Below are 72089 nucleotides of genomic sequence, written 5' to 3'. Positions count from 1 at the left end.
ACGAGGTAATAAAATATCATAAGGCAAATGGAGGCAGGGTGAGATCACAGGACTGGGGTAAAATTAAAATTGCTAATGAAGTTTTGGGCACACATTGTCATTGATAACATCTTCTCAGGAGACAGAGTTTGAGAGCAGACAACTGGTCTGACCAAAACTTATTAGGTGAGAATTTCCTCACCCTAATAGGCCTGGAAGCACTACAGGAGACCGGGGCTTATTTCATCCCTTATCTGCAACCGTAAAAGACAGACATTCCCAAAGTGGCGATTTCAGAGGCCTCCCCTTAGGAACACATTCTCTTTCTCAGGGCTATTCCTTGCTGAGAAAAAGAACTCAGTGATAATTCTCCTATTTGCTTTTGAAAGAAGAGAAATATGGCTCTGTTCCGCCCGGCCCACAGCAGCCAGACTTTAAGGTTATCTCCCTTGTTCTCTGAACATCGCTGTTACCCTGTTCTTAAGGTGCCCAGATTTCATTGTTCAAATACACATGTTCCACAAACAATTTGTGGAGTTAACGCAATCATCACAGGGTCCTGACGTGACATTCATCCTCAGCTTACGAAGATAACTGGATTAAGAGATTAAAGTAAAGACAGGCAGGAAATCATAAGAGAATTGACTGGGGAAATGATAAGTGTCCATGAAATATTCACAATTTATGTGCAGAGACTGCAGTAAAGACAGGCATGAGAAATTATAACAGTATTAATTTGGGGAATTAATAAATGTCCATGAAATCTTCACAATTTATGTTCTTCTGCCATGGCTTCAGTCGGTCCCTCTGTTCGGGGTCCCTGACTTCCTGCAACATTTATCAATTACAATTTACAAAATAATTGCAATAACAAAATGCTTCTAATTGCAATCTTGGTAATTTAATTTAGTTAATAAAGAAAAGTTTTATATTTTAGCTTCTAAGTACTCTGAAGTATGTGCATGTAAGGGAAGCTTGTCTTTTTAAGTGAGATAAACATATGTCATTAATCTATTTACAACTTTAGGTTCTTTTATTTAAGTAATGAAAACAGTATGTATTAAACCTACCTTCAGATCACATCATCACAGAGTTCCAACTATTGTACAAGAAATTGTGGAATACCTTTTTTTCTAATCCTAAAACCAGAATTATATTTTCTAACATACCACAATTATTTCAATGGACAGGATTGTTCCCTGCAATACAAAGCCAAGGAAAATAGCTGCTATTTAAATATCACACAGGCTATAAGTAATAGTTGCTTCATGAGGGAGAAAGAATGTTTAAAAGGGATATTAAATATTTAATATTTACACAATAATAATACTAATAATATTTTGTATTTATGTTGAACTTGTTAGCCAGAGCACTTTTCAGAGATTGCTTCAATAAACACAAGGCAGTCAACATTCCTTGTAATATACCAAAGTAGGACCATGAGTGTGTCATTCAAGTAGACATCTGAATACACAGAAAGAACTGGAAGCACTTATCTGCTAAATTAAAGGTCAATAGTAAATAAACCACAGCAGCAGAGAAATTCTTTCCTGTGTCAATCCCAGGAAATATTTGCTACATTAAAGAAGTAGTCACATAGAAAGGAAAGACCATTGCATTTTGACTCTGAAATCTCAGCTATGAACTATACCAGCTATGAGACCTGGTATAAATCACTTAACTTCTGAGTTCTAAATGGAGAATAATAAATCTTGGCCAATTTACTTTAAGGGTCAATATAAACTAAAATATGTTAGTATGTAATAATGCATTTTAAATGACATAGAGCTGTACAAATGCAGGATATTCTTATTGTACATTGCTAGATTTATTGGTAAACTGGCTCCAATGGTCAAACAAGTATGATAAGCAGCTTGTGAAACTATTTAGTATTTTCTACTCCCTGAGTCATTTCATCAAGCTCCTGGGAGTTGAACATATTCCCAATAGTCTATATATCAACCAGTTGGTAAGTGGCAACATAAATTCACCTTACCAGGATTCACTCAAAAGATGTACAAAGAGATTCTGGCAATGTGCATAGGCTTTGTTGCACAGTGACAAGTCGTTAGTCAGAACCAAAAACCCCTGGTATAACCTTGCATTTAATGTTGCTTGATATGCTGTTTTATTCCTAAGAGTGATCATTCTTTCAGTCTTTTATTGTTGATCTTTATAATTCTGAGCAGAATTATCTACCCTACAATTGGTTTGAAATATCCAGTAATAAAGTGGTATATAGTATCCTGCTAAAAATATATCTAAAATATTTTTTGCATGATTGAGAATTTTTCTTTTCATAATTTATGTAAATGAACAATGCAATAATTACAAAAACATGCAGTGTACCAACATTCTCCTTTGGGCCCACATTGCTCATGAGTTATGAACTCTTCTCATAATACTGGATATTTCCTCAGTGAGCCCCTCAACACAGCACTCTAGAAGACACTATGAATTAAATGCCATTTAACCTAACTTACTCTGTCTGCTCTAAGGTTTGGGATCACTTTAAGAAGTAGGTCAAAGGAGTAGATATCAGTCCTTAGAATAAACACAGACTTTACCAGGATTCTGAAAAATATTTTCTATTTTACTGTGATTCCTGATATGCTGTGGCATAAAAGTGATAATAATAGTGATTATTAATATAATAATTTTTGCCTAATTTTACAAATGTATTTGTATCAATGATAATGTTGACAATAAATCATAATTGCTGAAAACAGTAAGAATTGATTTATTGAGTCATAAATATTAGTTATAAAAGATGAACTGATTCTGCTTTAGCTAGGAAGAAAAAAACTAGTATATCCAACATAAACAATCATAATATTGCCCAAAATGTGTAATAAAATTAGAGTTTTCCAAAAATGGACAATAGGCAGTGTGAAACTGTGATTCCTGAAAGAATAGACACTAATGAAAATGAGGTTATCCCTACAATCAAAATTCCATGACTGGAGACAATTTGCAGATTGTGACACAGAGAAATGGAATCCAAGCAGAGCACAATTACCTAACTGAGCTGAGAATGCAGAAATCATATATGCCACACTTGCTTTACCAAGGACTAAAACTAAACTCTGACAAAATTCAGAAGGAGTTGAGTCCAATAAAGGTAAAGGACCTTGGAAAACAAGTAAAGAAACAAAATTACACAAGTTCAAACTGATAATCCAGTATCTGAACTGCCTGCTATACTCAGAATTAAAATGATTTACAAGAAAATTAAGAAAACACGGTGTCTCTACAATATATTATCCAAAATATCAAACATTCCATCAAAAATTAGACTTATGAAGAAGCATAAAACTATGATTTGTAATTGAGAAAATTTAAAACAGGAAATAGACCTTGATCCTAAGATGAACCAGATGAGAGAAGACTGACTTAAGTGTATACTGTATGCATATTTCAATAATTATATAAAACATGGTAAAATAAACAAAACTAAATTGTTCATGAGTGAAAAGATAGAGAATTTCTGCAACTAATGAAAATTATTCAAAAATAATAGAAAATTAGGGAACTGAAAGGTAGTATATTAGTAATAAAATTCATGGAACAGGCTTATTAACAGATGGAAATGGCAAAAGAAAATCAAACAACTAGGAGACATATCAATTATCAAAATTGAAGAAAAGAAAGGAGGAAAATGCAAATTAACAGTGCTTCAGTAACTTATGAGACAATATCAAATTGTCCTAAATGTTATTGGAGTGCCATATTAAAATAAAGTTAGAAAATTCTTTCAAGATGTAGTGGCCCAACACCTCCAAAATTTGGTGAATATTACTGATTTGCTTGTCCAAGCAGGATAAATACATAGAAATAATCAAACTTAGGCACATTGGAGTCATACAACTGGACACCAAATATGAATAAAAAATATTTAAGCAGTCATAGATAAAGGAAACAAGAGTTGACTTTCCACGATAAGACAATGTAATAAAATCTTGAACAGCTGAAATAAAAAAGAAAATCTATAATCTCAATATTATGTATCAGGGCAAACACCTTTTAAAAGTGACACTCTAAATAAATATTCAAATAACATAAACAGATTATTCATTGCAAGCTCAAGTAGTACACTAAAATTAATCTGAATTGGTCCCCTTGAGGTTGAAGACAAATGATACCAGATGGAAAATCACTTCTACAGGAAAGAATGAAGAACATCAAAAATAATAAATAAGTAATTACAACAAAATACACTTCTTTAGACTTATAATTTTCTTGAAACAAAATCAACTACTTAAAGCAAAAATAATTATTCAGTAAGAATGGTATTCAAGATATATATGAAACTTAAAAATATATGACAGTCACACAAAAGATGTGGAGCCTGAAAATAGAATGAGAGAATATAATATACTAATATATTGGTAACCTTGAAAGTGAGAAGCAGGAAATGGAAACTCGAAGTGAGAAATATTAATTTGAGGAGAGAGAAGAGTGAAATGTCAGGTGCGAGGTGTGAAGTTTGACAAACTGGTCAAAACAGTCTCTGAGAAGATAAGCAGACATATTATGAGCCCTAAAGCAACTAAAAATGATATAAAACGAGGTGGCAGCTAAGGAGGTTATACAGGAAACAAAATGGGACTCTAGAACTTTTGATAAGCCCCCAAAAAGGCAGAAAAGAAAGAACAAAGAAACAAAACAGAATGGAAAATTGAAAACTATTAGCAAGATGGTAGAGTTAAATCTAGCAAAATCTAAAACTTAACTCTAAAATGGAATAAATATTTATTTAGCAAACACAACATAAATTATATGTTGCATTTACAATATGAAGGTTAAATAAAAACACACACACGTTGAAAATAATTGAGTAGAAAAAGAAGTGTCTAGCAACTTGCAAGCATAAAAAAATCTGGTGTTCCTATTTTAATATTAGAGACTATATTAGTCTGCTCTCACACTGCTATAAAAAAACTGCCTGAAACTGACTAATTTTTAAAGAAAGGTTTAATTGACTCACAGTTCTGCACGGCTGGGAGGCCTCTGGAAACTTACAATCACGGTGGAAGGGAAATCAGCCACGTCTTACATAGTGGCAGGTAAGCGAGAGCGTATGAAAGAGCAGCTGTCAAAAATATCGAACCATCAGATCTCGTGAGAATTCATTAACTATCAGGAGAACAGCATAGCGGAACTGCCCCCATGATCCAATCACCTACCGGGTCCCGCCCTCCACATATAGGGATTATGGGGATTACAATTGCAAATGAGATTTCATGGGGAACACAGAGCCAAAGCCTATCAGAAACAGTAAATTTCAGAGCAAATTGTATCATAAGAGATAAAGATGAACATTATATAATAATAGGAAGATCAGTGTAATAGGAAGATGTGACATCTATTAAAACAACATCAAAGTTCAGAAAACACAAATTGACAGAACTGAATAAAAATGTATAATAATATTGAAGATTTTACCAGTCCTTCCTCAATAACTAATCGATCAACAGATGCAAAAATTAGTAACTATGTAGAAAATGTAAAACAAATTTAAACAAATTACAGATGCTCCTGGATAGATTAAGTTATGTCTGAATAAACCTATCATAAGTTGAAAATATTTTAATTATTAACTTCAGTAGTCAATTGTAATAATAATTAAAAGCAGAATCAATGTCAACCCTACACAATTTTTAAAATACAGAAAAAAGGAATATATCCCGACTTAATTTTACAATGCAAGTATAAATGTGTTATTAATGTCCTGAAAGATATTATAAGAAAAATAATTCTGAAGGATGTAGTTCAAAAAGCCTCAATGAAAATTTCAGATAAAATCCTAAATTCTATAAATATGTAACACATCTTGATCAAGTCAGGTTTATCTTAAGATGGTAAGTTTGTTGCATGTCAGGAAGTTATATTTTTTACCACCTTAATGATAAGAAAAATTATAAGATAGATACAGTTAATGTATACACTAAGCCTTTGACAAAATTCAACACACCCATTCAAGTTTGAAAATCTCAGAAAATTGGATTTTGAAGGTGTGGCAGTCATGCCATAAAATGATCCCAAATGATTCCTGTATCCTAGTAATTGTGAAACTCTCTTCTCTTTAGTATGGTAAAAACTGTGACATGCTTTTAACCAAAAGAATATAGTAGTGATGAGAAAAGATCACTCCCATGAATCTGTGACCTTGTGACAGTCTTTGTTTCACTGGCTGACTCACTAGAAATTCATTGCTGGTTAGAGAAAAATGTGACCATAATGGGAAAGCGTGGCCTTCAGTTGAAGACCTGTGAGCAGAGGATTCAGCTGTGCTTGGTATTGACAGTAGACTCTCTCAATCAGTGAAATAATAACTGTGTAGTGTTTTCAAGTATTACAGTTTCAGTAATTTATTAGGCAGCAACAGAAAACTATGATACCAAAAAGTGAGATTGCTACCTTAATACTTAAAATACAGGTGTGGCTTTGGAACCATGCAGAAGGTGGTGGCAGATATAAAGTCCTGGGGCATGATTGAGTATGTCTAAACTGCCTTGAACAGATTGTAGAAATCTGGACTTGAGGATGCTGCTGATAGAGTTCAAAGGAAATGAGAAAATTGTTACCGGGAAGTGGAAGGAGAGAAAATCATGTGTAAAATATATTTTTGTTTCTATAGATTGCATTTGTTGTAAAGCAACCTTGTATTCTTATTATTATCTTTACAGCATCATGATATATCAAACTTGGTTTAATTTTATTATGCTGTATTTTGCTTATGGTTTTTGCATCAAGATTTTACAAGGAAAATTGATGTCAGTATTTTTGTTATAACATCTTGATTGAATTTCGTTTCCTATTGAGACCCTCTAACAGGATAAAATGCTAGTTGTTCTTTTTTTTTCTACTATTGGAAAAATGTGGGTAGAATTCTTTTTTTTTTTTTTTTTTTTTTTTTTTTTTGAGACAGAGTCTCGCTCTGTCGCCCGGGCTGGAGTGCAGTGGCCGGATCTCAGCTCACTGCAAGCTCCGCCTCCCGGGTTCACGCCATTCTCCTGCCTCAGCCTCCCGAGTAGCTGGGACTACAGGCGCCCACCACCGCGCCCGGCTAATTTTTTGTATTTTTTAGTAGAGACGGGGTTTCACCGTGTTAGCCAGGATGGTCTCGATCTCCTGACCTCGTGATCCGCCCGTCTCGGCCTCCCAAAGTGCTGGGATTACAGGCTTGAGCCACCGTGCCCGGCCAAATGTGGGTAGAATTCTGATGACCTGTTTCTTGAAAGATAATATTTGAAGGCAGTGATCATGTTTTTCTCATCTTTGATACTCCTAGCTTTTAGCATAAGACCTAACAAAAATAGGTAGTCAATAAATAGCTAATAAACCAACTTGATACAAAACTCCATTGTTCAATGTGTGGAAATTATAATATTTCATTTTGACTAATGTGCATCATATTAGGAATGCAAATAACTGCATCTGCATCCCACATACTTAATTTTAGAAAAGAGAGTGCTGATAAAATATGGGCACATTCATTAAATAACATAAATTACATAAACCATTTGAAATTTTAGTAAAATATTAATATATACAGGATATCAGAGTTTTCATAAAATATGACATGCACAGAAAAGGTTTTTTAAAAAAATAGAAATACAGCTTAAGTGAACAAAGACTTGAAACATTCATGGTCAGTACAAATTAATGTAAAGAGGAAAGAATGTCACATAAGGAAACATGGGTTTAAGCTTCAGCTATATTTTTTTTAAATCATGTGATTTAAGGTAAGACTGAAGTTCTCTGAATTTCCAATATTGTTTAGCAGGAAAGGGCATAGCTATTTACATCACAAGGATTAAATTAGGTTGTATATTTTAAGCAACTGTGGACTATAACACAATATACAAATATAGAGTGTGATTAGAGGTGATTAGGTGTAAAATAAAACATGGTAGGTAAAAAAAAGAATTTGATGAGACAATTACATGAGATAGTAAAATCATTGAACAAACACATTTTTCATATACAAAGAAGGAATTAAACAATTACTGAAGCTAAATTTTCAAATACACTGCTCATAAATGAAAAAAGAGAGACAAGCTAAATTAATTTTTTAAACTATGAAAAAAGTATTTCAAGAAATTTAGCAATGAAATTGGGGAGAGGTTTCTCTAAATGGGCAACCTGAAATTGAATTATTTATGAGGTTAACCAAACATATCTTTTGGAACCTGTGAATGTTATGCTGCATGGCAAAAGGGATTTGCAGATACAGGTGTACTTATGGGGAGAGTACTCTGGTTTATCCAAGTGAACCACATGAGCTAATGACATGAGCCCTTAAAAGCAGAGAACTTTCTCCAGCTGAAAGCAGGAGACATAGCAGCAGATATCACAAAGTTCCAAACAAACATGAGAAGGATTTGATGCATGATTGCTGCCCTGAGATAGGGGACCCAGGCTGAATGACCAAAAATAGGCCTCAAGAAACTAACACAGTCCTCAGATGATAGCCAGCAAAGGAAGGAAAAACTCGGTACTACAAGCTCAAAGAAGTAGCCTCTACCAACTGATTCTTCTCAGATCCTCCTGACAACAGCCAAGCTGAACAACAGTATGATTTTGGCCTTGTGAAACTGAGAATAGAGAAACAAGTTGATCCAACCTGGTGCCTACCAAACAGTGAGATATTACATTTGTGTTATTTTAAATGGCTAAGCTTGTGAAAATTTATTATGGCAGCAATAGAAACTAATACAATCTGTGAGAACAGAATATGAACAGAATTAACTACAAGGACAGTGAGCAGATTGATTAAAAGTGTGTTTCTGGGTCTTACAAATGATTCAAGAAACTCAAAAGAAACTCAAAATATTAATAACATTTATCTTTTTGAATAAAACTGGTATATCTAACAAGTATTAGAAACATTAAGGAACCATGTCATACTGATTGTTTTTTGTTTTACAGAATACCTATCAGATAAAATTAAGCATAAAATTTACTTAGCCTTTTAAGAAAGCCTTTGAAAAGGTCATTGAGTATTATCCATTATAATTTAAACCACTATACTTAACACAGTTTTTTTTCATAATGACCACCTAAAGATATATATATATTTTTTAAAGGAAGAAGTGAAGTCAAAAGAAGACTATGCCTCTAGGAGTGAGAGACACTTGTTTGAAGGGAGAGACAGCACTCAGTGTCTCAGTGATGAAGAGGAAAACAAAGTAAAGGGAGGTCATTTAAAAGTCCTACATAAGTGAAAAAATATCTCAAAATTAGAAAACACAATATTCCCTTTCTCATAAAAATGTGCAATTCACTAAAGAAACAGGGCTACTTGTACCAAAAGAAAACCATAAAATTGATTTAAGAAACCTAAAAAGCTACCCAAATTTCTTAATATTGCTTCCATATAAATACTTATAACTGTTTTTCGGAAAAATATTAGACATTTCAAAATAATAAAAACAGTAAGAATAGGCAATACTATAAAATGCTAAAGAAGAAAATAGTTGATAATCAAAACATTGCAGGTGATAAAAAAAAGTTTCCCTCGAACCCTCAATAGAGTAGAGAAAAATACAAACCATTGACATAATTAAATATCCTTAAATAAGCACTGAATGACATTAAGACACATCACAAAATGAAAATTTTACTCATTGCATAAGTGAATAGTAAACAGGAAGACAAGAAAAAAGGGTTCAATTAACCAAGTAAAGAAAAATTTTTTAAAAAGTAAGGAATCACCTCGGTAGTTAAGATTAAATTTCAAGATAGGCAAAGGAGATTCAATTCAACTCAAATAATTAGGAACACTGAGAAGAAAAATATAATAACAGCAAAAGAAATCAAAATAAAGTTAGATGCAAAAGAGAGACGAGAAAACATAACAGGGAAAAAGCTTAGTTATATACAAGATAGACAAATATCCAAAATATAAACAATTGAATTATATAAATAAGAAATATGAAACTGTATAACAGATTAATTATTTAAAGTCTACTCTGAGAAAGCTGTCACAAAATAAAGGAAAGGACAATTGTTACCTTGGAAAAATACATAGAATAGTTAACTTTAAAATGTTTCATAGCAATACCATAGGAATTTAAATGAAGAAGGAATATACCCATTCATAAATTGGATTAATACACATTAATAAAGAGCACAAGAAGTGGTAAATATAGATGAATACATATAAAATACTTTTTTTCTATTTAAAGCAATAATAAAAAAATCTATTTTAAGATATTTAGGCAGAAGTAAAACCATAACAACAATAGCACAATGGATGAGAAGGGAAAATAATTTTCTAACATTGTAAGGTTTTTAATATTATATGTAAAATCATATATTATTCAAATGACTAATGATTCACAATATAAACTCCAGAGCACCTTCTAGAAAAAAGTAAGCAAACAACAAGAACAAAAATAAAAGCCTGATCTAGTAAACCAATTCTGGAAGTGAAAAGGAAAAACATTCAAATCCAAAAGAGAAAATAAAAAGTAAAAAGAAATAGCCTTTAAGAGAACCAGAGGAAAAGTAACCAGACAGTAGACTTAAACTCTACTATATCAATAATCTAATTTAATTTAGAGGGCCAAAACACTCCAATTAGAAGGTAGAAATTAGGCTGGGCGTGGTGGCTCACGCCTGTAATCCCAGCACTTTGAGAGGTTAAGGCAGGCGGATCATGAGGTCAGGAGATTGAGACTATCTTGGCCAATATGACGAAACACTGTCACTACTAAAAATACAAAAAAATTAGCTAGGTGTGGTGGTGTGTGCCTGTAGTGCCAGCTGCTCAGGAGGCTGAGGCAGGAGAATCACTTTAACCCAGGAGGCAGAAGTTGCAGTGAGCTGAGATCACACCAGTGCACTCCAGCCTGGGTGACAGAGCGAGACTCCGTCCCAGAAAAAAAAAAAAAAAAAAAAAGAACATCCAGCATTATTCCATCTACAAGAAGCACACTTTGAAGACACAGGTAGGTAAGAAGTAAAAGGATGGAAAAGGGAATACCATGCAAACATGAATCCAAAAAAAGCTAGAGTGGCTATATTAAAATCGTGCACAGTACATTTCAAAGTAAGGAATATTAGCAGAGGGAAAGGGGAATATTTCATATGACATCAAGGATACTTGTTAGAAATTTAATGTAATTATGCAGACAAAAAATTCCAGAAGTGGTGATAGGACCAAGAAGTATTTAGATACTGAATATATACTTGATAGTTTTTCCTAATGTGTTGAACCTGAGAAAATGAAAAGACTCAAAATGATTCCAAGGTTTTGACTTGAAACTATATAGTATTATATTTGCCATTTAGTGATTTAGAGAAAACTACATGAGAACTGGGGGAAGAGAGTAAGAAGTCTAGATTTAAATACATTAGATACTGTAATAGAGATATCAATGAGTCCACCAAATAGTCTGGAATACTGGAGAAGTTCTCATGAAAAAAAGAATAAAAACATTCAATGGATAAAAGACATAAATGCATTAAAAACAAGGAGTGTAGAATTAGAGTCTCCGTATAAATTGAGTATGATTTCCAGAAGGAAAGAAAAGGATAAATAAGACAAATGTGATAGACAAAGTAGAGACAATCATGCGAAATTTCTCAGAATCAGTCATTGGTGGGGCATGACACAAGTGATTAAGTAGGGTAGTGGACACTGAACTCAACAAAAATAAATACCTCCGCTTTGTGATCTTCATCATTATCATCATCGTTATCATCTTAAGTACCATCCACAAATGCCACAAAGCTCTGGAATACTATTGTTATTGTACTGGAAATATAAAACTCTAAAGTAGTTAAAACATAAATCAAATGTAAATAATATATTTTCAGGTACAAAAACTAGAAATGATTACATAAAAAAATCTCTAAAAGACTTATTAAATAATGAAGTTCGTGGTGAAGGAAAAAACAAAGTAAAAGAAATGGAAAGCAAGAAGGTATGATTCCCCAGAAAAATCACTGGAACATACTAATAAATTATAATAAGTAGCTCTAAGTAATGCATTATTTTTAAATAACGTAGTTTAAAATTGCACTTTATTAGTCATTAAGAAAAAGCAACACTGCATTAAAACAGAAGTGTGATATCATTATACATTCACCAGAATAGTTACAGTAAAAATGAAAGGCAATTTAAAATTTTGCTAGAATATGGAGCAACTTGAACTCTCATACAACAGTGGTAAAAATGTAAATTGGTACAACTACTTTGGAAAATTGTTAGGTAGTATCTACAAAGGTGAAATGTTTGTTTAACATATATCCCAATAATTATACTCCTAAATATAAAACACAAAAAAATGCGCCCAAAAAATGTACAAAATGATTGATAACAGAACTATTTTAATAGCTCCAGATGGAAACAATTCAAATGTCCAACACTAGTTGAATTATTAAAATATTGTGAGGTATTTATGTAGTGGAACACTAAGCAACAATGAAAATGAATGACTTAAAACTACACCCACACCGTGAGTAAATCTCAGGAACGTAAGTTAGAATGAAAGAAGTCAGGCATTGACGACTACCTGCTATGTGATTATACTCACATAATATTTCACAAAATGCAAAATTTATATACTATGTTCAAATTCAGGACAGTATTTAGGAACAGAAGTTGTTACTGAAAAGATGCATGAGGGACATTTGGGAACTGATAATGTTCTATCTCTTAATCATCTTAGATGAATCTTAGATGTATTCATCTTACTAAGATTTATTTAGGCATCTAATTTATGTACTTCTCTGTATGAATGTAATACTTTGGTAAGAAATTTATAAAATGAAAAATGTGGATGTTGGGAAGACTGGCACACACCAAAAAGATCTTTAGAAGGAAGGCATTGACAGTGGATGGAAAGAAGACACACATGCTGGCCTAGGGATAGGGAGGAAGCAGGGAACCCTACATGGGCTACTGAGCGCAAGGACTCATTCCTAGACCCCAACAAGTCCTGGAGAAGGGGTGAGTTGAGCAGGCAAAGAGCAACCCACTGTCACCTTGGACTGTGGAATCTTGGCACCATGACTCCCAAGGATACTTGAATTGTCAGGGAGAGCTGTTTAGAGAGGGGGTAGTGTCAGAATTCAGCCACTGTGGAGCACCAGGTTTGGTGCAGGAGCATCTGTAGAGGAGCATGGACAGGGACGCCCATCCTACAAGGCTCATTTTGATCCCCTAAAAGATTTTAGTGTTACTAGAACTATCAGACCTGAACAGTGTAGGGTAATTTCACCCATGAGATGGGGCTGGTCCAACCTAAGAGCACCTATGTCTTCTGGCCTTTCTGAGGGCCCCAGTCGGTCTGCACCTGTTTGCAATGCAGGCTGGGATGCCCAGCTGTGCTGCCTCCTGGGGGCCACCACTGTAACTCCTGTGTGATGGAATGTGCCTGACCATTGGAGAGCTCCAGCAGAGCAGTCCACACCAACATGCGCCAGGCTTTTCGCACCCACTACAACATCCCCCATGCCGCTTTGCCAGCATGCACTTACCAAAGCAAACCCCCACATTACCTTACCAGTGTGTCTGTGCAGGGGCTGACTTCACCTCCCTTTCCCCACCAGTGTATATGTGCACCTGCACCCCATCATGCCACTGCTACCAGTGTGAGTGTACCCCACCTGCCCCCACCACACCACCATTGACAAAGGTCCACAAGGAGACAAGCATCCCTACCTGGCACCCAGCATCCATGACATGTTCTCACGCATGAAGCCTTCTATCCTCCACACTTGCCAGTATACCTCCACCACCCCTTCGGCACTGACACTACCACTGGCATGAATATATGCACAGAAACCAGTGGCCACACTCCTCACCTTGCATGGCCACTGCTATTCCTGTGAATGTGAGTACAGAAGGTGCTAGCCCCGTGCCCACCAGGACCTTGCTTCCTTGCAGACAACACCACTGGTGCGAATGTACACATAAAGTTGCTTGTAGGCTCTGCCGTGTCCCCATACCATGCTGCCACCATGACTGCTGTGAACACCCACAAAGAGGCTGGCACCCCTGTCCCTGCCAGTGCCCTGCCATAACTGAGGATAGCGTACCCTGCCATGCTGCCATTACTGATGGCACAAGCAAACAGGCATGGACCCTGCTGCCACCACACAACAAAGCACCTTCCTTGGCACCACCCATCAGAGTGTTGTGACCAGCAGTCCAGGAACATTTCCGATGCAGCAGGTTCCTAAGCTTGAGGTGGCAGAGAACAAATCTGGGAACCCAATATCAGGACCCCATAGTTAGAAAACACAGCCCAGGAGTCCTGAGTTGATCCTTGGCCCCCTAAAATCTTCCAGAAATAAAGCTGGTTGACTGAACTCACCATACACTCTAATCAAACCCCTAAGGACATCAAAGAGGGAAAAAATTAAAAAGAAAGAAAGAAAACGAACCCAAAGGACAGCAACTTTGGATTGAAGGAACATCAACCCACAAAGGCGAGAAAGCACCAGCACAAGAAGGACTCTGGCAACTCAAAAACCTGGAGTGTCTTCTTACCTTCAAACAACCCCACTAGTTCCCTAGTGATAGTTATTAACCAGGCTGAAATGACAGAAATAGAATTCAGAATAAAGATAGGAATAAAGATGATCAACATTGAGGAGAAAGTCAAAACCCAATCAAAGGAACCTAAGGATTACAATAAAATGATGCAAGAGCTCATACATGAAATTGCAATTATAAGAAAGAACCAACCTGATCTGGTAGAACTAAAAAAAACACACTGCAATGCCGGGCGCGGTGGCTCACACCTGTAATCCCAGCACTTTGGGAGGCCGAGGCGGGCGGATCACAAGGTCAGGAGATCGAGACCACGGTGAAACCCCGTTTCTACTAAAAATACAAAAAATTAGCCGGGCGCGGTGGCGGGCGCCTGTAGTCCCAGCTACTCAGGAGGCTGAGGCAGGAGAATGGCGTGAACCCGGGAGGCGGAGCTTGCAGTGAGCCGAGATTGCGCCACTGCACTCCAGCCTGGGCGACAGAGCGAGACTGTCTCAAAAAAAAAAAAAAAAAAAAAAACACACACTGCAAGAATTTCACAATGCAATAACTAGTATGAATAGCAGAATTGACCAAGCAGAGGAAAGAATCTCAGAGGTCAAAACTGGCTCTCTGAAGTAAGTCAAACAGATAGATAGATAGATAGATAGATAGATAGATAGATAGATAGATAGATAGATAGATGATAGATAGATAGAAAGCCAGAAAAGGGAGGGAGGAAGGAAGGAAGGAAAGGAAGGAAGGAAGGAAGGAAGGAAGGAAGGAAGGAAGGAAGGAAGGGAGGGAGGGAGGGAGGGAGGGAGGGAGGGAGGGAGGGAGGGAGGGAAGGAAGGAAGGAAGGAAGGAAGGAAGGAAGGAAGGAAGGAAGGAAGGAAGGAAGGAAGGAAGGAAGGAAGGAAGGAAGGAAAGAAAAAAGAAAGAAAGAAAGAAAAAAAACCTGAGAAATATGGGATCATGTAAAGAGACCCATTCTATGACACATTGGCTTCCTTGAAAGAGAGGGAGAGAAACCAAGCATATTGGAAAACATATTTCAGGATATTATCCATGAAAATTTCTCCTCACTGATTAGAGAGCGCAACATTCAAATTCAGGAAGTGCAGACAACCTCTGAAATACTACATGAGAAGATAATTCCCAAGACACATAGTCATCAGATTCTTCCAATTAAAGGCAGCTCAAGAGAAGGAGCAGGTTGCCTACAAAGAGAACCCCATCAGGCTAACAGGAGACCCACCAGCAGAAACCCTACAAGCCAGAAGAGATTGGGGGCATATATTCAGCATTCTTAACTTTCAACAAAAAAAGTTTTACATCCAACCAAACTAAGCTTCATAAGCAAAGGAGAAATAAGATACTTTTCAGACAAGCTAATGCCAAGGGCATTTATTTGCCATGAGACCTGTCTTACAAGAGGCCCTGAAGGGGATACAAAATATGGAAAGGAAAGACTGTTACTGGCAACTACAAAAGCCCACTTACATACATAGAGCAGTGACACTGTAAAGCAATCACACAAACAAGTCTGCATAATAACTAGCTAACAATATGATGACAGGATCAAATCCATACATATCAACACTAACCTTGAATGCAAATAGGCTAAATTCCCCCAATTAAAAGGCACAGTGTGGCAGGTTGAATAAAGAAGCAAAACCCAACAGCATGCTGTCTTCAAGAGATCCATCTTACATGCAATGACACCCATAGGCTCTAAGTAAACGGACAGAGAAAAATCTACCAAGCAAAGAGAAAACAGAAAAAAAGCAGAAGTTGCTATTCTGTTTTCAGACAGAAGAGACTTTAAATCAACAAAGATGAAAAAAGACAAAGAAGGGCATTACATAAGAGTAAAAGGCTCAATTCAACAAGAAGACCTAACTATTCTAAATATATCTGCACCCAACACTGGAAAACTCAGATTTATAAAACAAGTTCTTAGAGACCTACAAAAAGACTTAGATAACCACACAATAATAGGAGAATTCAACACCACACTGACAGTATTATATCACTGAGGCAGAAAACTAAAAAAGATATTTGGGACTTTAACTCGATACTTGACCTAATGATACTAACAGACATCTACAGAAAACTCCACCCCAAAATAGAATATATATTCTTCTAAACTGCACATGGCACATACTCTAAAATTGACCACATATTCAGGCATAAAAAATGTTCAGCAAATTAAAAAAATGAAATCATACCAACCACACTCATGTACCACAGTGCAATAAAAATAGAAATCAATTCTAAGAAAATCACTCATAGTCATACAATTACACAGACATTAAACAACCTGCTCTTGAATGACTTCTATGAAAATACTGAAATTAAGTCAGAAATCAAAAAGTTATTTGAAACTAATAAGAAAAAGATACAACATACCAGAATTTCTGAGACACAGCCAAAGCAGTGTTAAGAGGGAAGTTTATGACACTAAACACCCACAACCAAAAGAAAGATCTCAAATTAGCAACCTAACACTGCAACTAGAGAAACAAGAGGAAACCAACTCCAAAGCTAGCAGAAGACAAGAAGTAACCAAATTTAGAGCAGAACTGAAGGAAATTGAGATGTGAAAACCCATACAAGAGATCAATGAATCCAAAAGCAGGTTCTTTGAAAAAATTAATAAGATAGACCACTATGTAGACTAAAAGAATAAATGACAGAAGACCCAAAATAAACACAACCAGAAATGGCAAAGGGGATGTTACCATTGATCCCACCAAAAAAAAAAAAAAAAAAAAAAAACCCTTCAGAGAGTACTATGAATACCTCTAGGCACACTGGCTAGAAAACCTAGAAGAAATGAATCAATTACTGGAAAAATGCAACCTCCCAAGATTGCACAAGGAAAAAATTGAATCCCTGAACAGACCAATAAGAAGTTCCAAAAGTATATCAGTAATAAAAAGCCTAGAAACCAGAAAAAGGCCAAGAACAGAGAGATTCACATACAAATTCTACCAAGTGTATAACAAAGAGCTGGTACCATTCTTACTGAAACTATTCTAACAACTTCAGGAGGAGGGACTCCCAAACTCATTTTATGAAGCTAGCACTACCTTGATACTGAACCTTCCAGAGACATAACAACAACAAAAAAATACTTCAGGCCAATACCCTTGAGGAACATGCATCCAAAAATCCTCAACAAAATGCCAGTAAACTGAATCCAGCAGCACATCAAAAAGCTTATCCAATGTGATCAAATAGGCTTTATCCCTGGGGTTCAAGGTTCATTAAACTTTCACAAATCAATAAATGTGATTCACACATAAACAGAACTAAAACCAAACATGACACAATCTTCAATAGATGCAGAAAAGGCTTTGGTAAAATTCAACATCCCTTCATGTTAAAAACCCTCAACAAACCAGGCATCAAAGAAACATACCTCAAAATCATAAGAGCTATCTATAAAAAAACTCATTGCCAACATCATACTAACTGGGTAAAATCTGGAAACATTCTCCCTGAAAACTGGAGCAAGAAAAGGATGTTTCTACCTCACCACTTATATTCAACATAATATTGGAAGAGTTAGCTAGAGTAATCAGGCAAGAGAAAGAAATAAAAGGCATCCAGATGGAAAGAGAGGAAGTCCAGCTATCCCTATTTCCACATCATCCTGTACCTACACAACACCATAGTCTTGAACCAAAAGCTCCTTGACCTGATAAACAACATCAGCAAAGATCAGGATACATAGTCAATGTACAAAATCAGTAGCATCCCTATACAAAGACAACATCCAAACTGTAAGCCAAAACAAGAACATAATCTCATTCACAATAGCCACAAAAAAAGAGCATACTTAGGAATACAGCTAACCAAAGAGGAGAAAGACCTTTAAATCAGAATTACAAAATGCTGCTCAAAGAAATCAGAGATAACTCAAAACATTCCATGTCCATGAATAGGAAGAATTACTAATGTTAAAATGGCCATGCCACTCAAAGCAATTTATAGATTCAATGTTACTATCAAACTACCAATGAAACTCTTCAAAGAGTTAGAAAAAAGCTACTTTAAGATTCATAGAATGTAAAAAAAGAGCTCAAATGACCAAGGCAATTGTAAGCAAAAAAGAACAAACTTGGAGACATCACATTAACCTACTTCAAACTATACTACATGGCTGCAGTAACCAAAACAGCATGATATTGGTACAAAAAGAGACAAACAGACTAATGGAACAGAAAACAGAGCTCAGAAATAATGGTGCACTCCTAAAACCATCTCATCTTTGACACAATCAACAATAAAAAGCAATGAGGAAAGGACACTTTATTCAATAAATGATGCTGGGATAACTATCTATCCAGATCCACAGTATTGAAACTGGATCCCTTTCTTATGCCATATACAAAAATCAACTCAAGATGGATTAAAAACTTAAATGTAAAACCTAAACATATAAAAACCCTGAAAGATAACTAATGAAATAACATTCTGAAGATAGGACCTGGCAAAGATTTTGTGATGAAGTCTCCAAAAACAATTGCAACAAAACCAAAAGAAGACAAGTGGAATCTAATTAAACTAATTCTGCACGGCAAAACAAACTGTCAACAGAGTAAACAGACAACCTACAAGACTGGAGAAAATGTCTGCAAACTATTTATCCAATAAGAAGCTAATATTCAGAATCTTTAAAACAAACTAGCAAGCAGAAAGCAAACGCTCCCATTAAAAAGTGGACAAAGGAGATGAACAGACACTTTTCAAACGAAGACATACATGTGGCCAATAAGCATATGAAAAAATGCTCAACCTCACTAATCATCAGTTAAATGCAAATCAAAAACACAATAGCATACCATCTCACACCAATCAAACTGGCTGTTACTAAAATGTCAAAAAATAGCAGATGTTGATGAGGTTGTGGTGAAAAGGGAATGCTTGCACACTCCTGATGAAAATGTAAATTAGTTCAGCCACTGTAGAAAGCAGTTTGGAGAACTCTCAAAGAACTTTGAACTACCATTCGACCCAGAAATCTCATTATTGGTTTATACCCCCCAAAATATAAATCATTCTACCCTAAAGCCACATACATGCATATGTTCATCTTAGCACCATTTACAATAGCAAACACATGGAATCAACCTCAATGTCCATCAATTCTAGACTGGATACATAAAATGTGGCACATATATACAGCATAATACTATGCAAGCCATAAAGATAAATGAGATCATATTCTTTGCAGCAACAGATATGGAGCTGAAAGTCATTATCCTAAGAAAACCAACAGAGGAACAGAAAACCAAATCCATATACTCTCACAAATGGGAGCTAAATGTTGAGTACATCTGAACACAAAGAGGGAACAACAGACCAGGGATCTACTTGAGGTTGGAGGGTAGGAGGAAGGTAAGGATAAAAAAACTACCTATTGGATACTATGCTCACTACCTGGGTGATCAAATAATCTGTATACCAATGCTCACTACACAAAATTTACCTATATAACAAACTTACACATGTAGGTTTAAAATTTTAAAGCTACTTTACAACTTCACACATGTACTCCTGAACCTAAAATAAAAGTTTTAAAAAATGCTATGTAATTGTAACAAGTGTAACAGGAAACGATTTAAGAGAGAAATTAAATTGGCTAAACTATTGGTGTACTTGAAGAAGGTGGAAAATCAAAATAAATTTGAATATATTATAAAAATATAACTTTAAATATGCACATTAAAATATAAGATCACAGAGTTCTACTACTGGGAAAATAAACATAATTTTCTCTACACAATTTTCGCCCAAAATGCAACTAAAAACCCAGGAAATTATGTATAATACAAACATAACACTCTGAAAGGTGGAAAGAAGGCGGATCAGTTAAGGGAGCTCAGAATCTGAGGAACTATATGGTAGTGAATTCCTCGAGATTTTTTTAGCCTCATATATTTCAGATCTTCCTGCTGGAGCAAATGAAAAATTATCATAGAAAGTTTTAACATTTTTTTTTTTACCCACAAGAGTAAAAACACTCTCTAAAATATCTGATCTTTTTCTAGTCAAAGAATCAGAAAAGAAATAAAACAGTGTGTTCTTCTTACTTTTCAACTGTTATTGCACATATTTCTCTGTTACACTGGCAGGGTCTTCTAGAAAAACATTAATAAATACTGTGATATGTTGATAGTAAAATGAAGTTTACAAGTTAATTATGATGTTTGCTGGAGGATTTTGGTAGGCTTCCTTCATTAGATTAATAACATTGAATTATATTCCTAGTAGGATAAAAAGATTATGAATTATAATAATGCATGTAAAAATGCTGGCATATATAAATTATCTGCATTTCTTGAGATAACAGTATGGCTTTTATCTCATGTGAATTTTATTAATCAATTTTCAAATATTAAACTATCTGGTATTCCCATTATAATACTTTTTGGTTATGATTTGTTATTTTTAAACACTTATGTGCTTGATTTCCTAATGATGTAGTTATTCTGCATGTGTTTCTATAGGCATAATTACTTACTGTTATCTTGTTTAAACTAATCCTTTTTTTTATTGAAAGAGTATTTATGTATGTTGAAATGCGTAGATTTTAATAGTTACATCTCAATATGTTCAGAAAATTTTAATTAAACATGTAGCCAATACCACAAAAAGGTATAGAACCTTTCCATTACCTCAGAAAGTTACCTTGTTTCATTTTTCAGTCAATGCCTTCTTCTGAGAGGCACTACGGTTCTGATTCTTTCCTGATAGATTAATGACATATTTTGGAATTTCATATAAGTGGAATCAGTTAGTAAAACATTATTGATATTTATCCATGTTATTTCTTAGAACAATTGTTTATCAATTAGTGTTCCATTTTATGCATAAACTGAGCTTATTTATCCAGTCTTGTAGTTGAACTTTTCAGTTTCTAGTTCAGGGTTATTAAGAATAATCAGATTCTCCAAGGTCAAAATTTTTTTAAAAATGTTAAGGGCAGCCAGGAAGAAAGGTCATGACAGCTACAAAAGGGGGCCCATAAGACTAACAGTGGACCTCTCAACAGAAACCCTACAAGTGAGAAGAGGTTGGGGACCAATATTCAACATTCTTAAAGAAAATAAACTCCACACCAGAATTTCATATCTGGCCACCTAAGCTTCATAAGCAAAGGAGAAATATGATTTTTCTCAGATAAGCAAATGCTGAAGAATTTGTTACCACCAGACCTGCCTTATGAGAGCTCCTGAAGGAGGCATTAAGTATGAAAAGGAAAGACTGTTATGAACCTCCGCAAAAACACACTGAAGTACACAGACCAGTATCACTATAAAGTAACCACATAAACAAGTCTGCAAAAGAACCAACTAATATCATGATGACAGGATCAAATCCATACATATCAATACTAACCTTGAATACAAATGGGTTAAATGCCCTAATTTAAAAACACAGACTGGTAAGCTGGATAAAGAGCCAAGACCCATTGGTATACTGTCTTCAAGATATCCATCTCACATGTAATGACACACATAGTCTCAAAATAAAGGAAAGGAGGAAAATTTACCAAGCAAATAGAAAACAGAAAAAAGCAGGGGTTGCAATCCAAGCTTCTGACAAAAACAGACTTTAAACCAACAAAGATCAATAAAGACAAAGAAGGGAACTGCATAATGGTAAAGGGTTCAATTCAACAAGATCTAACTATCCTAAATATATATGTACCCAACACATGAGCTCATAACTCAGATTCATAAATCAAGTTCTTAGAGGTGTTCAAAGATGCCTAAATACCCACACAATTATACCGGGAGACTTTAACACTTGAATGACAATATTAGAGAGATAATCTGGATAGAAAATTCACAAAGATATTCAGGACCTGAATAAATTCAGGATGAAATGGCCCTGATAGATATCTACAGAATTCTCCACCTCAAAACAACAGAATATACATTGTTCTCTTTGCCGTGTGGTACAAACTCTAAAATTGATCACATAATCGAAAGTAAAACACTCCACAGCAAATGCAAAAACTGACATCTTAACAAACACTCTCTTAGATCACAGTGCAATCAAATTAGAAATCAAGATTAAGAAATTCACTCAAAACCATAAAATTACATGGAAATTGAATAATTTGCCCTCAATGACTTTTTGGTAAATAATGAAGTTAAGGCAGAAATCAAGAAATTATTTGAAACTAATGAGAACAAAGATATAACATACCAGAATCTCTGGGACACAGCTAAGGCAGTGTTAAGAGGGAAATATATAGCACTAACTGCCCAAATCAAAAAATAAAAGTACCTCATGTTAACAACTTAAAATCACAGCTAAATAATTAGAGAAGCAAGAGCGAGCAAATCCCAAAGCTAGCAGAGGATAAGAAGTAACCAAAATTAGAACTGAGCCAAAGGAGATTGAGACATGAAAAACCTTTCAAAAGATCAACAAATCCAGGAGCTGGGTGTTTTGTTTTTGTTTTGTTTTTGTTTTTGTTTTAAATTAATAAAATAGACCACTAGCTAGACAAATAAAGAAGAAAAGAGAGAAAATCCAAATAAACACAATCAGGAACGGCAAGGGGGATATTATCACTGACCTCACAAATGCAAACAACCATCAGAGAATATGAACACTTCTATGCACATGAACTAGAAAATTTAGAAGAAATGGATAAACTCCTGGACACATGTACCCTCCCAAGACTGAACTAGGAAGAAATTGATTCCCTGAAATAACAAGCTCTGAAATTGAGTCAGTAATAAATAGCCTACCAACCAAAAAAAGCCCAGGAACAGATGGATTCATGGCTGAATTCTACCAGATGTTAAAAGAAGAGCTGGTACCATTCCTGCAGAAACTATTCCAAAAAAATTGAAGAGGAAGGCCTACTCCCTAACTCATTCTATGAGGCCAGCATCCTCCAGATTCCAAAACCTGGCAGAAACACAACAATGAAAAACTTCAAGTCAATATCCTTGATGAACATTGATGTTAAAATACTCAACAAAACACTGGCAAACCAAATCCAGTAGTACATCAAAACACTTAACCATCACAATCAAGTAGGTTATAAAGTTCCTATACACATCTTTATAACAACATATGTTTTCATTTTCCTTTCATAAGTACCTAGGAATGCATTTGTTGGATCATACGGTGGAATTATTTACATTGCAGAAAACAATTTTTCATAAGCATATGATCTTTTCATTCATTGTAAAAATGGATAATTATTAATATTATCAACATGAATAAAATATTTTCTTCCAATTCTGTGACTTCCCATTTCCTTATTTGCTCATTTAATGGGTCTCTTGATAAATAAAATGTATTTTTGAAGGATATTTTCACTGAATATACACAGTTTTCAGCTAATTCTATTTGGCCTTCTTTTAGCCTTTTAAAACATATTGCATTTTATAGTGGCTTCTATTTTTTTCTACTGAGAAAATACTCATTATCATCATTATTGTTCCCCTTTATGTTATTTTTTAAAATTTCTCCAAATGCATTTATCTTTAATTTTCAGCTAGGTGAGTATGATGTGCCTGGGTGTTTTTTATTTTGCATTTTATCATACAGTAGACATATTGAGCTTCTTAGATATTGTGATTAATGTTTTTCCTCAAATTTAAAACATATACAGTTGTCATTATCCAACAGTTTTTTGACCCCATCCTCTCTATTCTTTCCTCTTGGAGCTCAATTACATTTTGTTAACTGGTACTAACTTTTTTGTATTAAATATGCTGTTAAAGACAATTTTTAATTTCTAAATTTCCACTTATGTGGAATTATGTCTTGTTTAAAATTTCTATTCTTCTCCTGAAACTCCCTTATCTTCATCAATTATTCTCCCTTTCCTCTAAATCATTTTATGTATTTATAATAGATGCATTATATAATCCTTGTCTGTAAATCCTGATAACTTCATAATAAGTAGGGTTCATCTATGAGTCTGTTTCTATTGTCAGTGCTTTCTGTTAATAAAAGTTTTAATTTTCATGCTTCTTTGCATATTTCAATAATTTTTATTTCAGATTTTAGTTATAAAATATAAGGAATTACACTTATTTTTGGTTTGTTCTATTATTTCTCCAAGATTGAAAAACCTTTTGTCAGTGATTAGACAGAAGGACAAATTCAACCTTTTATTGTATTCAACAGGTGAACTAATTTAGATTCCTATCAACAGTGTAAAAGCATTTCTATTTCTCCATAGCCTCCCCAGCATCTGTTGTTTTTTGACTTTTTAATAATCGCCTTTCTGACTTGCATGAGATGGTATCTCACTGTGGTTTTGATTTGCATTTCTCTAATGATCAATGACATTGAGCTGTTTTTCACATGTTTCTTGGCCTCATGTATGTCTTCTTTTGAGAACTGTCTGTTCATGTCCTTTGCCCAATTTTTAATGTTTTTTTTTCCTCCTAAATTTGTTTAAGTTCCTTGTAGATTCTGGATATTATACCTTTGTCATATAAATAGATTCCAAAAGTTTTATCCCATTCTGTAGGTAGTCTGTTCACTCTGATGATAGTTTATTTTGCTGTGTAGCAGCTCATTAGTTTAATTGTGGAAGACAGTGTGGTGATTCCTTGAAGACCTAGAACCAGGTCTTTCAATTTGACTCAGCAATCTCATTACTGAGTATATATCCAAAGAAATATATTCCACTGTAAAGATAGATGCACATGTATGTTCATTGCAGCACTATTTACAATAACAAAGACACAAATGCCCACTTGATAAAGAAAATGTTGTACAAATACACCATGGAATACTATGCAGCCCTAAAAAAGAATGAGGTCATGTCCTTTGCAGGAACATAGATGGAACTGGAAGCCATTATCCTCAGAAAACTAACACAGGAACAGAAAACCAAATACCGCATGCCCTCACTTGTAAGTAGGAGCTGAACAATGAGAACACATGGACACCGGGAGGGGAACAACACACACGGGGGCCTGTTGGCTGGGGAAGAAAGAGAAAGAGCATCAGGATAAGTAGCTAATGTGTGTGGGGCTTAATACCTAAGTGATGGATTGATAGGTGCAGCAAATCAACATGGCACACGTTTACCTATATAACAAACCTGCACATCCTATACATGTATCCTGAAACTTAAAATAAAAAAGTAAAATTTAAAAGAAGAAAAAAGAGCAGGTGCTCTAGAGCTATAAATACATTGAGTTTCCATGTGATCAGACCAACTTCCAAAATCCTGTGCCCTCAATAGCTTTATGACTTTGTCAGTATTTAAGCTGAGAAATTTGTGAGCTGCAATATTCTAATATTTTTGGTGGATACATGGATTCAACTCTAGCAAGATCTTATATTGTCTTGCAGTTTCTCTCTGCTTTACTCTCCCTTGTATGAATGGATTGTTTTTACATTTGGCACTCTTTCATTTCCTGACAAATCATAATCCATTAAAGTCTTCGTTGGTTTCTCCCTGTACCTGAGCATCTTCACTATTTTAGTAAGGATGCTCTTCTATTTGATATATGACAAGCCAGACACACTCCTTCAGAAATGGAAGCTGCCAGCAGATATAAATTGCTTATTTCTCTCTGAAATTCATTTAACCAAAGCTTTTTTGTATCCAGTCTTCCTTTTGAGGTAATACAACATTTTGATTTATATTTTCACCTGGGATATTCTTGTGGTTAGCACAGACATAAAGATTTTCTTCATTCTTCTACATCCTATCTACATGTGAAGTTCCTAACATCTAATTTTAAAGCATTTTACCTAGGATGACATTGAGAAAGTTAGTTATAAAATGACAGTTTTAGGACATGCTACCCCCAAATAAGGCACCTTGAAAGTCATTGTCTCACCTTCTCCCATCTTTCTGTGTGAGAGCTGTCCATAAAAGGATTCTCTGGTCTACTTCTCCTGACAGTAGGTCATAAGACCACCATGTAACAGGCATCCTGCCCCATACCTGGGGAGAAGAAATGTCATACAGATACACAGAAGAATCTGAACCAACAGGTCTTGCTGAGTTCTTCCCCCATGCCCCAGTTTATTACCATTAGATTATACTCCTTTTTGTCCAATCATCTTTCTCCACAACTATCCACTTCTTTTATCAGATTTAGCACAAAAACACATAGATTTCCCTGGGTCATTTGGACCTTCGTTTCTAAAAGCTCCTATGTAACATAAAACTTTAAATAAATAAACTCATTATGCTTTTCCCTTATTGATGTCTTCTGTTACATGGATGTCAGCCATGAACCTTTCAAGAGGTGAGAGAAAGATAATACTTTTTATCCCCTATAAAAACAAATGATTTATTTAGTTTATATTCTAGTTGAGTGTGTAGAGCTGCTGCCTTCTGGCTTCCTTGACCTATTGCTTGCTATAAGCATTAGACTCAAACCATGATTGTTTTTAAAGATGAATCTGATTATCGTTGACTCATTTCTTCCTTCTTAGTAGCTTAAAAAGGCGGGGTGGGGGGGCATGTTTGAGTAATCTCATTTTAAATCAGATTGATGAATTATCTGCTCTGTAAAGCTCCTTTCCTAACAAGGTCATTATTGTAACAAGGAAGCTCTATCTACCTTCCCTGAAGTTTGTTAAGAATTATAGGTAAAGGATTCCTTTTCCACGAAACATGATTTATACTGCATACAATCTATGCCCAGACTTATTATGCACCTCTGTGTGATAAATTAGTTCCTCCTTTATCTTGTGCACAATGAGCTGCCTCCACTTTCAAGTTTTATTCGATAGACGCTATTTCATATTGAAAAATATGTCTCCAGTATTGTGGTCATGCCTCCTTTTCGAACAAACTATATATATATTTTTTACCTTCATAAAGGAACAGGGGTGCACTCCAGTTCTAGACTTCAAGCAGTAGCCTTGACTTTAGTCCACCATCTTACGTGAATTACTTGAAGCCTCCAATACCCTTCAGAATTCAAAATCTTGATTACCATTTTTTGCTTTTAAACTGTGATCCAATTTGCTCTTTCCTTTCTGCCACCACACCACCAAAATGCTTAATGTTTTCAAATACAGTGAGGTGCAAAAGCATGACATCTAGACACAGGCTATCTAAATTTGATAACTACTCTTGACCTCAGCATCTTAAACTATAATAATTAGAGTAACAATAAATATTAATAATACCTACCTTAGGCCGGGCACAGTGGCTCACGCCTGTAATCCCAGCACTTTGGAAGGCTGAGGCAGGTGGTTCACAGGGTCAAGAGATGGAGACCATCCTGGCCAACATGGTCTAAAATACAAAAATTAGCTGGGCGAGTGGCATGTGCCTATAGTCCCAGCTACTCAGGAGGCCAAGGCAGGAGAATCACTTGAACCCAGGAAGTGGAGGCTGCAATGAGACAAGATCGCACCACTGCACTCCAACCTGGCCAAAGAGCGAGATTCTGTCTCAAAATAATAATAATAATAATAATAATAATACCTACCTTACAAAGATATAATGAAAATTAAATAAAAAATACTTCTGAGAAATATATGTTGGAAATATGTGAATATTTATAATTCCTAACATAAGCTAATAGTTATAAAAATAACTTTTTCTATTATATTTCATTCCCTATCATTAAGGGTTTGGAGTAGAAAGGGAGTAACAGAGTATAGTTTTTTTTGTTCCATATATCTTTCCCTGAATCTTCCTCTAGTCTTTCTGGTACTGTTAAATTGGTTGCATGCAGAACACAAAATCATGTGCATGTATAATCATATTATTAAGTTCTAAAAATCTTCATAAAACTTGGTTAAGAAATTTTACCATTTCATTGGTGGGCTAGATATCTTGGGAGGCGTACTTTTGTACTACACAAAACATATATTTTAGTACATGCCTGTACTTAACAGAAAGCAATGAAATTAAAACAAACAAACAAAAGACAGGAAAGGAAAGAAGACACTGAATTCAGGAGGTGGCATCAGTGCAAGTAGCGTGAAGCAGTGCAAAGAAAGCAAGATCAGAAATAAAAGGCAAGGTTAACCTGATGGGGAAAGCCTACCTCACTGCAATATTAAAGAGACTAAGCCTTTGTTCAAAGGAATGTAGGGAAGGGATGATTCAAAGAAGCTAAAATGGCTCTTAACAGAGCAGATGAAAGTCCTGTCTTTATGAAAGCATTCTTAATTCAAGCCCTCAGAATTTTCAACTCAAATATCAAACTCAATAAAATGAGTTCATACAAAAATTAGAAAACACGAAAATCAATATTCTATGAATGAGTGACCAGAAACCACAAAAAGAGATGAAAACATTCATAGATTTCAGATATGGCATGACCAGAAATAATAAATAATGTTAAATAAATCATGTGCATACATGTATGTATGTGTTTCTGTGTGTTTATAATTCCAAATTTAAAAACTTATATTTTAAACAGTAAGTTAAACACAGCTGCAGTATCTATTCAGAATACAGGAGATAGAGACAGGGACTTAAAATATGAAATAAAAGTTAAGCAACCAAATGACTACAAAGATATAAGAAAAAAAATCAGTATGAAAATTATTAGAGTCCAGAAAGAGAAAACAGACACTGTGAAAAGGAGGCAACAATTGAAATCATATGAAAAATTTTCAGTATTAATCAAAAACATAAATTGATGATTCCAGAAATTATCAGTAATATTAACAATGTAAAATGGCTAAAAATTCAGAAGCCAAATAAGATATTTTTGACATTCAATAATCAAAGATCACCTATCAAATAGAGATAATTAGCTTGTTAATATAATGCTTAGTATGATATTGAAAATTAGAAGATGGTGCTGAGAAATTCCAATTCATCTAAAATTGTGGAATGACCAAAACTATCTTCAGGACAGAAGAAAAAACAAATGATAGCCTCAAAAAACCGACAGATTTGTTTCATACATTTGTAATAAATTTAGATTCATTTGTCACATTTTGTCTTCCATCCTGAAATTCCTTTTTTTTTTTTTTTTTTTTGAGACAAAGTCTTGCTCTGTCACCAAAGCTGGAGTGCAGTGGCACGATCTTGGCTCACTGCAACCTCCACCTCCCAGGTTCAACCAATCCTCCCTCCTCAGCCTCCCGAGTATCTGGAGTTACAGGCATATGCTACTATGCTCAGCTAATTTTTGTCTTTTTTAGTAGAGATGGTGTTTCATCATGTTGGCCAGGCAGGTCTTAAACTCCTGACCTCAAGTGATCCGCCCGTCTCGACCTCCTAAAATGCTGGGATTACAGGTGTGAGCCACTGTGCCCAGCCTATAAATATTTTTAATTGCATAAATTAAGACATATTCTTTTTGTTGTACAGTCTTACAGGTTTTGACAACGCTTATTGCCTTGTACCCACCATTACAGTATTATAGAGAATAATTTCACTACACTAAAAATCCTTGTGCTTAGCCTATGCAGTGTGCCCCAACGTAAGCCTTGTTAACCACTGATTTGTTGGCCACCTTTAGAATTTGCCTTTTCCAAAACGTCATATAATTGGACTTGTAAAGTATGTAGCTTTGTCAGACTTTTTCAGGCCTTTTTCACATAGCATTATGCATTTAAGATTAATCATCATTTTGTCTTGGCTTGATAACTCATTGTTTTTCCTCTTCATCAAGAATAATTTTTATTGATGAATAGTATTTCATTCTATATGTGTCACAGTTGATTTATACATTATCCATTATCAAATACATTGAAGGAAATCTTGGTTGCTTCAAATATTTAGCAATTATGAATAGAGCTGCTATGGACATTCATGTACATTATGGGTAATTTTTTTTAATCAGTTCGGTAAATACCTATGAGCATGATGACTGGAATGTATGAAAAGACTATGTTAAATTTTTTAAGACTGCCAAACTGTCTTTCAAAGAAGCCATGCCATTTTGCATTCCCACCAGCAGTGAATGAGAATTTCTGTTGCTCTGCATTCTCACCAGCAGTTGATATTGTCAATTTATTCTGGAGTTTAACCATTCTAAAAGGTGTGTAGAGATATCTTATTGTTGTATTAATTTACAATTTCCTAATGACAAACCATGTTGAAAATCTTTTCATATGCTTATTTGCTATCTGTATATTTTCTATGATAAGGCGTCTTTTCATTTTTTGTGACAATTTTCAATTGGGCTGTTTATTTATTGTTGAGTATTAAGGGTATTTTGTCTATTTTTGATACAAGTACTTCCTCAGATATGTGTTTTGAGGTCTACCAACCTGTGCCTTATCTTTTCATTCTCTTAATGTGTTTCCCAGAGCAGAAATTGTATGTTTAATAATGTCAAACATTATTTCTTTTTTCCCTTTTTAGGGGTTGTACTATTAGTGTTATACTTAAAAATTCATCACCACAGCCAAGTTCATGAAGATTTTCTCCTATGCCTTTTTCAAAGAGTTTTATAGTTTTGTATTTTACATTTTGGCCTAAGATCCATTTCGGTTAATGTTCCTATAAGGGGTAAGGTCTCTGTCTATCTTCACTATTTGGCATATTGATGTTCCATTATTTCAGCACCATTTCTTGAAATGATTAGCCTTTCTCCATTTAATTTTTATTGCCTTGTTGTCAAATATTATTTGATTATATATGTGAATCTATTTCTGAGTTCTCCAATATGGTCTATTGATAACTCCAGCCTTCTCCTCATGCTTTTTCTCTGTACTTTCACAAATACCATACTCTCTTAATTATTGCAGACATAATATTTCTTAAAATTGAGTAGCATCTGTTCTCCACCTTTATTTTTCATCTTCAATATTGTGTTGGCTATTCTAGGTCTTTTGGTTTTTCATATAGACTTTAGAGTCAGTTTCTTAATATCTACCAAATAGTTTGGGATATATTGACTGAGATTGCACTGAATCTATACATCAAGCTGGGAAAAATTGACATCTTAACAGTAATGAATCTACCAATATAGAAACACAGAATATCTCCTCATTTATTTGGAGTTTCATTGTTTTTTATATTGGCATTTTGTAATTTTCCACGTATAGATCCTAATGGTATTATGTTGTTAATTTCAAATTCTAAATGTTTATTGCTGATATATAGGAAAACATTTGATTTTTCAAATTAACTTTGTATCCTGTACTGTTGCAATAATTACTTGTTATTTTCAGGTGGTCTTTTTCCATTGATTCTTTGGGATTTTCTACACAGACAATCATATCATCTCTGATTGTCATCTGTGAACAAAGACAGCTTTATTTCTTCCTTTTCTCTTATACCTTTTGATTAATTTATTTTACTTGACTTCTTGCACTAGCTAGGACTTCCAATGCAATGTTGAATAAGGGTGGTGAAAAAAGACATTCTTGCCTTGTTCTCTATTTTAGGAGTAAGTATCCACTTTTTCAACATTATGGACAATGTTAGTTATAGATTTTCCACAGATATTACCTATCAAGTGCAGGATGTTTTCATTTGTTCTTAGTTTGCTGAGAGTTTTTGTCATGAATGAGTGTTGGATTTTTTTATATGTTCTTTCTGAATCAATCGATGAGATTTTATGATTTTTCTTTTCTAGTTTGTTCATGTTGTAGGGTGCACTGATTAATTTTTTAATTGTTGAGCCATACCTGAAATAAATTTCATTCACTCACTGTTAGTTTCAATTTGCTAATACTTTGCCAAATAATTTTTGTGTCTATGAGAGATACTGGTCTGCAGTATTTGTTTTTGTTTTTGTTTTTTCTTGTAATGTGTTTCCTTTATAAATTACCCCATCTTCCATATGTCTTTTTTAGCAACATGAGAATGGACTAATATAGTTAGTATGGCTAGTATGGCATATATTTTTCCATATCTTTACACCTTCTCCTTTTTTTGAGACAGAGTTTCACTCTATTGTTACGCTGGAGTGCAGTGGCACAATCTTGGCTCATGGCAACCTCTGCCTCCTGGGTTCAAGTGATTCTCATGCCTCAGTCTCCTGAGTAGCTGGGATTACAGCCGCGCAACACCATGGCTGGCTAATTTTTGTATTTGTATTAGAGGTAGGTTTCCCCGTGTTGGCCAGACTGGTGTTGACCTCCTGGCCTCAAGTGATCCACTTGCCTCAGTCTCCCAAAATGCTGGGATTACAGGTATGAGCAACCACGCCCAGCCCTATACTTTTACTTCTAACCTAAAGTAACTTCACTTTTATTTTAAAGTGAGGTTCTTATAAACAACCTATAGTTGCACATTGTTTTTATTATCCACTCTGACAATCTTCATTTGTGGGAATAGTGTTTTTTATTTTTAGCATTTTCTATTGATTCTTAAACATTACCCATATGTTTATGAATGTTGTCCACTTTTTCATTGTCCCTTAACATTATAAATAGTTATTTTCAATTCCCTTCATGACAATTTTTACATCTGTGTTATAACTGTCTTTTTTATTTTTAAAATGTTCTTAACAAAATTGTATATGTTTGTGTTGTATATAAAGATATTTAATATATATATTATCTCACATACTTGTACCTTTTTTGTGGTAAGAATAATTAAAAATCTATTTTCTCACTCATTTTTAAGTATGTAATGTATTGTTTCTAACTTTAGCCACCATGATATACAATAGATGTGCTGTTATTAGTTCTATTTAGCTGGAATTTTGTGACTTTTGAATATCTCCCCATTCACCACACCTCCCAGTTTCTTGTACCCACCATTACACTCTTTGTTTCTATGAGTTTGACTTTTATACATTCTACATGTAAGTGAGAAATTGTGGTATTTCTCTTTCTGTTCCTGGCTTGTTTCACTTAAAATAATTTCCACCAAGTTCATCCATGTCATCACAAATGCTAGTGTTTTCTTTTAAAATACTACTCACTAGTAGCATTCCTTCGTGAATACATACCACATTTTCTTTATCTCATCATTTGTTGAGAGGCACTGAAGTTCATTTTATATCTTGGCTGTTGTTGCAGTGAACATTGGAGTGCAAATATCTATTTGACATATTATCATACTCTGGATATAAACCCAGGAGTAGGGTTCCTAGATTATATGGTAGTTCCATTTTTTTTAATTTGGGGGGCATCTCCATACCATTTTCCATAATGATTGCGCTAATTTACAGTCCCAAGAACAGTGTACATGGGTTCTCTTTTCTCTATATCCTTTTTAATACTTACCTTTGGTCTTTTTGATAATAGCCACCCTAACAGGTGTGAGATAATATCTCATTGTGATTTTAAGTTGCATTTCTCAAATACTTAGTGATGTCAAACAATTTTCATATACCTGGTGGCCATTTGTATAACTTCTTTTAAGACACGTCTATTTAGGTCCTTTGTCCTTTTTAAAAATTGGATTATTTGTTTTCTTACTAGTAAGTTGATTAAGTTACTTATAAATTTTGAATATTAACAACTTGTCAGACTATGGTTTGCAAATAAATTATCTCATTTTGTAGGTTGTCCCTTCACTCTGTTGATTGTTTCCTTTACTGTGCAGACGTTTTTGATGTAACACTATTTATCTATTTTTGCTTTGGATGCCTGTACATTTAGAGTAATATCTAAAAATCATGCTTAGACCAGTGTCATAGAGCTTTTCCCCTTTGTTCTTTTCTAGTAATTACACAGTTTGAGGCCTTTCATTTAAGTCTTTAATCCATTTTGAGTTGATTTTTGTATATGACAAAAGATATGGGTTCTTTTTTGTTTGTTTTACATTCTGTTAGTATGGTATATCACATTTATGTATTTGCTTATGTTGAATCATTTTTGCATCCCAGGGATAAATTCCACTTGATCATGGTGAATAAGGGTCTTAAGTTTTTCTTTGATGGAAGGCAGCTAATTATTAAATCTCCCTACTTATTATTTATCTATTCTGATTTTCCCTTTCTTCATTATTCAGTGTTGATAGGTTGTATGTGTCTAGGTATTTGTTCAGTTTGTTAGTGTACAAGTGCACCCGCTTATGATTATTTATATTTCTGTGGTATCAGTTGTAATGTCTCCTTTTTCATTTATAATTTTATGTATTTGAGTCTTCTCTCATTTTTTTAAGCTAGTCTTGCTAAGGGTTGACCAATTTTGTTTATTTTTATTTATTTATTTATTTTTGAGACGCAGTCTTGCTCTGTTGCCCAGGCTGGAGTGCGGTGGCACAATCTCCACGGCTCACTGCAAGCTCCGCCTCCCGGGTTCACGCCATTCTACTACACGCGCCCGCCACCACGCCCGGCTAATTTTGTTTTTGTATTTTTAGTGGAGACAGGGTTTCATCGTGTTAGCCAGGATGGTCTCGATCTCCTGACCTCATGATCCGCCTGCCTAGGATTCCCAAAGTGCTGGGATTACAGGCATAGTCTGTTTATCTTTTTAAAAAACCAACTCTTATTTGTGTTGATGTTTTCTATGATTTTTCTAGTCCCTATTTCATGTATCTATATGCTGATCTTATTTCCTTCATTCTACTAACTTTATACATAGTTTATTCTTCTTTTTCTAGGTCTTTGGGGTGTAATGTTTGGTTATTTCTTTTCTTTCTTTTTTTTTTTTTTTTTTTTTTAGGGGAAAGCGTGAATGCAGTCCCCCACTACCGCAAATTATATATTTCAGTTTCCTACATTTGGGGAAATCACAGGGGTCAGCATATCCGGACTGCAATGGATAAGCTTTGCCCTGGGAAAACCACCTTCATGATTATGGTATCTCCCCTGCCAGGTAAGTATGTGTTCGGTTATTTCTTTGATATATTGCTTCTGTTTTCATGCAGGTGTTTATATGTTTCATGTAGGTCTAACTTCACTCTTAGAACCACTTTTGCTGCATCCCCTAAGTTTTCATATGTTGTTTTTCTATTTTTGCTTGTCTCAAGATGTTTATAATTTCTCTTTCAATTTTATTTGACCCATTTGTTGTTCAGAAGCATGTTGTTTAATTTTCACATATTGTGAATTTTCTAGAATTTCTCCATTTATACCGTTTTATTCATACCATTGTGGTCAGAAAAAAATTCTTGATGTTATTTCAATTCTCTTAAAGTTGTTAAGACTTGTTCTGTGCCTAACATGTGATACGATTCTAAACCAACATGTGTATTCTGTCCCTGTTGGATGGACTGCTTTGTATATGTTTCTTTTGTCCATTTGGTCTAAGTATAGTTCAAGTTCAATGTTTTGCTGTTGGTTTTCTGTCTGGATTATCTGTTCATTGTTAAAAGTGGGATATTGATGTCCCCTACTATTGTTATATTGCAGTCTATCCCTTTCTTCAGATTTATTAATATTTGCTTTATATGTTTAGATGTTTTGATTGGTGGTGCATACATGTTTATAATTCCTACATCTCCTTGATAAATTGAACCCTTTGTCATTATATAATGATCCTTTTTGTCTTGTTATACAGGTTTTTACTTAAATAAAAGTATAGCTACCCTTGCTGTCTTTTGGCTTTCATTTGAATGGAATATATTTTTTCATTCTTTCACTTTACTGTATTTGTGTCCTTAAAAAGTGAAATGATTCACATAATTGATTTCTTTAAAACTCTATTTAGCTACTCTGTGTTTCTTGGTTGCAGAATTTAATCTGTTTATCTTCTAGGTAATATATTGATAGGTAAGGGCTCACTAATGCCATTTTGCTCATTGTATTCTGGTTATTTTGTAGATCCTTTTTCCTTTTTTTTCTTGTTGTTTTCCTTTGTGATTAGATCATATTCTTTAGTCGTATGCCTTAGATTTTCTACTTTTTACCTTTTGTATATCTACTATAGCTTTTTTATTTGTGGTTACCATGAGGCTCAATGTAAAACATTTTATATATTATATAGAAGCTATTTTAAGCTGATAACAAACTTAATTTTGATTGCATAAGATAACTCTACATATTTACTCCACCTACATACATTTTCATAGTTTTAATATCAAAATTTAAATATTTTTGTATTGTTTATCCCCTAACAAATTATTGCAGCTATTATTTAGTAGTTTTGTCTTTTAACCTTCATACTAAAGACAGAAGTAATTTATACACCATCATGATAGTATCAGAGTATTCTTAATATGGTTGTGAAATTATTTTTACCTGTGAGTTTTATACTTTCATTTTTTTTGTTACTAATTAGCATCTTTTAATCTCATCTTGAAGTACCACCTTTAACATTTTTTGTAAGACAGATCTGGTGATGATGAACTCCCTCAGCTTTTGTTTGCTTGGGAAATCTATCTCCTCTTTATTTCCAAAGAAGAGCTTTGCCAGGTATGGTATTCTTGGTTCACAATTGTTTTCCTTCAGCATTTTGAATATGCTTCAATATTTGAATATTTCAAAATATCCATTTTGAAAGTAGAATAATAATTCCACTTTCTCCTGGTCTAAATCTGCTAAAAAGTTCCCTGCTAAAACTACTGAAACTCCCTGATATGTGATTTGCGTCCTTTGCTGCTCTCAGTATCCTGTCTTTGATTTTTGACAGTTTGATTACAATGTCTTGATGTAGACTGTTTGGATTGAATCTGATTGGGACATTTAACCTTTTGTATCTGGATATTTATATCTTTCTCCAGATTTGCGAAGTTTTCTGCTATTATTTATTTGAATAAAATTTCTGCCACTTTTTCCCCCATTTCTCGTCATAAAGTTTCTATGATTTGGGTTTTCCTTTTTTGATGCTATTCCATAAATCTCATAAGCTTTCTTCTTATTTATTTTGTTTTCTTTTTTCTGCTTTCTCAGTATATTTACATTACTTCAAGTTCACAGATTCTTCTACTTGATTTGCTGTTAACTTTCTGTATTAACTTTTTTTTCCATTCATTATATTTTTAGGCTCTAGAATTTTCTACTTGATTTTTTAATAATGCAAAAATTATTTAATGATAAAGATATTCATAGACTCAAATAATTAATTTAAAATATTAATCATTTAATAATTATTTATTATTATAATTATATAATTTAAATAAATAATTTTAACTGCTAAATTTTTCATTTCAAATCACTTATCGCTTTTCTGATTTCAATAAGTCATTTCTCTGTATTTTCCTGGAGTTTACTGATCTTCCTTAAAATAATTACTTTGTATTCTTTGTCAGGAAGTTTGTAGGCTTTCATTTGTTTGGGGTCAGCCTCTACATTCTTGTGGTGGTATTATGTCTTCTTGGTTTTTCGTATTTCTTGTTGTCTTATATTGATGTATGTGCATTTGGTGGAGTAGTCACCACTTGCAGACTTCACAGGCTAGTTTCAGTGTGGAAAGATCTCCCCCTAAGTGAGAAGAGAGGCTGGGAGCAGAATGTGATGGTTAATATTAGGTGTCAATTTGACTGAACTGGGAGGTGCCTAGATGGCTGCTAAAGTATTTTTCTGTGTGTGTCTGTATGGGTGGGTTGCCAGAGGAGATGGACATATAAGTCAATAAAGTGTGAGAGAAAGTCCTATCATCAGTATGGGTGGACACCATACAATCGGTTGCCTACACAGCTAGAACGAAGCAGGCAGAAGTAGGAATAAGCAGCTTACTGATTCTCTCACTTTGTTTCTCTTCCTGTGCCAGATGCTTGACTCTTCTCCTCCTGTCCTTGAACATCAGACTTCAGGTTCTTTGGCCTTTGAACTCTGTGACTTGCACCAGTAGCCTCCCAAAGGCTCTTGGGCACTTGGCCTCAGACTGTGGGTTATGCTGTCAGCTTCCCTGGTTTTGAAGCTTTCAGACTTGGACTGAGCCATGCCACTGGCTTCTTTCTTTCCCAAGCTTTCAGACAGCCCATTATGGAACTTTGCCTTTTATCATGTCAGCCATTCTCCCTAATCAACTCTGTTTTATATACACATATATCTTATTGGCTCTCTACCTCTGCAGAACCCTGAATAAAACAGGAATGTGAAGGCACTTGCTGGGTGGGGTGAAGCAGTTATGACACTTAGGAGGGAGTAGCTAAGTAGTCTTGGTGCAGCTCTGTCAGTTGATATTGATGTTGAAGATTTCTCAGTTTTTTATTGACTCGTTTCTCTACTATGACATTTACATGTGTTAATTCTTATATAGTTCCCTACTTCCTCAGAAAGAACAGGAAAACTGGAATGGGCAAGAGTGAGAGGAATGCCAGTCCCCCACTGCTTTGGAACAAAGCTTTGTTAAAGTCTTTCCCCCTGGAAAATGGTCCTTTGTTATGGAGAATGACCAAGACATTTCCACAATGATTACTCCTGCCCCTGCCCAAGCCACAAAGTGATATTTCTTGGATTTTTACCACAAGAATGTGGTTGGATTCTTGGAGGCAAGACCCAGGAAATTATTAGGGCACTCCTATGTCTACATGCCCTCTTAAGAAATTCTCAATCTCAGGCCAGCAATTCAGCTTCAAACAATTTATCAAAATTATCATTTAAGTGTGCTTACTACTCTATGGTTCCAGCGGCTTTTGTTCTCAGTAAATAGGTCTCAGCTGTAACATTCAACATTAGCCTGTGGAAACTCCTTTCTCTGGCACATCTAACAGGAGTCATTGATTTTGCATTTGTTCAGTATTTTCTTGTCATAAGGACACGAGTAACAACTTCCAGGATTTTTACATGTCAGTGCTGAAAGTGGAAACCTCTATTTAGAAAAATTGTTAATAATAACATTTTAAGTAAAAAATGATATGGAAGAGGAAAACTTTAAAAGTTACTTCTGTCTAATTCTCACCTTGGATCTATTTAATTTCAAGTACCTGAATCTATGTGTTTAATAGTGTGGTTAAGTTGTAGTTTATGCTGATTTAATAAACCATAAAAGCAGAAGAAACACTGGATTCAAATAAATTTGTAATTGAAATTCTGCAATTAATAATTTATGTTCTCCTTGTGTGATTAGCCAAAAAACTGGATCCTGGATTAGTCTGGCTGCCAGTTATATCTCAAAGAACATTTGAAAAGAAAAATATGGCTAACACTTTTAAAAAGCCCCTTTTATTTTCTCATTTGTAATATTCTATTTGTTTATTCTGAATGTTCACATTCACAGTCAGATGTGTGCAGTGTTTCCATTTTGGCCTATTCTATGTGCAAGCTTAATTAAAGATAATAAAAGAAAACCGCTAACTCCAATTTTCTAAATTCTCTTCTGAACCATGGAAGAAGAATAACCCCCAAGAACACCACACTACATTTTTAAGGCAAAGTATTAGGCCAGCAGCAGACATTGTCCTCATTTTCTGCCTCCTCCACACGGCCATTGGCATTCTAGGCTATTTTTTTAGTCTGTGATCCCCATCATTAAAGGGTTGGAGCTGATATACAGCCAGTTCCACCCACTGCACAGATGCAGGAACCGATGGAGGAAAACAAGACTGAAAATAAGTACCTGTGATTTAGAAGAAAAAACAGTCATATCAAAGACAAAACATCGAGGCATTGTGAAAGCAAAGTGTGATACAGCTGAGCTATGTTACAGCACCAAAATGATTTAATTGACTACACATTAAAAACAAAAGCTGTCTGCCCAATGGTTTTTAAAATAAAAACAATGATTAATAATGAGTTATTCAATTTAAAAACATTTTCTAATTACTTAGATATTCTTATATGAAAAATGATTTTTCTGCTAATAAAAGTCTATATTGTAATATTCAAAGAATGAAATAGTGCTGGATTTTGAATATTTTCCAAAGGAAGGAATCTTAGGTAATTTGCATGTGTTTTTCTTCTGCTTTTTTTGTATAAAAATAGATATAAATAAGGACTGTGGAAAGCTTTGGGGATTGGCACTGGAAAATGACTGCTTTTAGAAGTGTGGATTTTCATAGATATATATTTTTGTTGTGACATTTTGTTTTGCCTTTTGACTTCAGTGAAAGTTTGCACTATTAAACTTTAAGATCAGGCTACAGAAAAGATTCACTAGAACTTCAAAAGCTTCTCTTTCTTGTACTCAAATATAAATGTATCTGCATAAAAATTCTCAGCAACATCATTTGGCTCTTCTATGTGTTGCTGTTCTCAGTAACAAATTAAAAGAAAAATCGCCGCAGGAGGCAAAATTTTGTCTCAACGGTACCATTTGGCATCTTCACAGTGACTTCTCCAGAGCATTGCTGGTCTTATTAGTTCTGTGAAGGTGGAATATCATTGGAGCCTCAGGATAATGAAGGCATTGGTTCCATTATGAAGAAGTAAAGCATTTTCCCAAAGTGGCCATCAAGCTGCTTGACAATGAGATAGATTTTCACAGAAAAGACTAATGAAGTTCAAAAAGAAGTAGTGAGTTCAGTTCTCCTTGGTATAATATAAAGCTTTTTCTTCTTCCACAGACAAAAGTGCTCAGTTCCCTTTTGTCATCTTTCCCGTTTTAAGCTTCAATAGCCACTTCATTAAGTGAAACAATGCTGTCACCATCCATCATCTGCCAGGCTTCTAATTCCCAATACAGCCTGGTACTCTGCAATCCCAGTATGCAGGTCACAGTTTCCATCTGGATTTGCATTTTTATCTATGAATTCATAATATCCATAAGTTTTCTAAGAATATTAAAAACATTGGAGTGAAAGAGAGCAAGTACATGTTTCTCCTTTCAATTCAGTTTCTAACACAGTGCATAATATTTTCAGAATTTGTTTTGTGGGGGAAAGAATCTTTTTCTATTTTGTTCACTCACATATTCCAATTCTCTAGGATAGTTCCTGGCACACAGTAGGCCCCCAATATAATGCTGAATTGCTTGTTATACAAAACTTACACTCAGAAAAAAACAGATAAATGCCAATTATTTGTGCTGTGAAATACTGTAATTTATGTTTACGTCATTATTAACAACAGATTTTATAACATTAGCTAATTCTATTTGTTAGAATCAGTACGTGTTAAACAAGAAGACCATCTGACAATATATGAAACATAAAAAAAGTCCAAAAGAATCAAAAAGGAAAAGACTTAAAAGTATCATAACAAACAAGAGAAAGATTTAATGAAATACGATATTTGTTCACCATGTGTTGACTGATACATCAAGTTTTTTCCTCTGTGTTGGTTCTCATTCCTGTAGGAGGCAATTCTGTCATTTTAAATTGGAAGCCTTCGATTACTCTCAAACATATAGCTTTTCTTCTTTATGATTAGACAAGCAATTAGGTATTTCCCAGGGACATTTGAATTTAAGGTACAAAAAAGATCTGATTTGAACTATAACACCTAAATCTTCCCTTCTTCCCGACTCTGCAGGTATGTTAATACAACTAAACAAATAGATCTTAATTATTTATTTTATATACCCAAATAAATTAATGTTTCTAAAAGCATACAAAAATGGACATAGTACTCCATTGTCAATATCTTTTATTCTAGGATAAATAAGAATGTAGGACAGTTTCCTTATTTTGACAACAAATAGAATTTACGTATATATAATGGTCTGATTAAATGATTGAAGCTATTCTCACAATTTGTGTGTGGAGATTCAAGGTTGTAGTAAATACTGCACAAGGGAGTCAATGTGGGAAGGTAAGATCTGACCTGTTGTCCTCATCTCTTTAGAAATTCTAAATAAAAGATAGGTAGTGCATCAATGGTCAGTAATTAATGGCAATAAAAGTGATCAAATTGATATGTTAATGGACGCTCCATGACTTTCTTCCAGCATTAAAACAGAAAGCTTTTTATCGTCCCAATTGGTATATATCGCTATACTATGATCTAACACTTCTCAGAAACCTGTGACATCTAGAATTCTTATTAGTTATTAAAATTTATCAGTTAAGAATATGATAATTATATGAGTAATGCATGTTCGTGGTTTTTAAAATATTCAGCTAACAAGGAGATTTTCTTTTCTCCTCCCCAAGTATACCCAAATGTATACATTCAGAATTTAATAATATTTTTCATAACTGTATTTTTTCACATAATAATATATTGGAACATCTTTCATTGTTAACTGTGTAGATTATTTTTGTTCTATGTAATTGCATCTTTATGTTCCATTGGAAGATGTAGCATAATTTGTTACTTGAAAGTTTGTTTCATATTTGCTTACTTCACATTGTTTGTTCATAAAGCTTATTTCATATTTGTTACATGAAAGTGTTCTTTCAAAAAATACATCCACATTGTAATAATTTTCAAATAGCCCAGAAGAAAATAAATTTAAAATAAAAGTCTTCGTCTTCTCACTCGCAAAGGTAATTAGTGGTAAACATTTGTTTTCGCTCTTCTGATATTTACTATTACATCTATCTTTAAGTGTTTTGAGTCTATTTACTAATTAATTAACTTTTTAGAGTATTGTTGATTCACCATCATGAATTAGAACATTTATGTGTTAACCCATGCCTCCTTATTCCCATAGCTCTTCTAAGGGTTGTTTTATTGATTTAATTATTATATCAAAACACCATATTTTGATTCAGAAACTATAGGCAGGTCTTGTTGTCTACGTTAAATATTGCTGTAGTGGATCTCCATGTTTTGTTCTCCAAGTGCCTGTATTTTCATGATCCACTTTTCACTGGATCATATCCATGTGCACAGAATGCTGCTGTTTCTCCTTAAAAAGAAAAAAAAAAAAAGCCTGTTAATATTCCTACTTTTTTTCAACCAGTTACTGTCTTTCCTCTATGTTATAGAAAAACTCCTTTGAAAAAGTTGGTTATATGTAGTGTCTCTAAATTCTGACTTCCCATTTAATTTTTCTGTATTTACTTAAATATATATCTGCTCTTTCTTTTTTTTATTATTATTATACTTTAAGTTCTAGGGTACACGGACACAACGTACGGGTTTTTTACATATTATACGTGTGTCATGTTGGTTTGTTTCAATTCAAATGAGGCTCTGCATATTAAAGAGTACACATATGTTTATATTTTTCATGATTGCTGATTTATTTGGAATTACTTATTAGGTTTCAAAGGAATCTCTGCTTTTCAAAGGAGTATTTAATCTATTTCTATTTATTTAAATTATTGATTTACATGAATTTACTTTAAATGTGACATTCTGTGCTTGATGTTTTACATTAATGCTTCCTTCATTTTCCTTCTTTGACTTCTCTTACACTGATTGAATTTCTTTCATTTTTGTTTTTCTTACTTTATGAGTTTGAAAGAGAGAGTTCATATACTTTTATGGTTCTATATATACTTTTAGGATTTTTTCCATTAATTTCAATAAAAAAGAACCACATATATATGTTTTTAGTAAACTAGAATATTTCTTTAAAAGTGTCAGCTTTCTCTTTGCTAATTTCTATATTATCAACATCTAACATTTTAAAGTTACTTTTAAATATCAAATTGAAATATGCTAATTAGCTTTCAAACATAACCATAATATCCATATTGTTATATGACTTATCAAAATACCTTACTTATTTACTTGTGTACCTGTTCTCCTTGTAACTGATTACAGTTGCCTCTAGGAATTCATGCAAAATAGGCTCGAGGACCCCCATTGATTCCCAAATCAGTGAATTGGGAAATTATTTATTTAAAATAGTTCATTATTTACATATAACCTATGCACAATTTCCACATATTTTCAATAATCTCTAGATTACTTATAAAACCTACTACAATGTAAATAGTTTCTAAATAGCTGTTGTACTATATTTTTATTGTTATATAATTACTTGAAAGTAACAAGTATAATTTGTTACTTGAAAGTTTGTTTCATATTTGTTTATTTCGCATTGTTCATAAAGTTATTTATGAACAAACAAATATTTTTTATTGTGTGTTTTTTTTTAAATATTTTTAAAATTTTTATTGTGTGAGTTTTTAAAAATATTTTCAGTCCACCTTGGTTGAATCTGAGTACTTGGAATCCATGAATCCAGATGGTCTACTGTACTGTCTTCTGTGGGTTTTTAAAATTTTCTTTCTGAAATATAGCCTTAGATATTCATCTACTCAGAATTTGTGTACTTTCAGGCAAATCAAAATATATTTATTTTCCTAACGAGTGGTAGACTATGATTCCCACGTATCTATTAGATATTCTAATCCTTGAAGGTTATCTGTATTTTCTTTCTTTTTTCTCTCTCTCTTAGTTTTTGAATATTTTTGTTTGGAGAGCTTTACTTTTCTATTTCGTGAAGGTTTTCATTTTTTGTTTAAAGATTTAATTACAAATATTTTCTTTTTTTACAAGTGCTGTCTTCATATTTGAAGTTAAATGAAATATTGGTAATATTTCAATATAGTATTTTGGTATTTGTAGTCTAGGAAAATATTCAGAGAATGTAAAATTGCATATTTTTGCTATGAACCAATCTTATATCATCAAAAACACTGAATACAACATATGAATTTTCCAAACAATGTACAGTTCACTAAACTGTTTTCCTTTGTACAAAAAGTGCTAGAAAATATATTTCCTTTAAAAGATTTAAAGGACCATGAAACTTTTTTTAGGTATCAGTGCCTTTTCTTGAAAGATAACCCCTCTCTCTTCGTCCCCTAAAAAATATGAAGCTGAGGAAACTAAATTAAATCAGTTCTCCATCCCCAGTCCCACTTTCAACATCATTTCTCAGCTTCCAGTGTCTCTGCAAAAGTTAATATTTTAATCACTGTCCATTGTCACTTCATTTAACAGAGGAAATTGACCCCGTTTCCATCATTTTCATTTGAATCACCAGTTCATCTTGTATCCCTTGAAAATGCCTAGATCCATTATAAAACTTTTCTTTGGTCTAGGATGAGCATGTTACTCTGTTCTTTAACCCGCTTTTTTTATTTCAAACTCTGTCTTCTGGATTCTCTTCATACTGAGTCTTTTCCTATGTATTAGCATGCATTACTAAGTTTATTAGTGTTCCATATGATTATATGTTTTAGTGATATGGCTATATATATACACACACACACACACACACAAAATTTCATGTATATATATATATATATCCTAAAAGTCTCACCCTCCATTTTAGCTCAGATTTGTTTAATTTCTTCTCCTTAAGAGAAATCACTTCTTCCCAGATAAAGCATGTAAGTTGAATTAGTATTAGCTTAACATTTTCAAGTTACAAATACATTTTCTTTCACTTTTTACTTTACACCCCTACGTTTTCCCTTCCCCCTTTCTATTTCCAATTATTTTTTAATTTAAGGCATGCTTTTCTCCTTTCCTTCAGTTTTTTATAACATTTATATAGAGAACGTGTGAATTAATATCCTGACTGCTTTCCAACGCTTCTTTATGTTGCTAGAGTTATCACTGCAGCCAATATTTCAATATTGGAAAATAAAGTAGCAATCATGGTGATCTACCACATCCCTCTTTAACTATTCTATTTTTACTTAAAATAATACAACTATGTAATGATTGTTTTTCTCTGAAAACACTGTGGCAGTTTCTGAATGTTGGAAACCCAAAGAACTATTTATTGGCATCTTTGTGAATGAGAGATTAAGCATTGAAATAAAGAGGCATTGTTTATTTTACACAAGGTATTATTTAGGCAAATGGAAGAACTATATTTAGATACTTGAAGTACAATACTCAGAAAATTACTACTACAGTAACAACTTCATTAAAAATAAAAACGAGTTCATTTAATTAAATTAGTTGTAATTGCTAATCTATTAGAAACACTCCCAGAAAGGTTATGGCATTCTTAGATTTCAAGTGAGAGAAATCTCAGAGGATAGAAAGCTCATTAACAGTTCCATACTTAAAAATAAAATAAATCAAGATCTAGGATTGTAAAGATTTAGGTGGTTTTTAGAAACTTTTAAAATAAAAGATTGTGAGAGGGAATAGAGGAGCTTATCTTTAGAAAATAATAAAGGATTACTGTAATACTGAAGTTTAGAATATAGCCTATATTTAAATCAAACACAGCAATGTTGTATAACTCCTAATAAAAATTTTACTTAAATTTTACTGTGTTTTTTCCAGTGAAAATCATACTATTAATAATCTGGGAAGAGGCTGCAGTTCAAAGTCTCTGCAACAAATTTTGAGCCTTATATAGTGTGTGAACATTTCAAATGCTACTGTTTACAAGCTGTGTGACCTTGAAAAATTAATTTAACATCCTACATCTCTGTTTCCTAATCTATAAAATTAGGTTAGTAATAGCAAATGCTTCATAGTTTTTTTGAGAATTCAGTAATATAATATGTGCAAAGTCCTGAAAACAGTAACTGGAATTGAGCAATATGTAGTTAATTTTAGTGGTTGCTGCTGCTGCTGTTGTAATAATGATAATGATAATAATAATAAACAACTATTTTACTATCATTACTTTGCTGTCTGTCCTTTTGCACATTTCCTTTTCGATTTACATTTAAAGGACCATTTATCAACTAGAGCTCCAAGTGCAATCCATAAATTCCTTCAAATTTTTACTTTGAACATCTTTCTTCTAATGTGGCAACATTCCTCGTGAACCTGCTATTAGATTACCTGTAGCTCTGACATGAGGAAAGATTTTTCAAAACAAGCAGAAACTCCTTTTCCTCCACTCTCTGCTACTTCTCTCTAGTGCTTTATTTCTGGGAACTGTACATTGTAGTATTATAAATGCCATTGTCAGCAGTCCCCACAACACACTCACACACTCACACATTTCTCTTGCACTCTGTAACTTTTCTTTTTTTCTCCTGAGAATCACCACCTTTGAATGCATGTGAAAAATTGTAAGCACTGAAAGGTCAATAGCTTGCCTAGAAGAAAAAAAATCAGCGAACGCTGCTTAGCTTTCATGTCATCAAAGACTGATTCTTTGACTCGTTGGATAGGCTATGAGAAAAATTGAAAGCACATTCCTACTATTTCCCAGGTAACTCTGTATAACCAGACTGAAAGAGACAGAGAAAGAGAGGGAGAAAGAGAGGAAGTAGGAAAGGAAGAAATTGAGGGAAGTTAAAGGACAATATACTGCGTAATGAAGGGAAGCTTGGTAAGTTCTTCACAATAACATTGCTAAGGCCTTGGGCATGGGAGCATACTACAAGATTGCGACGTTATACTTTCCTGATTTTTACAATGGTGGAATTGTATCATTTTGCATTTATGTATAGGTATCTTAGTTGAATGGTGAGATACTATTTTAGTCCACAAGATTAATTAATACTGTATGTTTCTGTACTACAAGAAAATGTTAAACTTTGATGAGGGGTGTGTCAACTCAGGCTATTATAACAAAGTACCGTAAACTGGGTAGCTTAAAACATAGAGAATTATTTCTTACAGTTAAGGGGGCTGGCAAGTCCAAAATCAAGGTCCCAGGAAGGTGGTTTTCATTCTGAGCACTCTTTAGGCTTGAAGGCAACCCTTCTCACTGTGTACATACTTGGCAGAAAGAGAGAGAGTGCTCTCATCTCTCTTCCTCTTCTTACGAGGGCACTAATCCCATCATAAGGGCCCCATTCTCATGACCTCATTTAAACCTACTTATCTCCCAAAGGTTCTACCTGCAAATATCATCACATATGGGTGTGAGGACTTTAACATAAGAATTCAGGGGAGCAAGATCATAAACATTAAGTCCATAACAGCTTGTGTATGTGTGTGCTTATGTGTGTGAGAGAGAAAATTATAAGTTCTGTGCAATTATGTCGAAGTGAAGCATGACAAAAAGAAAATCTTTAACAAAATTTCTTATTTCTTGGCTAGATGTCTGTGTATAGGACTTCCCCTGCTGATGCACATATTTATTTTCTCTATTTTTATGCACCACACCCCAGTGCAAGATTTATGAAACTTGAGCCCATTTTTTTCTATAAGTAGAAACAACTTTGATCACAAACAGGCTGATTTATGAGCTGAAAAATACCTAAGACAAGATAACCTTTTACAGAAACCTGATCTTTTTAATCAACTTACATTATATAATACACTCTTTTACTTAAAACAGCATTGCTTTAAGTATGAATTATATGCCATTAGAAATATTCTCACTTACAAAAGGCCCAGCACTTCTACACGTCAGCCTAATGATTAGACAAAAATAATGCCAATATTTGAAAATACCTGATAACATGAAGACTTAAAGTTATTACTAGTAATACTAAAGTTGATTTAGAGTTTAAGCAGATAGATTGCTTTGGAAGAATAGACAATTTGAAGACAATATGTCAATATAGTTACATACAAAGGCTGGGATATCTGAACCTTCAGAAATCCTAGTATGTATGTCTGTGTATGTGAATATGTATGCATATATTAGGTACACTCTGTTGTATTATTAAAAAACTCTTGCTAAATCTAATTTTTATAATTTTAGATAATAAAATTATAAGTAAGATTATGACTAAGTTTAAAAAGGGTTAGATGGATGTATAATGAGAAGAAGTCTGGTAGGTTTGTCATGAAAGGGCAATAATTTTCTTTTCATTATCTTTTGGACTTTTTTTGTTTTCTCGTAATTTAAATTCTCAACATCTAGAGCTAAAGATATAAAAGAAAATGTTCAGTCAATATTGCACAAATGAGAGAAAGAAATAATGCACTTGTGTCAGTACATCATGCCTTTTTCCAAAAATGATTTCTCATTTTATTGATAAAATACAGCAATATAAAACACTTAAATGTTTTATATACTACAACAAAAAATAAATTATAGTAATGTAAAACAGACTCAGGAGAACAGATGCACCCAATGTCATTAAATTATCTACAATTTTTGAAATGTTTTCACTTTTTAAACACCATTATTTTTATATTAAGTTTAAATTGTCTTATCAAAGCAATAATGGAGATGCATTTCCCCAAATCCACCACCTAGCTCTACTCATCAATAATTTCCTTTAAATAGATTTTATTGCTTAGAGCAATTTTAGATTTACAGAAATATTGTGAAAATAGTGCAGAGATTTCCCATATACCTCACATTCAGTGTCCCCTACTATTAATATCCTACATTACTATAATACATTTGTTATGTTTAATAAATGAATATTAATACAGTATTATTAACACAACCCTGTACTTTATTCAGATGCCTTTAGCTTTTAGCTAATGTTCTTCTGTTCCAGGGTCCCATCTCGGTTACCACATTACATTGAAGTGCCATGGCCCCTTAGGCTCCTCTTGGCTATAACAATTTCTCAGGTTTTCTTTGCTTTTAATAACCTTGACAGCTTTGAAAAATGCTAGTCAAATATTTCATATATATTTTTTATTGGGAATTGTGCAATGTGTTTCTCATGATTATGCTAGGGTTATGTTTTTGCAAGAAAGTCACAGAGAAAAAGTGTCATTTTCATGCATCATATTAAGAACATACACTATCAACATTAATTATCACTATTAATGTTGATGTTGATAACTTTGCTGAGGTAGTGTTTGCTGGGTTTCTCCACGAAGTTACTGATTTACCCCTTTTTGTACTATAATCCTTGGAAGAAAGTCACTATGGATAGCCTACACTTAAGGAATAGGGAGCTCTGCTCCAACTACTAAAGGGCATAGTATGGACATAATTTATTTGAAAATTTCCTGCAAAGATTTTCCTATTCTTTATATATTTTTTTCCTTCAACTTTTAATTTTAGTTCAGAGGTACATGTGCAGGGTACTTACATAGGTAAACGTGTGCCATGGTGGTTTGCTACACAGATCATCCCATCAACTATGTATTAAGCCCAGTATCCATTAGCTATTTTTCCTGATGCTCTCCCTTCCCCCACCCTTCCCACTGGTGCCCAATGTGTGTTTTCCCCACCCCCATGTGTCCAGTGTGTTCTCATCATACAGCTCCCATTTATAAGTGAGACCATGTGTTGTTTGGTTTTCTTTTCCTGCATTAGTTTGCTAAGTATACTGGTTTCCGGCTTTATCCATGTCTCTGCAAAGGACATGATCTCGCTCCTTTTTATGGCTGCTTAGTATTACATGGTGTATATGTAGAACATTTTATTTATCCAGTCTATCATTGATGGACATTTAGGTTACTTCCATGTTTTTGCTATTGTGAACAGTGCTGCAATGGACAGACACATGCAGGTATCTTTATAATTGAATAACATATATTCCTTTGGGTATATACCCAGTAGAGTATTGCTGGGTTAAATGGTATTTCCACCTCTAGATCTTTGAGAAACCACCACACTGTTTTCCACAATGGTTGAACTAATTTACCCTCCCACCAACAGTGTAAAAGCATTCTTTTTTTTCTCCACAACCTCACCAGCATCTGTTGTTTTTTGACTTCTTAATGACAGCCATTTTGACTGGTGTGAAATGGTATCTCATTATGGTTTTGATTTGCATTTCTGTAATGATCAGTGTTGAGTTTTTTTCATATTTTTTTGGCCTCATGTATGTCTTCTTTTGAGAGGTGTCTGTTCATGTCCTTTGCCCACTTTTTAATGTTTTGTTTTGTTTTTTTTCTTGCAAATTTGTTTAAGTTCCTTGTAGACTCTAGATATTAGACCTCTGTCAGACAGATAGATTGCAAAAATTGTCTTCCATTCTGCAGGTTTTCAGTTCACTCTGATGATAGTTTCTTTGGCTGTGCAGAAGCTCTTTAGTTTAATTAGATCCCATTTGTCAATTTTGGCTTTTGCTGCAATTGCTTTTGGCATGTTTGTTATGAAATCTTTGCCTGTGCCTATGTCTTGAATGATATTGCTTAGATCTTCCTCTAGTGTCTTTATAGTTTGGGGTTTTACTTTGAGTTGTTTAATCCATCTTGAGTTAATTTTTGTATATGACTTAAGGAAGGGGTCCAGCCAATTTCAATTTTCTGCATATAGCTAGCCAGCCTTCCCAGTACCATTTATTAAATAGGGAATCCTTTCCCCCATTGCTTGTTTTTGTCAGGTTTGTTGAAAATCAGTTGGTTTAGGTGGGCAGTCTTCTTTCTGAGTTCTCTATTCTGTTCCTTTGGCTGATGTGTCTGTTTTTGTACAGGTACCATGATGTTTTGGTTACTGTAGCCTTGTATAGTTTGAAGATGGGTAATGTGATACCTCCTTTGTTCTTTTTGTTAAGGATTGACTTGGCTAGTCAGGCCCTTTTATGGTTCTATATGAACTTTAAAATGTTTTTTCTAATTCTGTGAAGAATGTCAATGGTAGTTTAATGGGGATAACATTGAATCTATAAATTACTTTGTGCAATATGGCCATTTTCATGATATTGATTCTTCCTATCCATGAGCGTGAAATCTTTCTCCATTTGTGTCCTCTCTGATTTCTTTGAGCAGTAGTCTGTAGTTCTCCTTGAAGGGGTCATTTACTTCCCTTATTAGCTGTATTCCTAGGTATTTTATTTTCTTTGCAGCAATTATGAATGGGAGTTCATTCATGATTTGGCTCTTTGCTTTCCTGTTGTTGGTGTATAGGAATGCTAGCAATTTTTGCACATGGATTTTATATCCTGAGACTTTGCTGAAGTTGCTTATCAATTTAAGAAGCTTTGGGGTTGAGACAATGGGGTTTTCTAGATATAGGATCATGTCATCTACAAATAAAGATAATCTGACTTCTTCTTTTCCTATTTGAATATCTTTTATTTCTTTCTCTTGCCTGATTGCCCTGGCCAGAGCTTCCAACACTATGTTGAATAGGAGTGAAGAGAGAGGACATCCTTGTCTTGTGTGGGTTTTCAAGGGGAATGGTTTCAGCTTTTGCCCATTCAGTATGATATTAGTTGTGGGTTTGTCATATACGGCTCTTATTATTTTGAGGCATGTTCCTTCAATACCTAGTTTATTAAAAGGTTTTAACATGAATGAGTGTTGAATTTTATCAAAGACCTTTTCTACATGTATTGAAATAATCATGTGGCTTTTGCCCTTAGTTCCGGTTAAGTGATGAATCACATTTAATTATTTGCATATGTTGAACCAACCTTGCATCCTGGAAATGAACCCAACTTGATTCATTTACTTACATCAGTATGTACTCCTAGATATTTATTTTGTGAAATGTTTTATGATAATATGGATTTCTTTCTAATCTTGTTCATATGATCAATTACATTATTTGATTTTCAAATGTTGATCCACTGTTACATACCTTAAATAAATCCCTCTTGTTGATGACATGCAATTCTTTTCATACACTGTTGTATTAACCTGCTAATATTCTATGGTTAAATATTAATAATATCATCCCTGGTATCCTATGCATACATATTAATCAAATGATACAAATATATTTATCTATATACATTTTTATTAGAATAGTTCAAAATTCCTAAGTTATATTAAGGAAATTTGTTAGTCTTTAATCTAACATCAAAAAATAAAGTGAAGTTAACATGAAAAATTGTAGACGTGTTTCATTTAAAAGTTTTCACACCCAAACATTATCTCAAAAGATCAGACTAAGGATAAGAAAAGTAACTATGGAACACATTAAGGCTGGAATCCTTACATAATTTTTAACTTTGCTTTAAATTACAAATCGTCATTTGACTAAGTCATTAGCATTCTTAAATGTCTTCTAAATTTTCCTTTCCTTTATAAAATTTTTGTTAGTAAATTTATTACTATAACATTTTAACATGACATTTTTAATGTGTTAGGTAAATATTTATACTAGTTTTGTTTTGAATTGATTCAGATATGGATGGATGCTTTTCTCTTCTTGAATTCTTTACTTAACTTATTTTCTAATTGATTAGATTTTTGTCTTTAGGTAGATATATCATGGATGGCTTCTGTGTTGTCATACCTGAGTTCTTTTATATTTCACACAGACTGTTAGTTTCTTTTATGCTTGGAAAACATGTAAGTTGAGTGTAATATTCTTAGGTTATACTTTCCATATTTAGAGCTTTCCAATCATCATTGATGTGTTTGCAAGCATTTAAGTGATGGTAGAAAGAAGTCTGAGGCTATGCCGACTGTCTTCCCTGCCTGCAAGGTTTTTTCCACTATTTGATGACAAAAATAATTATTCCCTCCAACTTGAATTTCTATAATGTTTCTCTATATTATAAATGATCATAAAGAGCCTATGTGATTGCATTATTTCTGCCTTGTTTACTGTTTCTTGCTATGTTGAACTAATTTTCTTATTTTCTCAGAGGTTCTTTTGGTCCTTGATCTAATTACTTAGGTCTCCAAGCTACATTTTCATTCTTTTTTTCTTTTACATTGTGTCTTATAGATAGTATTTTCTTAAATTAAAAATAATATTACAATATTTTCAATCTTTAAGTCATTTGTTCTGTATCAGCTTCATATTAATCTACATTGTTCATGGGATAATTCTTGCTTTTGTTTTCATAAATTAGTTTGCAGAGCTACCTTTCCATTTCTTTTTACATTTTTTTTGTTGGATAGCTTTGTCAAGATCTTTCCTTCTGTCTTTGACAGTCTTGACCATGTTCTTATCATGTCTGTACTGCTTATTTTCCCTGCTTCATTACTATTTAAAACTAGTGATTTTCTCTGCCAGCCACATTTTGGTAGCCTGAAAACATGACAGGAAAGGAGATACTTGGGTGAGGCAGTGTGTAGCCTTTGTTAGAATACCTGAGCTCTGCTTTGGTTTCTGCAATGATGTTAAATGCCCTCACACTGTGTCCTCAATAACTGCTATAGAAACTAGTGCATTATAAGTTCTTAATTAATGATTTTTGAATGAAAGTATGAATAAATATATTAGATGTGAGTACCTGTTATTACTTTTCTGCTACAGATTAGGTTCCCAATTTATTATGTAATTTGAAATTCACATTTCTATTAGAGCAAATTAGTAGATGCATGCAATGCTGCATAAAGCTGCTTAGAATTTGGACGCTGGTGCCTTTACTCCTATTTTAGTAACCCAAGCAAGTCACACCTTTGGGCTTAATATTGGAGAAGACATTCACATGCTACACGTGAGGAAGTGCTGCAAATGCCAATTGGAAGACTTGTATGCTTCTCTTACGGTGAAGGGAAGAAATAATCAGGAAAAAAAATTCAGTGCACCTTAAGCTGCTCCACCCCTTTCATGTGGGCAGAACTTTCCAGAACACACCAATTATAATATGTGTAGGTAAAGATACTGCTTCAGAATTTTTTCTTCATTTTTGAGGCTCATATTAAGAATTTCTGGCTTCTATTTGCCCATCCTGTGACCTCTTCGGCTTACAGGCTTCAATAAGAGTACTGAATGCCAATACTCTTGGCAGCTTTTCCACTTTCTAGAATCATTAGTTTCGCAACAGTTTTTCAAGGATTTTATTTTTAATGTTCATTTATTTGAATACTGAAAGAAAATGATGATTTGATGCAGTTCAATTCTGCCATTTTTACATAATCTGTTCAGGCAGAAATTTTGCCCAAGATCTTTAAAGCAATAATATGTACTCTGATATTCTTTTATACTATCATTTCCAAATATTACAACCTTCTATGCAAGACAATTTTATTCAATGTATACTTTTATGTACTTAATATATGGCTCCTTCTAGATGGTTAGTACAGTCTTAAAATTCCATTAATATTATCTTTATTACCTACTAACATTATTCATATCAAAGGAGTAATAATGTTATTTATTTAATTAATATTTTAGCTAGGCATGGTGGCTTATGCTTATAATCCCAGTTCTACTGAATTAAGTAATTTTCTATTAGATTTTATTCTTAATCCCAATTCAACTCACTGTATGTAGTTTCATGTTACAGGTACACATACACCTATATTTATTTTACATAAAACATAATTTACTTAATTACATGAACTTGAAATGCACTCACATTAATAAATAACTTTTACAGAACTGAGAAAAAAATTCTTTATTTTTAATTATGAAACCAATCTATAACACCTAAGTTCAGGATAGCAAATAACATATTTTGGCAAGTATTCATTAAGGCAAGTACTTATAGGTAACTTTCATAATTCTTAATCAGCAGTGTTATAGCATTCAAAATTGAAAAACCATGGCTGAAAATCAATTAAAACTATAAGTAAACATTTCTCCAAGTTTTAATATTCTAAAACATTTTTTATGAATCTCCACATGATGCAATTTGAAACTATATCATATCTCTACACTAATATTATTTTATTTTTATCATTTTTCTATACATATAAAATAAAAGAATGTCAGTGTAAGTAGAAAACAATTCAAATTAATATATAGAAAAGGTTCAATGATGTCACCTAAGTCTCCTCTTTTCCTCCACTTTTAAATAAGTAATATTAACATATTGCTTTGTGTCTTTCTACAATATAATTTATGCACATATAAAAGAATAATTATATATCCTTGGAGTATTGTCATTATTATGAGGTTTCTTTTGGAAGGAAAGGAGCATAAATCATAACACAAAATTAATATTAAGTGTATAATTTTGAAACTTTTTTTGTTTTTTGCTTGTTTGTTTGGTTGGTTGGTTTTTGAGATGGAGTTTCACTTTTGTTGCCCAGGCTGGAGTGCAATGGCACAGTCTTGGCTCACTGCAACCTCCGCCTACCCAGTTCAAGCAATTCTCCTACCTCAGCCTCCCGAGTAACTAGGATTACAGGCATGTGCCATCACACCCAGCTAATTTTGTATTTTTAGTAGAGATGGGATTTCTCAGTGGGCAGGCTGGTCTCGAACTCCCAACCTCAGGTGATCCGCCTTTCTCGGCCTCCCAAAGTGTCAGGATTACAGGTGTGAGCTACCGCCACCGGCCTGAAACTTATTTTTAAATTAACTCCATGGTATGAATATTTCTCTCCTATTTGAATAGACAGATGGATAAATAGATGGTGAATTGATATACAGATAGACACGTGAATAGAGATACAGAGAGATGAAAGAGAACTCTAGAGAGATAGATAGTTATTTTAAGTGTTATATAATATTTCAAAACCAAGTTTTTTAACTGTGGCTTTGTCACTACAATAAATCTTATGATCAATATCATTGTGTGTGTGTGTATATATAAGTATATATACACACACATATAATTACATACTGTTTATCATAAATTATTTTCCAAAAAAGTTACTCTTTCTGAGCTAAGTGATAGGCCAGAAACTTTCCAGAAAAGTTGTAGCAGCTCATCTTTCCAAAGGTAACCGTTGAGAGTGCTTCTTTCCTCACAGTCTATCCCACGCTCTTGGTCTCTCTAATATTCAGGCCCTGGGATATTTAGGCAAAGATAAGGAAAATGTAATTTCAGTTAATCACCACTTTTCAGTCTTTCTAATGCTTTTGCATTTCTGCACTAGACAGCACTCTGGATGTAGACTGAGGCCCATTTGCCTCCAGCAGCACTAATGCCTCACACTTGCTTACTGAATAAAAATTACTCCCAGAGACATACATCCCAATAACATTAGTAATTCTGTAACTTCTTGCTTTTAGCACTAGGGCATTTCTTTATCAAAGGTCTAAAGAGAAAACAAACAAAACAAACAAACAGACAAAAAACCCTACCCGTTAAACCAAGAAAGAAACAGAAACACTTTTGAGGCAAGAGAATAGGGTCTGGAGTCAGGGAACCTAAGACCAATTCAGACTGACTTCCTAGAACTAAATCAAAAGGAAAACCCCACATTTCCATGCCCAAGTAACAAAAGTACCAGAGGCTACTCCGTTTGCAACCTCTCCTCCTTTTCTGTGCAGCAGATGAAAAACTGAAAGTGCCTCTGATTGATTCCTTCCTGCAACCAATCAGGGCTTTTCATGGATCAAGTCTTTATTTGCATAAGAGTATAACTTTGTAACTTTACTTTAGCCTCTGATTGGTCACTATATGCAACCGATCAGACTGATCACAAGACAGTACTTCATTTACATAGGGTATACACCAAGTAAATAAAGGGAAACCTCTAGAGGGTATTCAAACCCCAGAAAATTCTGTAACTAGGTCCTTGAGCCGTCTGCCCTGGCCTGTTCCCACCCTGTGGAATGTGCTTTCATTTTCAGTAAATCTCTGCTTTTGTTGCTTTGTTCTTTTCTAGCTTTGTTTGTGTATTTTGTCCAATTCTTTATTCAAAGCACCAAAAACCTGGGCACTCTGCACCGGTAATACTTTTCTGTCATGATAAAGCTGCTTCCTTTCATGATTCAAAATAATTGATTTGCATAAACAATAAGTATTTCTATATCACAGTTTATTCAATATTAAGAAATCAATGTTACTTCTTAAAATATTATCTTTTATTATTATTTGTTTAATCTCGAGTCCTTTAAAAACTAGGAAATTTTTGTGGAAGTTTTTTTTTTTTTTTTTTTTTTAACTAAGTGGAAGTGTTTGGCTTGACAAGACCTTATTTTGGGAAAGGTGGGTTTGAACCTTGGGGTAGAATTTATACCCTGGACTTGGCACTCCAGACAATAAACCTGGCATTATGCTGAGAATTATGAGAGGGAGTAGCTAGCACTCACAGGGTAATAGAGATGTAGAGTTCTTATTAGAAACTTTTCTTTAATTATCTGATTCGTAGTCTGAGATAAGCTAGAATAAAAGATTAAAACCTATGAAGAGTATGCAGCAGGAAAGAAATTGTTTACAATTATATTTAAAAGAGTAAGTAAAAGTACTTTACTCATATTTAAATATTCGTATTTCCTCAACCTTTGCTTTAAATTTGGCATTACCCTGCATGTGAAGAAAAAAGTTGAATGTAGTTTTTACCATGTATTTTTAAAATATCTGTTTAAGCAAAATATGGTAATCTTTTGCCATATCCAATTAGTTTTGAAAAACAAGGATTCTTATTTATCCATCCACAAAGAATACCTAATTCACTCTTAAACTAGTAGAACATAAGAGGATCACTTTGTTTCAGGTATTGAATATATGTCTATATAAAACATAAATATACATTATAACACAATTTCATAAGAAAGATATTCCACCTGACAAGGAACTGTACAAGTATTCCTTAATATACAGATGGAAAAGAAGCATAGAGAAAATGTATTTCTCTTTTCAATTTAGACTGTGTAATCACTAATAGCAAAAGGGACTGGTTTTCAAAAAAGCTATAAGGACCTCAACTTTACCCATAATGGAATAACTGACATGGGAAATGAAGAACTATAAACCTGAACAACAATTATCAGATATTCAATGAAAAACAGGACTGGACTATGAGCCATGAAAGAGAGGAAAGGGAAATGTAAAGGCACATCAATTGTCCAGGCTTTGTACTTTAAGGCAGTTGCTGGACTGCATCACAAAGGAGGAGGAATTTAAGCAGAGCATAGTGTTCTCATTGAAGTAATAAAACCAATAAAGAAGTTGGGGGAGCTGAAGCAGATAGAATTTGTGGATCAAAACATGGAAGAAATGGGATATAGACAAACAAAGATCTCAATAAATCTTTGACGTGTCCCAGTGTCTGTGGTTGAGTATCACCTTGATGAACCTAAAAAATAAGACTCAAAATCACTAAGCTCATCTGTTGTTACTTACAGATGAAAGTAACAACCTATGAAAAAAAATGCCAACACTTTTTACAAATTGATGATAAAATTCAAACACTCACCAACATTATTATTTCTGGTGTCCAAAAAGGAAAAATAGAAAAAGACACAGAAAATGATGACACTTGGATAAACATAATCAATATAAACATACTCAGAAATGGCAGACGTACTAGAATTATGAGATGAGGACATCAAAATAACTAGCATAAATAAGTTCAAGGATTTAAGGTAAAACATAAACATGATAAGCGATCAAATAAAAAAATTTTTAAAGAAATCAAGAGATAATTTAAGGTGAAAAATATTATATCTCAAATGAAAAATTAGCTGTATGACCTTAACAGTAAGTTAGATATTGTAAAGACCATTTCTAAATGATTAGTGAACTTAATGGCATAATATAAAATATTCTAACAGAAACAAAGAGAGAAAAATTATGAAGAAAAAAAACAGAGACTCGATCTATGGGACAACATCAGACAGAAAAACTTAAGAATTATAAGATTTCCAGATGAAGAGGGATGAGTAAAACAAAGTTTTTTTTAAATAAAAGTGATAAATTTTCCAAATTTTGGCTACTAACTTGGGAAATGTATAGCAAAATAGAACATTGTTCTCCTCCCCAGTAATGAGAAAAACACATAATCTACAAATATATCTAGAGAACTGAAATCACAAATAAACCAAGTATACTAGATTCCAAAACATGACAAGCTCCTCTTTTGATAGGAAAAATACATACATTCTTTTATCTTTTAGAAAACAGAACAAAAGGATGTGCAGGTAAAGAAAATAGATTAAAGAATTCTCAAGGTGACACTTTGGGTGAGAGAGACAGATAAGAATCTTAGCTTGGTCCATTCACAGGAAACAGAAGCAATGACTCCTCGTAGCAATGAATATACTTAGTGACTAGATTGTGCTTTCTTCACATCATTCTCCAGCAAAAAAAAAAAAAAAAAGTAGGATTCTTTGGATGATAATAGGAATAAAGCAGGAAAATATGATTTACATACAAAAAACTTATGATGCCAGAAAATAAAGAAAATACTCAGAAAATAATGAGGTCTTGTAGAAAGAACAACAAAGACAATTTATTTAAAAAAAAAAGATCTTGTAGAAAGAATGAGGTCTTGTAGAAAGAACAATGAAGACAATTTGAAAAAGTTCCTAACAACTAAAGCTCAGAAGTTTGAGAAACAAAATAAATATTTGTATTATTAGATTATAAGCCATAGAGATTTATTTTGAGCAACAAAATAAATACGTGTGTTGCTAGGTTCTAAGACATAGAGATAAATAACCCAAATTCAAACAGATTAATTAAGTAAAGAAAACAAAAGAGTAAAATAAAGAAAGAGCGAGATAAGGAAAGGAAGAAAGAAAGCAGAAGAGACAACACTACTTAAAATAGCATTCCAATTAAAGATGTAACACATACTGTTTTTAAATCTCATCAGGCAATTTCTAACAAATTGAAAGATTGATTTTTAAATATAGAAGGACATACCAAAACCTAGAATAACCAAAACAATTTTCAAAAAGAATAGCACATCTAAAGAACTCACAGTATCTAGTTTCAAGTTATATTCATGTATCCTCTGAAATCTAGGTGGAGATTCCAAAACCTCAATTCTTAATTTCTGGGTACCTGCAAGCTCAATGCCATGTGGAAGCTTCCAAGGCTTGGGATTTGCACCCTCAGAAGCCACAGGCTGAGATGTACATTGGCCTTTATAGTCATAGTGAGAGAGGCTGGGAAGCAGGTCACCAAGTCCCAAGGCTGCATAAAGCAGGGTGTCCTGTGTCTGGTCCACAAAACCATTTTTTCCTTCTAGGCCTCTGTACCTGTGATGGGATGGGCTGCCACAAAAGTCTTTGACATACTCTGGAGACATTTTTCCCATTATCTTGGCAACTGTTTGGCTCCTTGTTACTTATTCAAATATCCTCAGCTGGCTTGAATTTCTCCTCAGAAAAATGTGGTTTTTTTTTTTTTCTTTTCTATCACATTGTCAGGCTGCAAATTTCCTGAAATTTTATGCTTTTTCCCTTTTAAAATGAAATGTCTTTGACAGCACCCAAATCACCTTTTGAATGCTTTGCTGCTTAGACATTTCTTCTGCCAGACACCCTAGATCATACATTTCAAGTTCAAAGTTCCAAAAATTTTTAGTGCAGGAGTAAAATGTCATCAGTATCTTTGCTAAAACATAGCAAGAGTAATCTTTACTCCAGTTCCCAACAAGTGCCTCATCTCCATCTGAGACCACCACAGTTTGGATTTTGTTGTCCATATCATTATCAGCATTTTGGTCAAAGCAATTCACAAGTCTCTAGGCAGTTCCAAACTTTACCACGTTTTTATGTCTTCTTCTGAGCACTCCTAACTGTCCCAATCTGAGCCTGTTACCCAGTTCCAAAGCTGCTTCCACATTTTCAGATATTTTTCGAGCATCACCCACTCTACAGGTTTCAATTTACTATATTCATCTGTTCTCACACTGCTAATAAAGACATACCCAAGACCAGGTAACTCATCAAGGAAAAGATGGATTCACAGTTTCACATGGCTAGGGATGCCTTACAATCATGGAGGAATGCAAGGAGGAGTAAAGTCAAATCTTACATGAATGGTGGCAGCTGAGAGAGAGCTTGTGCAGGGGAACTCCTCTTTATAAAACTCCCAGATTTTGTAAGACTTATTCACCATCATGAGAACAGCATGGGAGTGGGAAGGCCCACCCCCATGATTCAGTTACCTCACACTATGTCCCTCCCATGACATGTGGTATATCAGTCCGTTTTCATGCTGCTGATAAAGACATACCCAGGACTGGGCAATTTACAAAAGAATGAGGTTTAATTGATTTGCAGTTTCACATGGCTGGGGAGACCTCATAATCATGGCAGAAGGCAAGGAGGAACAAGTCATACCTTACATGGATGGCAGAAGGCAAAGAGATGGCTTGGGCAGAGAAACTCCTGTTTTAAAATCGTTGTAACTTGTAATAACCATTCACTATCACCAGAATAGCACCAGAAAGACCCACCCCCATGATTCAATCATTTCCCACCAGGGCCTTCCCCCAATAGGTGGGAATTATGGGAGCTACAAGATGAGATTTGAATGGAAACAAAGAGCCAAACCATATCATTCCACTCCTGGCCCCTCCCAAATCTCATATCTTCACATTTCAAGAGCAGTCATGCCTTCCCAACAGTCCTCCAAATTCTCAACTCATTTCAGTATTAACTCAAAAGTCCACAGTCCAAAGGCTCATCTAAGACAAGGCAAATCCCTTCTGCCTATGAGCCTGTAAAATCAAAAGCAAATTAGTTACTTTCTAGATACAATGGGGGTATAGGCATTGGGCAGACAGCCATTCCAAATGAGAGAAATTGGCCAAAACAAAGGAGATACAGGCCCCATGCAAGTCTGAAATCAAGCTGGGCAGTCAAATCTTAAAGCTCCAAAATGATCTCCTTTGACTCTGTGTCTAACATCCATGTCACAGTGATGCAACAGGTAGGTTCCCCTAGTCTTGGGCAGCTCTGCCTCTATGGCTTTGCATGGTACAATCTCCCTCCCGGCTGGCTGTTTTCATAGGCTTGCCTTGAGTGTCGGGAGCTTTTCCGGGTGCATAATGCAAGCTGTTGGTGGACCTACCATTCTGGGGTCTGGAGGACAGTGGCCCTTTTCTCACAGCTTCACTAGGCAGTGCCCTAGTGGGAACTCTTTATGGGGGCTCCAACCCTACATTTCCTTTCCACACCTCCCTAGCAGACGTTCTCCATGAGAGCCCCACCCCTGTAGCAAACTCTTGACTAGGCATGCAGGTGTATCCATACATCTTCTGAAATATAGGCTGAGGTTCCCAAACCTAAGTTCTTGACTTCTGTGCTCCAGCAGGCTCAACACCATGTGGAAGCTGCCAAGGCTTGAGCCTTGCACCCTCTGAAGCAACAGCCCATGCTATATCTTGGCTCCTTTTACTCACAGCTGGAGTGGCTGGGATGCAGGAGACCAAGTCCCTAGACGGCATACAGCAGATGGACTCTGGGCCTGGCTCACAAAACCATTTTTTTATTCCCGAATCTCCATGCCTGTGATGGAAGGGGTTGCCGTGAAGACCTCTGAAATGCCCTGGAGAAATTTACCCTATTGTCTTATGAATTAACATTCAACACCTCCTTACTTACGCAAATTTATGCACCCAGGTTTAATTTCTCCTTAGAAAATGGGTTTTTATTTTCTATCACATTGTCAGGCTGCAAATTTTTCAAACTTTTATGCTCTGATTTACTTACCAAACTGATGTCTTTAATAGCACTCAATTTACCTCTTGAATGCTTTTCTGCTTAGAAATTTCTTCCACCAGATACCCTAAATCCTAAATCATCTTTCTCAAGTTCAAAGTTCCACAAATCTCTGGGCCATGGGCAAAATGCCACCATTCTCTTTCCTAAAACATAACAAGAGTCGCCTCTGCTGCAGTTTCCAACAAGTGCCTCATTTCTATCTGAGAGCACGTCAGCCTGGATTTTATTGTCCATATCACTGTCAGCATTTTAGTCAAAGTCATTCAGCAAGTTTCTAAGAAGTTCCAAACTTTTCCACATTTTCTTGTCTTCTTCTGAGCCCTCCAAACTGTTCCAACCTCTGCCTTTTACCCAGTTCCAAAATTGCTTTGACGTTTTTGGGTATATTTTCAGCAGTGCCCCACTCTAGTAGTACCAATTTACTACATTAGTCCATTTTAACACTGCTGATAAAGACATACTCAAGACTGGGCAATTTACAAAAGAAAGAGGTTTAATGGACTTACAGTTCCACATGGCTGGGGAGGCCTGACAATCATGGCAGAAGGCAAGGAGGAGCAAGTCACGTCTTATGTGGATGGCAACAGGCAGAGAGGGCTTGTGCAGGGAAACTACCATTTTTAAAAGGATCAGATCTGGTGAGACCCATTCACTATCATGAGAGCAGCATGGGAAAGACTCCCTGCCATTATTTAATCATCTCCCACCAAGTCCCTCCCACAACAGGTGGGAATTACGGGAGCTACAAGATGAGATTTGGGTACAGAGCCAAACCACATTACATGGAAATTGTGGGAGCTACAATTCAAGATGAGATTTGGGTATAGACACAGCCAAACCATATCATCAAGTATTGGCAATAATTTGAAATAATTGAAAATCTCTTTCATTGCTGGTGGGAATGTAAAATATTACTGCCAATGTAGTACTTTTCTCGTAAGTCCAACATGATGCTACATAGAACCAGAACACAACTCCAAGAAAAATTTGGAAATATGTTATGTTCACATAGAAATTTCTCCATGAGTATTTGTAGCAGCTTTATTTATAATTGGCATAAATCAAAAACAACCCAGATGTCTATCAACTAGTAAATAGATGAAGCACTACAAATCTCTGCATTAGTAATCAATACTTTTTAGTATTAAAAAGTTAGTACATAAAGTGGAATAACCATACAGAAGCACTAACTTTTAACTAGAATCTATAGAAATAAAAAGACAATGGAAAAACATCTCTGAATTGGTAAAATAAAGAAAACTGTCCAACTCAGATGCTATATCCATTGATATCCATTATAAATAAGAGTAAGTATATTTGCCACAATCTCATTTTACAGAATATAGAAAATGTTAGTTTCTCATCTATGTTCATCCTTTTTTTTTTTTTTTTTTTTTTTACTACGCTAGGTCCTAGATATCAGATTTGAAAAAGCTTCTGTGCTTACCACGTAACCTACATACAACAGAAGTTTGATAAAATATGACAGATTTTATTGGAAAGACTAACTCTGTGTAACTTCTAAAAGAAAATCTTTACAACAATGAGATTTGTCAAGATTTCTCAGACAGTTAAGTAAAAGCATGACTCATTAAAAAAGGATAAATTAGAGAACTACGTCTGTATTAAAATATCCTAATCCTAGAAAGACACTGCCTCAGAGATATTGTGGGTTTGGTTTCCCACAACTTCAACAAAATGAGTATTACAACAAATGGAGTCATTCAAATTTTGTGGTTTTCCAGTGCATATAAAAGTTATGTTTGCCCTAGACAGTAGTCTATTAGGTGTGCAATAGCATTATGTCTAAAATATGTATATTCCTTAATTTTAAAATACTTTATTGATAAATGTGCTATAGCCATCATCTGAGCTTCAATCAGTTATAATATTTTTGCTTGTGGAAGGTCTTGTCTCAGTGTTGATGGCTGCTGACTGATCAGAGTGATGGTTGCTAAAAGCTGGGGTGGATATGGAAATTTGTTAAAATAAGACAATGTTAAGGTTTGTGTATTGGTTGACCCTTCCTTTCACAAAAGTATTCTCTGTAGTTTGCAAAGCTATTTGATAGCATTGTACCCACAGTATAACTTATTTCAATATTAAAATTAATCCTCTCAACCCCTACTGCTGCTTCATCAACTAAATGTATCTAATATTCTAAATCTTCTTTTGTCATATCCACAATGTTCATAGCATCTGCACCAGAAATAGATTCTATCTCAAGAAACAACTCTTTTTATTCTTCCATAAGAAACACCTCATCCATTTGAGTTTTATTTATTGCAGCAATTCAGTCACATCTTCAGGCTTCTTGTCTAATTCTGATTCTCTTGCTATTTCCACAACAGGTACATTTGAAAACAAAACAAAAAAAAGCCTCAATCTTACCATACAACCTGCATACAACAAGCATTTGATAAAATCTATCACAGACTTCATTGTAAAGACCAAATCTGTATAACTTCTAAGAGAAGTTTGCTTGCTCTTTTACAGTTGCAGTTGCTTACTCCACTGAAGTCCTGAACACTTCAAAATCATCCATGAGGGTCAAAATCAGCTTCCTCAAAACACCAGTTAATGTTGATATTTTCACCTCCCATGATTTGCAAATGTTTTTAATAGTATGTAGAATGGTAACTTTTTGCTAGAAGATTTTCAATTTCTTTTACCCAAATCCTTCAAAGGAACCACTATCTATGGCAGCTGCAGTCTTGTGAAATGTATTTCTTAAATAATAAGGCTTGAAAGTCAAAATTACTCCTTGGTCAATCCACTACAGAATGGATGTTGTGTTGCAAGGCATGAAAACATTAATCATAATTGGCATAAATCAAAAACAACCCGGATATCTATCAACTAGTAAATAGATGAAGCACCGCAAATCCCTGCATCAGTAATCAATACTTTTTAGTATTAAAAATGTATTACATAAAGTGGAACAACCATACAAAAACACTAACTTTTAACTAGACTCTATAGAAGTAAAAAGATAATGGAAACACATCTTTCAAGGAGACATGTTTAAAATATATAGAGAGCATCTATAACTCAATAATAAGATAAACGAGCAAGTCTTAAAAGTGAGAAAAGATTTAAAAAGTCATTTCACAAAAGAAGATAGGCAAATATTCTGTAAATACATGAAAAGACACTCACCATCACTAATAATCAGGGAAAGTCAGATTAACACACATGATGGAACAATGGATACTACTTTACATTAGTGAGAATTGCTGAAATTAAAAGATCAAAAATTTAAAGGATTACCAGAGATGTGAAAAAACTAGAAAATTCACACAATGTTTGTGAAAATACACAATGATAAAATGATTCTAAAAACTAGTTTAGCAGATTTTTAAAATAAACTAAACCATACCCTTATTAAAAGATATAGTGATTTCAAGTCTAGGTATTTATAAAAGCTTGTCCACCTGAAAACTCATATGAATGTATAGTACCATTTTTATGGGATCTGACAACTAAAAGCAGTTCAAATGTCCAGCAATGTGTGAAAAAAAAAAATCAAATCAAGTAATAGAATACTAATAAGCAATAACAGAAAAATACTACCCAATTGATACGGTTTGACTGTGTCTGCGCCAAAACCTGAACTTGAATTTTGTCTCCCAGAATTCCCATGTGCTATGGGAGGGAACCAGGACAAGGTAGTTGAATCAAGGGGGCCAGTCTTTCCTGTGCCGTTCTTGTGATAGTGAATGAGTCTCACGAGATCTGACAGGTTTATCAGGGGTTTCCACTTTTGCTTCTTCCTCGTTTTCTCTTGCTGCTGTTACATAAGAAGTGCCTTTTACCTCCTGCCATGATTCTGAGGCCTCCTCAGACATGTGGAACTGTAAGTCCAATTAAACCTGTTTTTCTTCCCAGTCTCAGGTATGTCTTTATCAGCAGCATGAAAACAGGCTAATACAGTAAATTGGTACCAGTAGAGTGGGGCATTGCTGAGAAGATACCAGAAAATGTGGAAGTAGATTTGAAACTGGGCAACAGGCCAAGGTTGGAAGAGTTTGGAGAGCTCAGAAGAAGATAGGAAAATGTGGGAAAGTTTGGAACCTCCTAAAGACTTGTCCAATGGCTTTGCCCAAGTTGCTGACAGAAATATGGACAATAACGTACAGGCTGAGGTGGTCTCAGATTAAGATGAGGAATGTGTTGGGAACTGGAGTAAAGGTGACTCTTGTTATGTTTTAGCAAAGACACTGGTGATATTTTGCACCTGCCCTCATGATTTGCAGAATGTTGAACTGGAGAAAGATAATTTAGGATATTTGGTGGAAGAAATTTCTAAGCAGCAATGCATTCAAGAGGTGACCTTGGTGCTGTTAAAGGAATTCAGTTTTATAAGAAAAGCAGAGCATGAAAGTTTGGAAAATGTGTAGTCTGACTATTCAATAGAAAAGAAAAACACATTTTATGAGGAGAAATTCAAGCCTGTTTCAGAAATCTGCATAAGCAGTAAGGACCCTACTGCTAATCCCAAAGACCATGGGGAAAGTGCCTCCAGGTCATATCAGAAACCTTCACGGCAGCCCTTCCCATCACAGGCCTAAGGGCCTAGGAGGAAAAAGTGGTTTCATGGGCCAGGCTCAGGGTCCCCGTGCTGTGTGCAGCCTGGGGACTTGATGCACTGCATCCCAGCTGCTCCAGCCATAGTCGAAAAGGGCCAATGTACAGTTCAGTGTGTGGCTTCAGAGGGTGGAAGCACCAAGCCTTTGCAGCTTTCATGTGGTGCTGAGCCTCAGGTACACAGAAGTCAAGAATTTAGGTTTGGTAACCTTGGCCTAGATTTTAGAAGATGTATACAGACATCTGGATGCACAAGAAAAAGTTTGCTGCCGGGGTGAAGCCCTCATGGACAACTTCTGCTAGTGCAGTGTGGAAGGGAAATGGGGGATTGGGACCCCTACACAGAGCCCCTACTGGGGCCCTGCCTAGTGGAGCTGTGAGAAGAGGGTCACCATCCTCCAGACCCCAGAATGGTAGATCCACCAACAGCGTGCACCGTGCACTCGGAAAAACCACAGACACTCAAGGCCAAAGGGAGGCTATACCCTGCAAAGCCACAAGGGCAGAGCTGCCCAAGACTCTGGGAACCCACTTCAGTGTGACCTGGATTTGAGACCTGGAGTCAAAGGAGATCATTTTGGAGCTTTAAAATTTGACCACCCCATTGGATTTCAGACTTGCATGGGCCCTGTAGCCCCTTTGTTTTGGTGAATTTTTCCCATTTGGAATGGCTGTATTTACCCAATACTTGTACTCTTATTGTATCTAGGAAGTAACTAGCTTGCTTTTGATTTTACAGGCTCATAGGCAGAAGGGACTTGCCTTGTCTCAGATGAGACCTTGGACTATAAACTTTTGAGTTATTGCTGAAATGAGTTAAGAGTTTGGGGGACTGTTGGGACAGCAGGATTGGTTTTGATATGTGAGGAAATGTGATTTGGAGGGGTCAGCTGTGGATTGGTATGGTTTGGCTATTTCCCCACCCCATTCTCAGCTTGAGTTGTATCTCCAAGAATTCCGTGTTGTGGGAGGGACCCAGGAGGAGGTAATTGAATCATGGGGGCTGGTCTTTCCTGTAGTGTTCTCATGATAGTGAATGAGTCTCACAAGATCTGATGGGTATATCAGGGGTTTCCACTTTTGCTTCTTCCTTTTTCTTTCTTGCTCCCACTATGTGAGAAGTGTCTTTTGCTTCCCACCATGATTCTGAGGCCTCCCCAATGATGTGGAACTTTAAGTCCAATTAAACCTCTTTTTCTTCCCAATCTCAGGAATGTCTTTATCAGCAGCATAAAAACAGACAAATATACCAATTATGAATCAATGTGAAAAAAATCTCAAAAACATGCTTATCACAAAAACAGAAAAGAATTGATTCATCTTGAATTTTACAATGGGAAAATCTAATCAGTAGTGTCAGGCCTCTGAGCCCAAGCTAAGCCATCGCATCCCCTGTGACCTGCATGTATACACCCAGATGGCCTGAAGTAACTGAAGAATCACAAAATAAGTGTAATTTAAATGGCCTGTTCCTGCCTTAACTGATGACATTCCACCACAAAAGAAGTGAAAATGGCCGGTCCTTGCCTTAACTGATGACATTACCTGTGAAATTCCTTTTCCTGGCTCATCCTGGCTCAAGAAGCTCCCCCACTGAGCACCTTGTGACCCCCACTCCTGCCCACCAGAGAACTGTAATTTTCCTTTACCTACCCAAATCGTATAAAACGGCCCCATCCCTATCTCCCTTAGCTGTCTCTTTTTTCGGACTAAGCCCGCCTGCACCCAGGTGATTAAAAAGCTTTATTGTTCACACAAAGCCTGTTTGGTGGTCTCTTCACACTGACGTGCTTCACAAATAGTAATATTGAATAAGGAGAGAATATTTCCATAGGGAGAATAACACCAGAGAAGGGGTGGGGATGACTTAAAGGGGCATGAAGAACTTCAATATATCATCAAGTTGGGTCCACTGTACATTCCATTGATTTGTCCGTTTATTCTTTCATTGTATTTATAACTGGCAATTCAAAATTATAAAAGCACTGTCTATCAAATTTATAACTACTGGAAATTCATTCAAAGTTTTATATTTGATTTACTGTAAGTCCTCAATTTTGAGGGCATTTTGAATTTCCATTCCTTTTTATGCTTAAAACATTAATTTATATATAGTTGTGGGATACTGCATTAACAACTACTGGCCAGATGCTATTTTATATTATTCAGCTTTGTGCTAATGGACAAAGTTTTCTATCACTTTGCAACACACTGTTAATTACAGGAACGTAACACATATTTGCATTATGTATACTAAACTTAATTCTAAAGTAGCAACAAAACTTAAGTGGACCCTTCAAAACTCCTCACATATAACTTAAACAAAGTGTATGTATATAAAATTGAATCACCTAATTTTGTGTGCTTCGTCTTTCTCCCTCTTCACTTCCTCCTTACCCTCTACTCTATATCAGATGCCATTGTGAATTGTGATTTTTTCTTTTATTTGATTTTATTTCTCTTTTTGAACCTTTATTAAAAAATATGTTTACTTCTCCAGAGTATTGCCAACAAGGTATAAGAGTTTTGTGTTCTTGCTTGCATTGTAAGTGTCACGCACGTCCGTGCGAAGAGACCACCAAACTGGCATTGTGTGAGCAATAAAGCTTTTTAATCAACTGGGTTCAGGCGGGCTGAGTCCGAAAAGAGAGTCAGCGAAGGGAGATAAGGGTGGGGCCATTTTATAGAATTTGGGTAGGTGAAGGAAAATTACGGCAAAGGGAGGTTGTTCTCTGGCAGGCAGGAGTGGGAGTCACAAGGTGCTCAGTGGGGGAGTTTTTGAGCCAGGATGAGCCAGGAAAAGGAATTTCACAAGGTAATGTCATCGCTTAAGGCAAGGACCGGCCATTTTCACTTCTTTTGTGGTGGAATGTCATCAGTTAAGGCGGGACAAGGCATTTGCACTTCTTTTGTGATTCTTCACTTACTTCAGGCCATCTGGGCATATACATGCAAGTCACAGGGGATGTGATGGCTTGGCTTGGGTTCGGAAGCCTGACAGTAAGTATATACATATCAATTGACAGCTATGTCCTTCTTCCTATGTGAAATAGGGTGTTAATATCTTCAAGATACTAACAAAAGGAGATAAAGACGAGTCTTAGAATTAAATAGAAAATATTTGTTTTAAAGAATGAATGAGGCCGGGCGCAGTGGCTCAAGCCTGTAATCCCAGCACTTTGGGAGGCCGAGACGGGCGGATCACGAGGTCAGGAGATCGAGACCATCCTGGCTAACACGGTGAAACCCCGTCTCTACTAAAAAAATACAAAAAACTAGCCGGGTGAGGTGGCGGGCGTCTGTAGTCCCAGCTACTTGGGAGGCTGAGGCAGGAGAATGGCGTGAACCCGGGAGGCGGAGCTTGCAGTGAGCTGAGATCTGGCCACTGCACTCCAGCCTGGGCGACAGAGCGAGACTCCGTCTCAAAAAAAAAAAAAAAAAAAAAGAATGAATGAAGAGCCAGTTCCCCCATTGAAATAAGAAAACAATATTCTGTTTATATTCTACATATACCTATTTTTACGTCGCTTAACATGCAGGATATTGTCATGCGCGTCCGTGTGAAGAGATCACCAAACAGGCTTTGAGTGAGCAATAAAGCTTTTTAATCACCTGGGTGCAGGCGGGCTGAGTCCGAAAAGAGTCAGCGAAGGGAGATAAGGGTGGGGCCGTTTTATAGGATTTGGGTAGGTAAAGGAAAATTACAGTCAAAGGGGGTTGTTCTCTGGCGGACAGGAGTGGGAGCCACAAGGTGCTCAGTGGGGGAGCTTTTTGAGCCAGGATGAGGCAGGAAAGGGAATTTCACAAGGTAATGTCATCACTTAAGGCAAGGACCAGCCATTTTCACTTCTTTTGTGGTGGAATGTCATCAGTTAAGGCAGGGGCAGGGCATTTCTACTTCTTTTGTGATTCTTCAGGCCATCTGGGTGTATACCTGCAAGTCACAGGGGATGCCATGGCTTGGCTTGGACTCAGAGGTCTGACAGATATTCTCACTGTTTATTGTATGTTTATCTCATTGCTGATTTATTTGCAATTAAGTTAAATTGCAATACTCCAGTTATGAAGTGAGAAAATATATTTTCTTATTGTTTGAGTTAGCTCAGTGAGTTATACAGTAACACACAAAGAAAGTCAAAATTATGCATTCAATTGATAATCAGACCATGCTCTTTTAACTACCACAGCCTCAGCTCACCCTGACCCATATTTCACTCAGGCCGGTAAACTCTAATTCAGAAGTAAGGCAGCAAGTTTTACATTGTTATGTAAGGACTGGAACTTCGAAAAATATATTCAAGTTACATGCAGGTAAACTCTAAGCCAGAAGTAAGGTGACATTTACTTTGTTATGTAAGGACTAGAACTTTGAAAAATATATTCCAGTTACAGAGAATGTGACACAGTGACATCTCAATAAAATAAGACAGCAATTTTGCTCTTTGCCTGTCATTAATAT

General features: G+C 34.8%; 1 non-coding gene across 1 annotated transcript; it reads right to left on the bottom strand.

The window, feature by feature from the left end:
- Positions 1-34981: 34981 nt before the first annotated feature.
- LOC112425591 (U1 spliceosomal RNA) lies at positions 34982-35145 on the bottom strand. Its single transcript, XR_003016707.1, has one exon. It is a non-coding gene; the product is annotated as a U1 spliceosomal RNA (small nuclear RNA).
- Positions 35146-72089: the final 36944 nt, after the last annotated feature.

The sequence above is a fragment of the Macaca nemestrina genome, chromosome 4 (genome assembly GCF_043159975.1).
Source record: "Macaca nemestrina isolate mMacNem1 chromosome 4, mMacNem.hap1, whole genome shotgun sequence".
In the NCBI taxonomy this organism is placed as follows: domain Eukaryota; kingdom Metazoa; phylum Chordata; class Mammalia; order Primates; family Cercopithecidae; genus Macaca; species Macaca nemestrina.
This window is presented reverse-complemented; position numbering and strand designations above follow the sequence as displayed.